Genomic DNA, 72,089 nt, shown 5'->3' with positions numbered 1-72,089 from the left:
TTCCTTCCTATCAAGAGGAAGTCATTAACAGTAGAGTGGGCTGACATAGCAAGCACATCCAATAGGTTCACCTCTAGACTAATGTAGCAGCATCTTGTGTTACTTCCCCTAAAATCTGAGAATTGTCAGCAAGAAATCTCAAGTATTCTTTCAAAGCTCATAGTAGGATGAGTTTTTGTTTGTTTTTAATAAGATGTCAGGATAAATTAAATCCACCATCATCACTATACTTTCATTTGTGTGTTCTGTGTTAGAAAGTTATCATATATGCCTATGATTGGACTGGTTCAGTTATAGTATATTCTTTCACAATATTACAGATGTATTCTTTTTTTTTTCAGTTCAAGACAAGATTTATTAGAATATCCATCATATTGCCAGACTCTTGAGGAATCTGACAGTCTGTGACGTATTGGCTAGATTCTAAGAATCTGAGCAGTGGCTAGATTTAAGAATCTAAGCATCTTAATGGAGACAAGATGGACCTTATATACAGAAAGACTGTGGGAGGGGTCTAGGAGTGGCCAAGTAGTTTGAGGTGACTGGAGGAGGGGTCTAAGGAGATCTAGATGGGAGTGGCCAGTAAAATGGAGTGAACAGAACTCCAGGGATCTGGACCATGTGATCAAGGGAGAAAGGAGCCCAATTAGAATTAAGAGTGGGAAATGGCCGGGGCCATAGGGAGGTAAAATAATGGAGAGCTAAACTAGATTAAGAGTAACAGAATTGGGAATTTGGGTGTAGCCACAATGAAAGGCCAGTTGATGGGATTATAGCCTAAGGTGAATACCAGAGATTTGGCCATGTGGGAAAGTCCAGAGTTTTTCCTCTTGGGGGTCTAGCTCCTACCCTCATCATTCCCCCCTCAAAGATACCCAGAATTCTTTTGGGGTAAGGGGAAAGGTCTCAGCTTCTGAAACTGGTTCCAGCTGTCAAGGTGTATACAGTTGTCCCTGCCTCGAGGTGGTCCCAAAGAGGAGATTGACTGGGACCAAATACAGGCTACATCCAGGGAACAATAGGGGAACATTGGCTGGTACTCACTGTTTGCTATCAACAGGTCAATGGCCTGTAATCTAGAAGACACAAATCTGATAGAAAAGACTGCAGGCCCCAAGTGACAGGATAAAACATCCTTAGATCTGTTTGGATTCAGATACCTCAGTTTTTCAATCATGCAGTATCAAATCTACCTCATAGCCAGACTTGGGAATGGTCAGGTGGATAACATTACTTTTCAAAGGAGCAAAATGGGAAAACTGATCCATCAGAAAACTCAAAAGAAAATCCTAGGAGTTTTTACCTCGAACAAGAAGTTAATCACAGCTTAGGAAAAGCTTTTCCAGGATTTACATCTCAAAATTAAATTTGTCCTGGTGTAAAAAGGCAATCGATGGAGATTTCTATACACTTGCAAATTCTCAGCAAGCCATAAATAACCTAACCAAACTTCTTGGCTACTTTACACATTAAAACAATAACCAACAATAGCCAAATTATTTTAGTGGTAACCAAATTATGAAAAGTTGCTTGACATTAACTGATACAAAAAGTTCACCAAGTTGAAACTTGAAACAAACCCATTACCAATCAGGTGACTTCAGTTTTATTAAATGCATTTCCAAATTATTTGACATAGAGAATCAACATCTCATCATGAACCCCAAAACTACAAATTTAAAAGAGAGTGCTTACCCAAGTTCAGAGGCTAGCTTCATTTGTCTTGAGCAGAATGTGCTGAACCCGGGTGATGCTTCTAGGCAAAGGTTGCCTAGGGCCCAAGGCCATTGCCAATGGGGCCCATGCTGTAGGTGTTGCCCCTCTCCCCTCCTTCCTCTCCCAGCAGTGGGAGGGCAAAATCAAAGATGAGGGGTAAAGGGCAAAACTCTCTTCTCCTATTAGAGGGGTTAACAGATACCCTCTTGACTCAAATGAAGGGACTGGGACAAAAAAAATGACCAGGGTCATAAGGATGAGTTCCAAACTCCTTAATGACAAATCACAAAACTTCTAGAATGTGCCAAGATATTTTTAGCTGTTGTAACTTTCCCCTGTAACCTCCATGAAGAAGAATTCTGGAATGTAGAGGGAAGGGAGTAAGTAAGCCTCAGGGAGCCAAAAAGCACCTGCAGTTTTCCCAATTCTCTAGTGCCAAAAGAACTGACAGAATTGGGCATATAATTCCATTTAAGGTGTCCTTTCTTGTCCTCTATGCTGTGGAAAATGTACCCAGGTCCATGGCCTCAACCAACCCAAAAGACTGAGAGCCTGAGAGTGTCAGGCAGAGTGTGAGACAGCCTTGTAACTGTCTGCCTGAAAGGCACTTCCAAGCCTTTGTGCTTGGAGAGTCACCCCACCTGCAGAGCAAGAAAAAAGTGGGGGAGGGAGGGAGACTTACATACCTTCCAGTCTTGGCTGGAGAAGAACTTGGAGTTAGGAAGTTTCCCTGTATGGGCCACCAAAATGATGAAGTTTAGGGGTTTAGGATTGCTGGGACCCCAAAATCACAACATACAGATCCTCCCAGAAAGAATTTGATCCAAGCCTTCTTTCAGCCAAAGACAAGGTTTATTAGAACATCCACCATATTGCCAGACTCTTGAGGAATCTGACAGTCTGTGAGGTATTGGTTAGATTCTAAGAATCTGAGCAGTGGCTAGATTTTAAGAATCTAAGCCTTTGGCTGGAGTCTAAGAATCTAAGCAGTGGCTAAATTTTAACAATTTAAATCAGATGTATTCTGAATGTGACAGAATGCATATAGATTAATAATATATCTTTCTAGTCTTTATCTCCTTTAGTGGTTGTTTTAGGTTTTGAGGTATGAGTGATCACCCAAACACATATTAAGTTCACAGTTCAGTAAAAATTCCAGATTTTTTCTTCCTGCGAAGTTTTATGTAACCACACATTCTCATGTTGTATTTTTGTAGTTGACTTTTTTTTATTAACTCAAATATAGAATATTGCCTTTATCACTATTAAATTATATCATAGCTCACTTGACTCATCATCTTAGCCTACTGAAATCTTGTTGGCATCTGACTGTTATTTATTGTGTCAATTATTCATCAAAGTTATGCATAACCTACAAATTAGTTAAAAATATTAACCTATGCTTTTATTAGAGTCATTGAAGAAAATATTGGACAGCACAATTGTTCTTAAGCTGACTGTGGGGATTCATCCAATTAGAGATTCATCTCATCAAGCTTCCAGTACATTGTAAATTCACACTCAACACACACACACACACACACACACACACGTATGTGTGTATACTCTCATAATCTATGCATTTATACTTAGTCATTTGAGGGCATACTTACCATTCATGCCTGTTTAATCAGTATTTTCACATGTGAATTATTATCTCCCCTTACTGTTTTTTATCATGTCAAACTTTTCATTTTTCATACTTTAATTTTACCTAGATATTTTCTTCCATCTCCTACAACAGCCAATTTGAATTTCTTTTGATTAAGAGAGCATGTCTGAATAGATATTCAACATTCACTCATTCATATATACTGTAGGACTAGTTAGTTTCTTAGAAGAAGTGGGCTTGTGAGTCAGAACAGTTATTAATGTTAAAAATTGCTAGTCCAGCACTGCTATCCATTGCTTGAGGGTGTGAGTGTGAGCTTTCTCATTTGCTTCTTTACCAGTCTATTCATTTTCACAATAAAACCAGATGATTGTGGGTTATAGGTGAAATGTACATACCCACTTAATACCAGATTCTTAATACCAGATTGGTAACTAAAAGGTTTTTACCCTATCATCTTCTGTTTCCAGAAGAACATCATGCCTTTGTACTGAATGAATTAGTAAGTTTTAGGCTCATTTTTGGTTGCCTTGGGTTGCTGAGTTTGCAGCCAGTATTCCAGAGTTGGTATCTACCAAAGTTATGTTGCTTTGGGATGGGAGTAGTCAGATATAGTATATTAGTCATATTTGACTGGGACCTTCACTTCATCTGATATACCTAAAAGGTCTTTTCTCTAGTGTCCTTTTCTATACATCTTTATATGTGGAATAACAGAGTGCTAGATTCCTTATCTATTCCTTATTAAAAGGTAGCTCTTGGCATGCCTATGGAAGCCTTTCATTAAGTAAATACTTTGTTAATGTCCACAAGGCCAAGCTTTTTGATAGAGAGTAACTTATTCTTATTACTTTAATCAACTAATCACCTACTACTGGACCAGTGTCTTTTTTTGGAGATATCACATGCCCAATAGCTGTCTAGATTTTTTAACTAATTAATCTATTTTGAGTTTTTAATATTCACTTCCATAAGATTTTTAGTTTTAAATTTTCTCCCACTCCCTCCTTTCCCAAGATGACATGCAATCTGATATAGCCTTTAAATATACATTCATATTAAACATATTTCCACATTTGTCATGTTGTAAAGAATTAGAGCTAATGGTAGGAACCATGAGAAAGAAGAAACAAAATATACACAGAGAGAGAGAGGGAGAGAGAGAGAGAGAGAGAGAGAGAGAGAGAGAGAGAGAGAGAGCACGAGCAAATAGTATGATTTGATCTGCATTGGAATTCATAGTTCTTTCCCTGGGTGTGGATAGCATTTTTCCATCATGGGTCTTTTGGAGTTGTCTTAGATCCTTGTATTGCTGAGAATAGCTTAGTCTGTCAAAGGTTGTCATAGCACAATGTGAAAGTTGCTGTGTATAATGTTCTCCTGGTTCTCCTCACTTCACTTAGCATCAGTTCATATAAGTCTTTCCAGGTTTTTCTGAATTCAGCCTGCTCATTACTTCTTATAGCAAAATAGTCTTCCATTACATTCGTATACCACAAGTTGTTCAGCCATTCCCCAATTGATGGACATCCCCTCAATTTCCAAAACTTCTAAAAATATATATGTATGTGTATGTGTGTGTGTGTGTGTGTGTGTGCATGCATGTATGTATATATGTGTATATATATGTATACACATACATATATATGTGTATATATGTATATATATTTTACATGTAAGTCCTTTTCCCATTTATATGATTTCTTTAGGATACAGACATAGAATTGATATTGCTGAGTGAAAGGGTATACACAGTTTTGTAGCCTTTTGAGGATAGTTCTAAATTGTTCTACAGAATGATTGGATTAGTTCACAATTCCACCAACAATGCATAAGTGTTCCAGTTTTCCCACATCCTCTCCAACTTTCTCATTTTCCTGTTTTCTCATGTGACTCAATCTGATAGGTATGAGGTGGTACTTCAGAGTTGTTTTGATTTGCATGTCTCTAATCAATGGTGATTTAGAACATTTTTTTTCATGTGACTATAGGCAGCTTAAATTTCTTCATCTGAAAACTGCCTGTTCATGTCTTTTGATCGTTTATAAATTGGGGAATGTTCTGTATTTTCTTAGCACTTTGACTCTAGGGGGCAGTGCCAAGATGATGGAGTAAAAGCAGTGACTTGCTTGAGCTCTCCCCCAAACCCCTCCAAATACCTATAAAAAATGTCTCTAAATAAATTCTAAAGCAGCAGAACCCACAAAAAGACAAAGTGAGACAAATTTCCAGCTCAAGACAACCTGGATGGCTGATGGAAAGGTATCAACTACCCAGCAAAAATAAGCATGATTTTTCAGAGAAGATGGATAGTCAATGCAATAAGGGACTTCCAAACTTTCCTCATAAAAAGACCAGAGCTCAACAAAAAATTTGATCTTCAAGTCCAAGATTCAAGAAAGACATAAAAAGGTAAATGAGACAAAAAGATACAAAATGTTGTTAATAAGAGTGGACTGTTTACATCCCTACAAGGGAAGATGACACTTGCAACTCTTGAGAACTGTATTGTTATTACCCCATGTTAAAGGAGTACACATAAAAGGGGTGGATATTAGTTGACTTTGATGTAATGATTAAAAAAATTTAATCAAGTGGGTTAAATGGATCCAAGTAAATGGATTAGCCTGATCTTAGAAAATATACTGAGAAAGGAGGAGGCAGACAAGGGTAAATTACATTGCAGGAAAAGAAACAAAATCCTATTACAGCAGAGGGAAAGAAGGGGGGGAGGAAGCATTGTTTGAACCTTACTCTCATCAGATTTGGCTCAAGAAGGGAATAACATAATCACTTAGGTATAGAAATCTAACTTCCCCAATAGGCAGTAGGAGGGAAAAGGGGGGAGGAGAAATGGAGGGACAATAGAAGGGAAGGATGAAGCAGTAAGGGCAAAGGGGAAGAAAAGGGAAAGGAATAACAGAAGGGAGAAGAGACTGAAGGAGGCAGTGGTCAAAAGCAAAACATTAACTGGGGGTGAAGGAGAAAGGGGAAAGAAAGGCATAAATAGGGGGGGAAAGAGTGGAGAAAAAGACACAGATAGTAATCATAACTATGGAAGTTGAGTCACTATCTTTTTTTTCTCTTCTGTTGAGTTTTGTTTTCTCTTTCTGATGGCTCCTCCTATTGGTTTTAATTTTTACTTACAACTTCACTAATGTGAAAATATATTTAATAGGAATGTAAATGTATAACCTACATCAGATTGTGTGCAATCTTGGGGAGGGTGGTGGGGAAGTAGGGGGAGAAAAATTTTAAACTCAAAAGCCTTTTTGATAAATCAAAATAAATTAATAAAATAAAAAAAAAGAATCCCCCAATCACCTCCTGAAAGAGTTCCCCAAAGGAAAAGTCCTAGGACTATTGTACCCAAATTCCAGAGTTCCCATGTCAAGGAAAAAATATTGCAAGCAGCTAGAAAGAAACAATTCAAGTATTGTGGAAACACAATCAAGATAGCTCAAGATTTAGTAGCTTCTACATTAAGGGAACAGAGGGCATGGCATATGATATTCTGGAGGGCAATGGAGATAGGATTACAACCAAGAATCACCTACCCAGCAAAACTGAGTTTAATCCTTCAGGGTAAAAAATGGTAATTAATAGAGGACTTTCAAGCATTCTTGAGAAAAAGACCAGAGCTGAATAGAAAATTTGACTTTCAAATACTCAAGTGAAACATAGAAGAGGTAAATGGGAAAAAGAAATCATAAGAGACTTATAAAGGTTGAACTGCTTACATTCCTGCATGGAAAGATGACATTTGTAACTCGAGACCTTTGTCAGTATTAGGGTGGTTGGAGGGGGGGAAATATATATGTATGTAGATAGATAGATAGATAGATAGATAGATAGATAGATAGATGGCACAGAGTGAGTTGAAGATGAATGGATGATATCTGGAAAATAAAATTAAGGGGTGAGAGAGGATTATACTGGGAGAAGGAGAAAGGGAGAGGTAGAATTTGGTAAATTAGCTCACATGGAACAGACAAAAAAAAAACTTTTACAGTGGATGGGAAAATGGTGGAATGTTAGAGGGAATGAGTGAATCTTATTCTCCTAGGATTTGACTTAAGGAAGGGCTAACATACATAGTGAGGTGTGGAAATCTATCTTACCTTTAGGAAAATAAGGGAGAAAGTAGCCAAGAGAGCAGAGAGTTGATAGAGGATAGGGCTGATTGAGGGAGGGGATAATCAGAAGCAAACACTTTTGAGGAGGGACAGGGTCAAAAGAGAGAATAGACTAAATGAGGGGTAGGATAGGATGAAGGGAAATATACTTAATTTTTCACAGCATGACTACTATGGAAGTGTTTTGCATGACTACACATGTATAACCTGTATCGAGATGCTTGCCCTTTCAACGAGGATGGATGGGGAAGGAGGAAGGGAGAAAATTTGTAACCCAAAGTTTTAAAAACACATGTTAAAAAATTAAAATAATAAAATAAAGTGCAAAAAAGAAAAAAAAACTTTGACTCTGTTCTCTATATCTTTTAGAAATGAAGCCTTCCTCAGAGACACTGGCTGTAAAAAAAAAAAAAAATTGTTTCCCAGCTTTCTGTTTCCCTCCTAATCTTGGTTCCATTGGCTTTGTTTGTGCAAAAACTTTTCAATTTAATGTAATCAAAGTTATCCATTTTGCATTTTGTAATGTTCTCTTTCTCTTGTTTATTATGAATTCTTCCCTTGACAGGTAAACTATTCATTGCTCTCCTAGTTTTTTACTTTATCTTTTATGGTGTAAAATGTTGGTTTTTGCCTTGTTTCTGCCATACTGTTTTCCTGTTTCCCCAGCCTTTTTTGTTAAATAGTGAGTTATTTTTCCTGCATACCTAGATTTTTATCCTAATGTTACTACTATATTTGGACATTACTCCACAGGGATTTGGAATTGATGGTCTATTTAGATTCTTTTTATAATGGTGTCCACATAGTTAGGGTCTCCTATATGTTTTAACTATAGCAGTATATCTATCTCCTAAGTGAGTTTTCTAGCACAAGCAAAGCTATATATTTGAAGTCAACAAGATCAGTAAATCTACCTTCTCCTTGCAAGGATAAAATAAAGCTGTTCCTGGTAAAGTATGCCTATAATTATTGCTACTGGGAAGGGGGAGGCTAGGATTGCTTGAGCTCAGGAGTTCTGATCTGTCATAGGCTAGGCCAATTGGAGTCCAAACTAAGTCTGGCACCAGTGAAGTGAGTCTGTGGGGATAGTGAGCTACCAGTCCAACTAAACAGGAGTGAATCTTCCCAGACCAGAAAGTAAGTCAAAGCTTGTATGCTGATAATTAGTGGGATCAGTTCCTTTCCTGATCCCTGAACTTCTATCCTGAGTGAGATAGGAAAGTCCTGATTTTGTTTTATTTATTTGTTTTTAGTAGAAGAGTCCCAGATGTTTAAGCTCAGTGGCTCAGAAGCCACTCATTCACTAGTTCTTCCCATTATCTTGGCGGAGCCATTTGTAAGCTATATACATTTTTTTAAATTGTTCTTATTTTTATAGTACATAGAAAGTGAGTTTATCAATGAAATTATCAATGAAAACACTATTGTGTTTCTAAAGGTGAGCATCTGGGTTTCAAAAGTAACTTGCCTGATGATTTGATGACACACTTTTGACACCTTCTATCTATATATATATTTCTTCTTTTGCAAGTATACTTTCTCTTCATACAAAGTGGCTTATTGCGACCTAACAATATGAGTTCCTAAATCATTGTATTACACATATCCTCTGTTGCATAGATAGGTTGATATTATGACTGAAGCTTCTAACTCTTTCTGTCTCTTAACATGGAAGTGTAGGTATCATACTACTATTATTGTGGTAGGTGGTTCTTTAATATGGATATAGTATCACAGAATCCAATGAGTACTATGTAACATCTAATGAATTACCATGAGGCTAAGATATCTTGTGCCATTACGTGTTGTTTAAAAGAGAGAAATACTGTAATTAGGCTCAAAGAGAAATGTAAATCAAATACTTATTCACTCCTACTACAAAGATATATTTTCTTGGCCCCAGAAAAAGTCACTTTTTTTCCCCTTAGGAGGTAGAATGGTATCACCCATAGTATTGGCTACAAAAATATTCCCAGATACAATTGAGAAGACCAACAAAATATATTATTTAGCCTTTTTCTTACTTGAAGTTTCCTTTAGAGAAGATGTTCTTAAATTGGGCTTCAAAAGCTTATTTGTTTGGGTTTTTTAACATATATTTATAACTGTATTTAAACATAATTTTCCCTTTATAATCTTGTGTATTTTCTTTATGCAGTTCGCATTATTTCAAGGAGGGGTCCATATGCTTGAACGAATTACCAAAGGAAGGGATCCTACACACACACACACACACACACACACACACACACACACATGATTAAAAGCCCTTGCACTGGAGACTAAGTAGAAGACAACAATTTATTCTGGATACGTTTATTTTTTTTTTTCTGTCCTGTGCCATATAACGTCAAGGAGCCACATGTGTTGTATAGGGCCCTGCACTTTTTTTCAGGACTTGTAGCGTACATTCAGACTGTTACATGGGTTGGAAGCCATGAAAGTACTGATGATACTGACATTTTTCTTCTTAGAAATCATTATACTATACATTATACTATCAATTTAGAGGCACAAAAATAACTTACTTTCTTTGTAAATGATCTGGCAAAGTATTGAACTGTATATATCTTTGGGAAGGGCTTGGAAAATATGTTGGAAATCTCACCAAGTAAAGGTAAACGCCTCTTGAGTTTCAGGGCTTATGGGAACAGAGAAGAAAGAGTTAGGCACATAAGGCACAACTAAGGCTGGTGAAGTCACAACCTTGCTCAGGACTCTGCAATATACTATCATCTTTCATTTCCCATCTGATTTTCATAGAAGCCACAGTAGACTATTAAATAAATGGGTCTGTCATTGGCCTAATTACAACTAACACTAAGAGTTCATTAATCATATCAGTGCCATCTCATTGTTCCCACCTGCACTTGACTCCATAAACAACCAAGGGACACATTTTTAGACACACAGACACACATTATGTGTGTGTGTATTATATATATGTGTGTGTGTGTGTGTGTGTGTGTGTGTGTGTGTGTGTTGAAAGGTATATGGAAGAGGTACTGAGAGAAAGGCACTTTCTAGAGACAAAGGAAAGGATTTTTTTTAAATTTATTTTTTCAGATTCCCTTCAGTAAATGACATTGTTTCTGGATTGTGGTATGCTCGGAGGTGGCAGTAGTAATAATTAATAGTAACAATAATAATAACTAACATTTATATAGTATTTAATATTTGTCAGGTACAATGCTAAGCACTTTATTATCTCGTTTGATTTTCCCCAGTGAGGTGATATTATCACCATTTTACAGACTGTGAAAAGGAGAAAAACAGGGGTTAAGTGACATATTCAGGGTCACACAACCAATAAATGTCTAGGACTAGATTTGATTTCAGAGCTTCATGATCCTAGGTCCAATATTCTATCCACTGAGCTGAGCCACCTACTATTTGTGGGGGGCCATTTAGCTTAGCTGTAAGCACAGCCTTCTCTGATGTTACAGACAATTGTTTCGCAAATGATAAAGACTTTCACTTAGTCAGCACATTTCTCCCTTTTAAAATGTCTCATTCCATTAAGTACTCTTGGACTATGGCCATTAATATCTAGCCATTAAATGATGGACTATTCCCAGTTGCTAGCTATACTTAAATGGTTCAGGCACTAACTATGCCCATGTCTCATAACCGAGAAATTCTTATACGGTCCTCATATTTCATTAATGTCCAAAGACCTATCTCTGTTTCAGTTAAGGCTAGCTAGGTGGGTTTCTATTCACTCATATCAATGCACACCACTTGTAAAACAGATAAAGCCAAAAGGGATATTGTTACTTGGGCTCCTAATCCTGATATTTCATCTCTTTTCTGTAATTTCAAGAGTGCACTGGTGTGTTGTTTGTTAGTTCTGCACTTCCTTTGGGGAGTCCAGCTTTCGATAGATACAGGTATATAGCATATATATTGACTCAAGTAGGCTTTGCCGTCTTTCTTGGTCACTGGTATACTTGTAATATTAGAGATAGTTTCTTCTGCATATTACATCATTTATTTGTCCACTTATCCAGTGTTATACCACACTACATTAATAATTTTCATCAAAGCTGAAAAGATTATTGCTTTCAGAGCAGAGGAAACTCTGTATCTCTTTTAAAAGATTTCCTGAAGTGGAGCCAAGATGGCGGAGTAAAAGCAGTGACTTCCTTGAACTCTCCTCCAAACCCCACTAAATACTCATAAAAATGGCTCTAAACAAATTCTGTAGCAGCAGAATGCACAAAAAGATAGAGTGAAACAAATTTCCAGCCCAAGACAACCTGCAAGATTGATCAGAAAGGTGTATCGTGCTGGGCTGGGAGCGCAGCGTGGCGCGGAGGCCCCAGCAAACCCAGAACAGGCCTCAGAGGACTGAATCTCAGGCAGGTGTGGAGGTTTCCAGACTCCTCAATCCACAAATGCCAAAGACAACTTAGAAGGTCAGTGGGAAAAGTCTGTTTCTGTCGGTGATGAAACAGGAAGGTGGAGTTTCAGCTCCATTACCCAACAGCGTAGCCATGGGGAGGCAGCTGCTTCCTGAGCTTCCAGCCCACAGACTGAGAGGGAATCCAGTGGCTGATCAAAGAGGGACTGCAGGGATCTCTTTGCCAGTGCTGAGGCAGGAATTTCTTGCTTTGCCCGTTTGGAACTGGGTCACAGTTCTGGGCGGCGGTGCTGGGGTGAGGAGGAACTCTGGCATCATGGAGCTTGGAGTGGCTGTGGAGAGGAAGCCTTCCTCACAGTTACAGGACAGAAAGGAATACTTGTGGTCACAGGCCAGGAAAGGAGTAAACACCTAGCCCCTTATCATACCACCTTGAAAGAACTGAAAATTTATAGGTCCCTACAAGTATCTCTGAAAACAGCTATACAAACCTCTGAAGCTTGGGACAATACATTCTCCACATTGGAAGCAGACTCTTACCTTTACAAAGAGTTTAAAACTCAGGTAATTGGCTGGGATCATAAGCAAGCAGTGCAAAAAGAGTCAGACCATAGAATCTTACTTTGGTGAAAAAGATGATCAAATTATACAACCGGAAGAAGACAGCAAAGTCACAGCTCCTACATCCAAAGCCTCCAAGAAAAATATTAATCAGTCCCAGGCCATGGAAGAGCTCAAAAGGGATTTTGAGAAACAATTAAGGAAAGTACATGAAAACCTGAGAGTGATGCAAGAAAATCACTAAAAACAAGTCAACAGGCTGCTAAAGGAGACTGAAGAAAATAACACCTTAAAAAATAGCCTAACCCAAAAGGCAAATGAGATCCAAAAAATCAATGAGGAGAAGACTGCCCTAAAAAGAAAAATTGGCCAAATGGAAAAGGAAGTCCAAAAGATTACTGAAGAAAATACTTCCTTAAAAATTAGAATAGAGCAATTGGAAGCTAGTGACTTTATGAGAAATCACGACACAGTGGAACAAATCCAAAAGAATGAAAAATTAGAAAACAATGTGAAATATCTCATTGGAAAAACAACTGACCTGGAAAATAGATACAGGAGAGAGAATTTAAAAATTATTGGACTATCTGAAAGCCATGATGAAAAAAAGAGCCTAGACATCATCTTTCAAGAAATTATCAAGGAAAACTGCCCTGATATTTTAGAACCAGAGGGCAAAATAGAAATTGAAAGAATCACAGATTTACTCCTGAAAAAGATCCCCAAAGGAAAACTCCTAGGAATATTGTTTAGATTTACATTATTCTAGCATTGATTGTTGCTACATACCTATTTTACAGAGATTATTTGATATGACAGCACAATTTCTTTTCTTCTGCTCCTCCCTATATGTTATCTGCCCCTCACAGAAGGATAGACAGGTGACAAAAATCCAGCATCTCTAGACTTTGGCCTGAAATACTACATGATAGAAATGTCGAGCAATAAAAATCATCTGCCACACACTTCTACCTCAACACTATAGCAAACCTCTACCACCTATTGCTTTCCCTATCTTTATTATGACTAAATGTCTGTATACTTTGGAGTAAAATATCCCCAATGCTGATATTTCCTTCTCTAAACCTTATCTTCTGCAACCATATCACATTCGTGCCCCAGTCCAACTGTCTACACATTGTCAAGTGTCCTTTTTAATTCCTATTCCACAGTGGATAGAGTTTGGTTAATTTGGGACTTAATAAGAAAGGTAATCCTCTTACTGTCACTCATTCTTGAAATCCCTCAAAGCTTTTGGTCGAAACAGAAAACAATTGCTATTTACTACATCTAAGCCAGAGATGAGCAAAAAGAACGGCAAAAATAATCTGAAAATTGTGGTGACAAGGAGAAGCAGTACACAAACTTAGAAGAGGTAAAGAATGTCAAAACACCTATGGCCAAAGCTACAAATAAAAATGAGAATTGGTCTCAAGCCCAGAAAGAACTTATGGAAGAGTTTAAAAAGAGAGGTAGAAGGTAGAATTTAAAAGATGGAAGAGAGGTAGAAGAAAAAATGAGGAAAAGTAATGAGAGTGATGGCAAGAAAATTATGAAAAAAAAAAAAAGAGTCAGCAGCTTGGAAAAAGAAAACAATTGCTTAAAAATTAGAGTTGGCCAAATGGAAAAGGATATACAAATATCCACTGAAGAAAACAATTACTTAAAAATATGATTGGCCAAATGGAAAAAGAGGTACAAAAGCTAACAGAGGAAAGCAATTCTTGAAAAATTGCAATTGGATAAGTCTTCATGTCTCATAGAGACATGAAGAATCAACGAAACAAAATCAAAAGAATTTAAGAAGTAAAATAACTCACTGGAAAAACAACTGAACTGAAAAATGGATCTTGGAGACATAATTTCAGAATCACTGGACTACTTGAAAGCCATAATCAAAAGGACAAAATTCATCTGGAAGAACAACACATCAAGAATATAAAGATAATTAATGAAAAAAAAAATGTAAAGGAGAGTGGCCTAGAAATGCCAGATCTCAAATAATATTATAATGCAGTAATCATCAAAACTATCTGGTAATGGATAAGAAATACAGTGGTGGATCTGTTGGATAGGTTAGGCACACAATACATAGCAGTAAATGACCATAGCAACCTAGTATTTTATAAACCCAAAGAACCCAGCCTCTGGGTTAGGAACTCACTATTTGACAATAACTGCTGGGAAAACTGGAAAAGAATATGATGAAAACTAGATATGGACTAACATCACCCAACATATACCAATATAAGTTCAAAATAGGTATGTGATTTAGACATAAAGGTTGATACCATAAGCAAATTAGTCTACTTGTTAAATCTATGAAGAAGGGAAGAATTCATGACCAAAAAGAGATAGAGAACATTACAAAATATAAAATAATGTTGATTATATTCAATTGAAATAAAATAATGTTGATTATATTCAATTGAAAAAAAAATTGTACAAACAAAACCAATGCAACCAAGATTAGAAGGTAAGCAGAAATCAGGGAAACAATCTTTACAGCAGGTATCTCTGATAAAGACTTAATTTCTAAAATATATAGAGAACTGAGTCAAATTATGGGAATACATGCCATTCCTCAATTGATAAATGGTCAAAAGATACGAACTTTGCCCAAAGGGCAACCAAACTGTGCATACCCTTTGATCTAGCAATACCACTACCAGATCTGTTTCCCAAAGAGATCATATGAAAGGAAAAAGGACCCACCAGTGCAAAAAAAATGTTTGTAACAGCTCTTTTGGTGGTTGCAAAATATAGGAAATTGAAGGGAAGCCCATCAATTGGTGAATGTCTAAATAAACTGTGGTATATGACTGCAATGGAATACTATTGTGCTATAAGAAATTATGAACAGGGTGTTTTCAGAAAAAAACCTAGAAAGACTTATACCAACTGATGCAAAGTGAAATGAGCAGAACCAGAAAAATCTTATACATAATAACCATAACATTGTGTGATGATCAACTATGAATAATTTAGCTCTTCTCAGCAACACAATGATCCAATACAATTGCAAAGGACTCATGATGGAAAATGCTACTTAATCTGCCATGAGCGCCTGCATCCATGGCCATGGTCTGATGCCAACAGAGTGTGAAGAGAGAAAGAATTATGGGCCAGGTGGAAGATGTGAAGAACAAACTTCGTTTATTGATCTGAGGGCTCACTCTCATATAGTACTGGATCAAGCAATAGTAACATTATTTTTTATGAAAAGCACAAACCTAATGAAGTGATTTCCTTACTTCCTTGTACCTTGTCTGTTACTTTCTTTCCTGTGCCCTGCCCTGTACCCTATCCATTTCCTCCCTTCCTGCATCCTGTTCTCATAAGATGGAACAGGGAGGTGGTGAGCCAACATCCTGACTTTCACAGCTGTCGGGCTTAGTACAGTCTATAGGCAAGACCCGGGCTGGCCTAAGCCCTCCAACTCTCCAGAGCTGGCCCTCTATACCAATCCAGTTGAAGAACTGAAGAACTCTAAATGTTGATTGAAGCATACTTTTGTCATATATATATATATATATATATATATGTGTGTGTGTGTGCATGTGTGTGTGTGTGTGTGTATATATATATATATGTATATATTTATTTTTCCCCTGTGTTTTGTTTTAGCACAGAAATATATTTTACATGATTACAGATGTTTAATTTAGAAAAATAAAATACCATTTAATCATGGAAAATATGATAGTACTTAAAAAGTAAATTATACAGCCTTATAAAACAAGGGAATGTCATGGAAAAAGGGCTGCTACACTCAAAGATCTAGAGTTCTTTTTTCTAATGTTTCCTTCACTTATTATAATTAAATAGGCTACAAATTTGAGCTGATAATGTGGTGAGCACTAAAGAGAATAATACCTTGATTTGTATGGGCAGGAAGAGGTTATGGTTATAGGAAAAGTTAATGAGGAGAAACCTGACTTTTGAAAATTAACCATCAGGACTTGCCCAACTACACAGAAAAAATCTTGGTTTGAGACTTAAAAGCAATGAAGTTACTTTATTCTGATACATAATTTGTGTGTGTGTGTGAATTCAGACATCAAGAAGTATATTTTGATATTTGAAGAACAAAATTGTGAATTTCTCAGTAGTTTTTAAATATATACTAAGTTTAATTAATAAACATAAAATTAAGAGTAACAAAAATTTTGCTCTCCTTTCATAATGAGTTTATATAATAACTATTTTACATCAATAGTTAACCAAATACCATAATTTATTGTGGAAGATGATGCAGATAGTTTAGTTTTAGTAATGAACTACTGCAATAAGAGATCTTTTTATTCATCCCTAATTCATTCACCATCTTACTCCATAGAGAACTACTTGCCATCTCTTTCCTTCTCAACCCTCCTAAGCTTCCCCTTCACTCTCTCTTTTAGGACAGAAACTCTCTTCGAACTTTACTGGAAAAAGATGAAACCATTTAACATGAGCTAACTTTTATCCCATTCTCTTAATCATCATCATTTTTTGCATCATTCCTTACTCTTGTCTTCCATTCTGGAAAAATAAAGAAGCCCTTCCCCTTCCCAAGGTTCATATTTTATGTATGCACTAGATATTATGTACTTACATCTTAATGCACAGATTGCAATCTCAAATCAACCTCCTTTCAAGTCTTCAACCTCCTCCTGTCTACCAATTCCTTCTCTACTGGTTCAACAAAGCCCAAACCTCCCACATTATTAAACAAATAAAAAATAACAAAAAACATCATCACTATGGCCTATTATACACTCATGCTATCATTAAACATATACCTCAATTTCAACTTGTCCAAAAATGATTCATTTCCCCAAAACTTTCTCTTCTAAACTTCCCCATTTCTGATGAAGGCATCACAATCTTTCCAATATCCAAATTCATAATCTTCATATTATATTTAACATTTCATTCCTCCTCAGTCTGCATTTCTTGCAATATTTTTCAATTTATTAAATCATGCAATTTCCGCTTCCACAATATGTCTTATCAGTGATTCTTTTTTTCTATAATTGCACAGTTAATGCTTAAGTTTAGGTCTTCATCACCTCTTGTCTAAATTATTGAAATATACTTTAATTGGTCACTTTGCCTCAAGTTTCTTCCCACTCCAGTTAATCATTCCCACTGTCTTCAAAATTGTTTTCCATAAGCGAAGTGCTATGTTACTTCTCTACTAAAGCAAGTCTAATGGTTTTGTAAGGCCTCTAGGATAAAATTCAAGCTCATCTGTTTAATTTTAAAATCTTTCACAATCTGGATTCGCTATATTTACAGCCTCCTTAGAAATCACTCTTCCTCTCACACTTTGTAATTCAACTGAATTGGCCTTCTTTTTGTTACTCATATGCCAAACTACAGCTCCCATCTCTATGTCCCTCAGAAATTATCTTTAATTATACAATCACATACTCTACTAACTCTCCCTTAGCTACAAATAGGAATGTTATACCTTGTATTTCACCATTTCCCATAAATATTTATTTTTTTAATCAAAAACTTTGATAAAAAACATTTCTATATGTTTCTCATTTCATTCCATCTCTCCCTATCACTCATACCTCATACTTATTCTTCACTCCTCATTATTTTTATTACCTTCTTTCTTTGACTTCATTTTTCTTTATGCTAATCATGACCATATACTTCACCAATTCAACTCGACACTATCCTCTGGTAAAGAATCATTATTCCCCTTATCCAATCACAAATTTTCTCTTGCCAACCTCATGCCTACTCGTTATTGATGGAAGAGACCCCTCAGATAATCTTACCATCCTCAATTGGGGCCTTGCTATAGTAAGACAACCCTTATATTGCTCCATAATTGACTCCCTAGCTCATTCCCCATAGAAACTGTTGCAAATTTTTTCTTCTTTCCAAAAAGTCTTCCATAACTGTTTCTTTCCTCAACCCTCTGAGCTGAAGATATTGTCTTTTAATTTACTGAGGATATTGAGCCTATTCACTTCAAGTTCCTTTCCCCCCCCCTTCATTTCAAAATACATAATAATATCATCAGTACTTTTATTTCCTTGAGTCTTTGATGATAAGAACTTTTTCATTCCCAACCCCAATTCCTATATGTATTCTCTTGTTTTTCTTTTGCTCTAGCAAATGGCAATATCAATAGTATTCTGTCAGTGTCTCTGTTTGCCTATCTCTATATCTCTATCTTCTCATCTATCTTTGTCTATGTCACTGTTGCTCTGTTTCTCTCTGTCTCTGTCTCTCTCTCACTCATACACACACACACACACACACACACACACACACACACACACACACACCCCTTCATCCTCTCCCTATCTACTGATTTCTTTAATAGCTTATATTTCTCCTTTGTTAGGAAAACTCCTAGAGGACAAAAAAAAAAGGTTTTCCACACTGATTCTTTTTACTTCCTTTCTTCTTAAGCACTCCTCAATGCTTTTCAAAAAGTTTACTGACTTAATCACTCAAATGAAAATACTTATTCTAATGTCAACAACTACTTCCAAATTGACATATTTGATAGGTTTTTTTTCCTTCAGTTCTAAATCTTTTTAACTTCTCTATTGCATGTGACACTGTTATCTATCCTTCTCATCTGGATATCTTTTTTCCTTCCTGGCCTTTATGATACTCCTGTATCTTGATTCTCCTGTAGGAATCATTGGCAATGTAAGCTCAAATGATAATTAGCTCATTGTTTTTATTCCCTCATGAAGCGCTAACATGAGGTGTATATGCAACTTCTTTCACATGTTCAGTTTTCAAAATCTTTTCTTACAGAGTGAAAGCTATCAGAGCTTCTGAAAACTGAAAAGTCTTTGAATATAGTCTCAGTGATCCTTAATTCTTCCCTAGGCAATCATCATCCCTGCACTGGCTACACACTTCTCCCTGCCTCATCTTGACTCTTTGGTGATCCATTTCAACTCCAGGTTGTTCTTGTTGCTCAAGTCTCTTGCCCCACAAGGACAAACCTCTTATTGCTTTAACCATACACTATCTTCTCTCCTAATTATGTGCTGCTTAATGAAGCTTGGGGATATCACCATCGTATCTGGCAATTGTTAGTTTAGGTAGCTGTTAACTTTAGAGAAAGCATTTTCATTTGAGTGGTGAAGTCAGTAAACTTTCCACAAAAAGACAGAAAAGGGAAATGACAAATATTGGAAGGGATGTGGGAAAATTTTAACACTAATATGTGGTTGATGGAGTTGTGAGATCCAACCATTTTGGAGAACAATTTGGAACTGTGCAATCAAACTGTTCAAACCATTTGATCCAGCAGTACCACTACTAAGTCTGTATCCCAAAAAGATTATAAAAAATGGGAAAAGGACCCAGGTGTACAGAAATATTTATAGAAGCTCTTTTTGTGGTGGCAGTAAATTGGAAATCAGGGGGATGCTGATTAGTTGGGGAATGTCTGAATAAGGTGCGGTGCATAACTGGGATGGAATACTATTGTGTTCTAAGATATGACAGGCAGGATGCTTTCCAGAAAAACCTGGAAATACCTATGATAAATTGATGCAAGGTGAAGTGAGCAGAAGCAGAACACTGTAGATGGTAACAGCAAAATTGTATTATTATCAACTGTGAATAACTTAGCTATTCTCATCAATACAATAATACAAAAAAAGTTCCAAAGCACTCATGATGAAAAATGTTATCCATCTCAAGAGAAAGAACCGATGGGATGTAAATGCAAATGAAAGCATACTTTTAAATTTTTCCTTTATTTTAGTTGTTGTTCTGGTCTATTTTTTTTTTGTTTGTTTGTTTTTTGCAACATGGCTAATATGTAAATATGTTTTGAATGACTGCACATGCATAATCTATATGTAATGTCCTTGCCGTCTCAGGGAAGGGGAAGGGAAGGAAAAGAAGAAAAATTTAGAACTTAAGATTTAAAAAAAAAAGACTAAATAACCACTTCCACAAATCAGTAGGAAATCCTGAGCCCCACTGCTGTAGAGCCAGCAAAGACCAACATCAGGACTCTTACATGTGTTAGAACAATCTGGAAAACCACCAAACTTCAGCTCTGGGACCAACCATGTACTTAGGTGCAGCCCCAGGTGGGTAGGTTCATCCAGATGCTGGACCTCCACCTGCTTCAGCACAGCACAAGTGGCTGCTGAGCCTCTGAGTGCTTAAGCATAGTGCAGGGCGAATAAGAATCCTTCAGGGGCCAAAACTCCATAAGTTTCAGTGTAGCTTCAGAGAAACACAGGAAAAAAAAAAAAACACCTGTCCTCAGCACATGGTACACACTACTAGGACCACAGCCCATCACCAAGTAAGCTAACAGACTCCTACAGCCCCCAGCAACACCAGCTACCCCCCAACCCACTCTGCTAACACAGGAAAAGATATGAGGGTCCCTCATAGACTTCAGGGCAACATCAGCACAACACCAGGTAAACCAGTCAGGGCCTGCAGTCACTGGCACAAGAAGCCAAATATAGAGCCCTTCCACCCTGGGAACAGAGATCAAATTTAAAAGAAAGGGAAAAGACCAAAAACAAACAAACAAAAAAAGATGAGCAAAAAATAACAATAAAAGAATCTGACCATAGAAAGTTATCATGGTGACAAGGAAGACCAGGACACAAACTCAGAAGAGGACAACAATGCCAAAATACCTTTGGGCAGAACCCCAAAGAAAAAGTGGAAATGTTCTCAATCCCAAAAATAACTCATCCAAGAGCTCAAAAAATGAGCTTAAAAATCATAGATAGAGAGATAGAAGAAAATGGGGGAAAGAAATTAGAGTGATATAATAGAATTAAGAAAAAAGAGTCAACAGCTTAGAAAACTGCTCATAAAGTAGAATTGGCCAAAAGGAAAAGGAGATACAAAAATATACTGAAGAAAAGAACTCTTTAAAGAGTATAATTGGACAAATGGAAAATAAAAGCACAAAAGCTTATTGAGGAAAACAAAGACCTAAAAGTTAGAATTGTGCAGGTGGAAGCTAATTACTCTATGAGACATCATGAATCAATCAAACAAATTTAAAAGAATAAAAAAGTGGGAAAAAATGTAAAATACCTCTTGAAATAAAAAAGAGAAAGAAAAAAACCCTGGAAAATAGATCCAGGAGAGACAATCTCAGAATCATTGGACTTGCCTGGCAAAATTTAGCCTACTACAACAAGGAGGAAATGCTCATTCAACAAAATAGAAGGACTTCAAGCCTTCATAAGGAGAAGACCAGAACTAAACCAAAAATTTGATCTCCAATATCAAGACCGAAGGGAAAAATAAACAGGTAAGGAGGGAAAGGAAAATGTAAGGGATTCAATAAGGGCTAAGCTATTTATATCCCTAAATGGGAAGATGATACTTGTGACTCTTAAAAACCATATCACTAACAGTACCTATAGAAGGAATATACGTCAGAAGGTATAAGGTGAATTTGAGGGAACAACATAAAAAACATAGATGAGAAAGACAAGTATAGTGGGTGCAGAAGGAATGGAGAGGTGGAATGAGGTAAATTATCTCACATAAATAGGTGAGAAAGTCTTATTACAAAGAAGGAGAAGATGGTGGGGGGGAGATGGGCAGTGGGCACTGCTTGAACTTCACCCACATGAGTGTTGGTTCAAGGGGGGAATAATATACACAGTCAGTTGAATACAGAAATCTATCTTACCCACCAGAGAAGTAGGATATAGGAGATTAAGCCAAAGGGTAGGGGCTGACAGAAGAGAGGGCAGATCAGGGGAGACAGAAGATAGAAACAAAACATTGGTGAGGCGGGAATGGGTAAAAAGAGAGAGGACAAACCAGTGGAAGAACAGAATGGAGAGAAATAAATAGGTCATCATCATAAGTGTGACTTTGAATACTATGAACTCTCCCATAAAACAGAAGCAGGTATTAGAGTAGATAAACAGAATCATACAATTTATTGCTTACAAGAAATACTTTTGAAGCTAAGAGACTCAAACATAGTAAAGATAAGGGGCTAGAGAAGAATCTGTTATATGTCAACTGAAGGGGTATCAATCCTAATCTTAGAGAAATGAAAAACAATAACAGACCTAATTAAAAGAAATAAGGAAGGAAACTAAATATTGCTAAAAAACAAAGTACTACAGAAAATGAAGCAATCAGGTTAGAAGAGGCATAGCCTGCCCTTAAGATGTATGGAGAGGGGAAGAATTCATGACTAAACAAGAGATAGAGAGGATTACAAAACATAAAATAAATTATTCTGATTATATTAAATTGAAAAAAAAAATATTTGTACGAACAAAACCAATGCAACCAAGATTAGCAGGAAAGCAGAAAGCTGGGAAACAATCTTTACAGCAAGTGTCTTTGATAAAGGCCTAATTTCTCAAATATATATAGAACAGAGTCAAATTTAGGAGAATACAAGTCATTCCTCAATTGATAAATGGTCAAAGGATATGAGCAGGCATTTTTCAGATGATGACATCAAAGCAAACTATAATTATAAGAAGAAATGCTCTAAAACACTTTTGATTTGAGAAATGCAAATTAAAAGAACTCTAAGGTGTCTCCTCACACCAGTCAGATTGGCTAATACGACAAAAAAAGGAAAATGATAAATGTTGGAGAGGATGTGGGAAAATTGGGACACTAATGCCCTATTGGTGGGTGGAGAACTGATCCAACCATTTTGGAGAATTTGTAAGGGGCAACCAAACTGTGCATACCCTTTAATCCAGCAATACCACTACTACATCTGTATCCCACAGAGATCATAAAAAAGGAAAAATTTTAGCAGCCACCTTTGCAGTGGCAAAATATTGGAAATTTGAGGAATGTGGGTTGTGGAGTGCCTGAACAAGCTGTGGTAGATGAATGTAATGTGATGGAATGGAATACTGTTGTGCAATTAAAAATAATAAACAGGTGCATTTCAGAAAAATCTAGAAAGACTCATATGAACTTACACAAAGGGAAAGTAGCAGAACTAGGAAAACACTGTCCATAGTATCAGCAACATCATGTGATTATTAGCTATGAATGACTCAGATTTGCTCAGCAACATAATGATCCAAGACAAGTACAAAGGACTTATGAAGAAAATACTATCCATATCCAGATAAAGAATGGATGGACTCTGAACACAGATTAAAGTATATTTTTAATTATTTTTTAATTTCTCATGTTTTTTTTTAATCTGTTTCTTCTTCTACAACCATGATTAATATGAAAATGTATTTTACAACAAAGCACATGTAAAAACTATATCAAAATCCCTACCATTTTCAGAAAAAGAGAGGAGAAGGAGGAAGAAAAATTGGAACTCAAAATACTGAAAAAATGAATGATAAATTTTATTTTTCATATCTAATTGTGTGAAAAATTCTATTTAAAGCAAAAAAAATAAGGGGAAATTATTTTACATGTAATTAAAAAAATTAAAAATACAATATATACAAAGAAGAAATGTTTGATGACCAATTGTCCAGGCACCAGTTACTCCATAAATAGTAAGTTGGACACTGGGATTTGAGTATATTAGCCATGGTAAACTGTGTTCCAAAGAATATTACAAAGTGGCTTTTTCTCATATAGCTTTTTTCCACTTCTGCCATAAATATATGTGAGTAATCCAAGAAGGGAAACCAGAATAATAAGATTTTTAGACCTCCAATAAACTAGGATTTACCCATTCATATTCTAAATTTAAAATCCTTTTATAGTCATCAAAAGCTGACATGCTGTTTAAAAAACTAAACTAGATCAATCTTGACATAGGTGTTAACCACTAATTCAATTGAGCATTAATCTATTTCAGCAATGGAGAACACTAATTTTGTACTGGAGAACATAAAGGGACTGGGGAAGGAGGTGATTAAATCACAGAGTGTTATCCTCCTCTGGCTTCCTTACGCCTTTGGCCATGTTGGTAATTGAACCAATAGGAGACAACAAGTCTAGCTTTAAGCAGAGAGAGGCATACTGATTAAAAAACAGGCAAAAAAAGGAAAGGAGAGCTTACACTTTTCTTCGTCTGTCTCTTGTCTTGAAGGTAACAAACATCAGTGTTTATGTTCTGAGGAGAATAGAAAGGAATGGACAATGCTATTTTTCCTACCCAATCATCTAAGCCTTTGGCAGATGGCTATTTTTAACCTATTGTGTTGGCAGAGGACTATTTTTACCTATTGTGTTTGTTATGTATTATGTTTATCTTTATTTAAGCTCTACATGTATGTTCATATTGAACATATTTTCATATTAGTCATGTTGTAAATAAGAATTAGAATTGATGGGAGGAACCATGAGAAAGAAGAAATAAAACAAAACAAAAAAAAGAGAGCAAAGAGTTTGCTTAGATCTGCATTCAGACTCCATAGTTCCTTCTCTGGATGTGGATAGTGTTTTCCATCATGAGACTTTTGTAGATGTCTTAGATCCTTGCATTGCTGAGAAGAAATTAGTCTATCAAAGTTAGTCATTGTACAATATGGCTCTTAATGTGTACAATGTTCTCCTGGTTCTGTTCACTTCACTCAGCATCAGATCATACAAGTGTTTCCAAGTTTTTCTGAAGTCGACTTGCTCATCATTTTTTATAGCTCAATAGTTTTCCCATTACATTCATATACCACAACTTGTTCAGCGATTCCCAAGTTGATGGGTATCCCCTCAACTTCCAAATATTGACCACCACAGAAAGAGCTGTTATAAATATTTTTACATATGGCTTATTTTCCCACATTTATTATCTCTTTGGGATACAGACCTAGAAGTGCTATTGCTAGGTCAAAGGGTATGCGCAGTTTTGAAGCCTTTTGGCCATTGTAAAAATTCGCTCTTCAGAATGGCTGAATCAGTTCACAACTCCATCAACAATTCATTAGTCTTCCAATTTTCTCACATCTTCTCCAACATTTATTATTTTCTGTTTTGTCATGTTAGCCAATCTGATAGATGTGATGTGGTACCTTAGAGTCTTTTTGATTTGCATTTCTCTAATCAGTAGTGATTTAGAGTATTCATTCATATGACTATAGGTAGCTTTAATTTCTTTACCTGAAAATGACCCATTCATAAGCTTTGATCGTTTATGAATTGGGGAGTGACTAATATTCTTATAAGTTTGACTCAGTTCTCTATGTCTTTTATTTCTCAGAAACACTAGCTGTAGAAATTGTTTCCCACCTATTTCCTTTCTAATCTTGGTTGCATTGGCTTTGTGTAAAAACTCTTCAATTTAATGTAAACAAAAGCATCTATTTGGAATTTTATAATATTCTATATCTCCTGTTGGTAATAAATTCTTCCTTTATCCATAAATCTGACAGGTAAACTATTCCTTGCTCTCCTAGTTAGCTTATAGTATTAGCCTTTATATCTGAATCTTGTAAACATTTTGACTTTACCTTGGTATAGGGTGAAAGATGTTTGTCTAAGCCTAGTTTCTGCAAATACTGTTTTCTTGTTTCCCCAGTAGTTTTTTGTTAAATAATGAATTATTATCCCAGAAGCTTGAGTTTTGAGGCTTATGAAACAGTAGGTTACTATAGTCATTGACTCTTGTGTCATCTGTACTTTACCTATTCCACTGTTTCACCACTCTGCTTCTTAGCCAGTCCAAGTAGTTTTGGTGATTGCTGCTTTACAATAAAATTTAATATCTGTTATAGCTAGGCCACCTTTCCTTGCATTTATTTTCTTTAGTTAACTTGATATTCTGGACCTTTCGTTCTTCCGGATGAATTTTATTATTTTTTTCATGCTCTATAAAATACTTTTGGGTAGTTTTATTGATATGGCACTGAATAAGTTAATTAATTTAGGTAGATTTGTAATTTTTACTATAGTAGCTCAGCCTACCCATGTGCAAATGATATTTTTCAATTTATTTAGATCTGACATTGTTTGTATTTATTTGTGTGGTTGTGAGATTGTATAATTGTGTTCATATAGTTCTTTGGTTTGTCTTGGCAGGTAGACTCCCAAATGTTTTGTAATGTATACCGTAACTTTAAATGGAATTTCTCCTTTTATCTCTTGCTGTTGAGCTTTATTAGTAATATATAGAAATGCCAATGATTTATGTGGGTTTATTTTATAGCCTGCAACTTTGTTAAAGTTGTTTATTATTTCAAGTAGTTTTTTACTTGATTCTCTAAGTATATCATCATATCATCTGCAAAGAATGATAGCTTTGTTTCTTCTTTGCCTATTCTAATTCCTTCAATTTCTTTTTCTTCTCTTAGTACTAAAGCTAACATTTCTAGTACAACATTGAATAACATTGGTGATAATGGACATCCTCATTTCACTGCCTGATTCTATTGGAAATGCTTCTAGCTTATTCTCATTACATATAATGCTTGCTGATGATTTAGACAGATGCTACTTATCATATGAAGGAAGACTTTATTTCTGTGCTCTTTAGTGATTTTAATAGGAATGGGTATTTTTTTGGTAAAATGGTTTTTTTCTGCATTTATTGAGATAATCATATGATTTCTATTAGTTTTGTTGTTGATATAGTCAATTAGCCTGATAGTTTTCCTGACATTAAACCAGCCCTGCATTCCTGTTATAAATCATGCCAAGTCATAATGTATTATCCTTGAAATCCCAGTGCCAATATTATATTAAAATTTTTGCATCTTTATTCATTAGAGAAATTGGTCTACAATTTTATTTCTCTGTTTTGGTTCTTCTCAGTTACTATCAGAACCACATTTGTATCATAAAAATAATTTGGTAGGATTCCTTCTTCATCTGTTTTTCCAAATAATTTATATAGTATTTGAACTAGTTGCTTTTTAAATGTTTGATAGAATTCACTTGTAAATCCACCTGAACCTGGAGATTCTTTCTTAGGGAGTTCATTGATGGCTTGTTCAGTTGCTTTTCTCTGAAATGAGGTTATTTACATATTTTGTTTCCTGTTCATTTAATCTAGGTAATTTAAATTTTTGTAAATATTTATCCATTTCTGTAAGATTATCAAATTTATTATCATATATTTGGGCAAAAGAGTCTGAAATTATTGTTTTAATTCCCTCTTCATTGGTTGTGAATTCACACTTCTCATTTTTGGTACTGGTAATTTGGTTTTCTTCTTTCTTTTTTTTTTAATCAAATTGATCAGTTGTATCTGTTTTATCATGTTTTTTTTAAAATAAAACCAGCTCTTAGTTTTATTTATTCATTCGATACTTTTCTTAATTTCAGTTTTATTAATCTCTCTTTTGGTTTTCAGATTTTCTAACTGGTATTTAATTGGAATTTTTAATTTGTTCGTTTTCTAGCTTTTTTAGTTGCGTGCCAGATTTATTAATCTTCTCTTTCTCTATTTTATTGGGAGATATAAAACACCGGGAGAGACAAAAACTTCTTCTAAGAGCTACTTTCACTGCATCCCATAAGTTTTGATATGTTGTTTCATTATTGTCATTCTCTTAGATAAAGTTATTGATTGTTTCTATGACTTGTGTTTTGACCCACTCATTCTTTAGGATTAGATTATTTAGTTTCCAACTAATTTTTAGTCTATCTTTATTAGCCTTTTATTACATGTGATTTTTATCATATCATGGTGTGAAAATAATGGATTTAATGTTTCTGCCTTTTTGCATTGGATTATGAGATTTTTATGTCCCAATACATGGTCAGTTTTTGTGTAGGGGCCATGTACTGCTGAGAAGAAGGTATATTCCTTTCTATCCCCATTCAATTTTCTCCAGAGGTCTACCGTATCTAACTTTTCTAAAATTTTAGTCACCTCCTTTACTTATTTCTTGTTTCTTTTGTATTTAGATTTATCTAGTTTTAAGAATGGGAGGTTAAGGCCCAACACTAGTGTAGTTTTGTTGTCTGTTTCTTCTTACAACTTCCTTAACTTCTCCTCTAAGAATCTGGACACTATACCACTTCATGCATATAAGTTTAGTAATGATATTACTTCATTGTCTATAGTAGCTTTTAGCAGGATGTAGTTTCCTTCCTCATCTCTTTTAATTAGATAGATATTTTGCTTTTGTTTGTCTGAGATCAAGATTACTTCCATCATTTTTTTTACTTCACCTTATTCATAATATATTCTGCTCTAGTCTTTTATCTTTACTCTGTGTGTATCTCTCTGTTTTGAATGTGTTTCTTGTAAACAACATATTGTAGGATTATGTTTTTTTTAATCCACTCTGCTGTCCATTTGAATTTTATTGGAGAGTTCATCCTATTCACATTCCTAGTTATGATTACTGTCTGTGTTTTCCTCTCCATCTTATTCCCACCTTCTGTTTATGTTTTTCTCTTTCCTTTCTCCTTTTTCCTCCTCACCTGTGTTTTGCTTCTAGCCACAGCTTCCCTCAATCTGTCCTCCCTTCTATCAGCCCTGTCCCTTTTCTTGTACTTTTCCCTAACTACTCCTCCCCCCTTCTATTCTACCCCTCCCTTTTCTTTCCGCTATCCCCTCCTATTTCTTATAGGTTAAGATAAATTTCTATACTTGACTATATTATTTCCTCTTTGAGCCAAATCTGAGTAAGAGCAAGGTTCAAACAATGCTCATCTCCCTCCCTTCTTTCTTTCTACTGTAATAGGTCTCTTACCTCTTCATGTGATGTAATTTACCCTTTTCTGCCTTTTCCTTTACTCTTCTCACGGTATAATCTCTTTTGTTCACTTAATTAGATTTTTTATCATCACATCAAAGTCAATTTATACTTATGCCTTCTGTAGACATGTAGACATGTAAATCCTTTCTAAATGTCATAATAAAGTAACAGTTCTTTAGAGTTACAAGTACCATTTTCGCTTGTAGGGATTTAAATAATTTGCCCTTATTGAGTAAAGTTCTTTTTTTTCTTTCCTGTTTACCCTTTTATGCCTTTCTTGAGTCTTGTATTTGACATTCAAATTTTCTGTCGAGCTCTGCTCTTTTCATCAGGAAGGTTTGGAAGTCTCTTATTTCATTGAATTTCATGTCATCCCCTAAAAGATTATATTGAGTCTCACTGGGTAGTTGATCCTTGATTGTAATCCATTCTATTTGGCTTTATGAAATATCATATTCCAGGACCCCTGATCTTTCAATGTAGAATCTGCAAGGTTCTGAGTAATCTTGACTGTGGTTACACAACATTTAAATTTCTTTCTAGCTGCATGCAGTATTTTTTTTCTTGACCTGATAATTCTGGAATTTGAGCATACTATTCCCTATAATTTTCATTTTGGGCTCTTTTTCAGGATGTGATCAATAGATTCTTTCAGCTTCCACTTTACCCTCTGGTTCTAGGACCTCAGTGCAATTTTCCTAGATAACTTCTTGAAAGATGATGTCTATGGTCTTTTTTGATCATGGGTTTCATGTAGATGAATAAATTTAAATTATCTGTCCTGGATTTATTTTCCAGGTAAATTATTTCTCCAATGAGGTATTTTACATTTTCTTCTTTTTTTTTAATTTTGTTTAACTGTTTCTTGTGATAGAGTCATTAGCTTCCACCTGCCCAATTCTAATTTTTAATGAATGGTTTTCTTCAGTTAGCTTTTGTACCTCCTTTTCCATTTGGCCCATTATAGGTTGTAAGGAGTTCTTTTATTCAGTTTTTGTGCCTACATTTCCATTTGGCCAATTCAACTTTTTAAGGAGTTGTTTTCTTCAGTGTACTTCCCCCTCCCTCCCCCCCCCATTTGGCCAATTGTATTTTTAAGGACTTGTTTTTTACAGTCAATTATTGTCCTTTCTTTTTACAATATTTCTTCTACCTCTCTTATTTGACTTTTAAAATGTTTCTTGCACTCTTCCAAGAAGAGTTTTTGGGCTGGAGACCAGTTCATATTTCCCTTTGAGGTTTTGGATGTAAGTATATTGACAGAGTAGTCCTCTTCTGAATTTGTGTTTTGTTCTTTCCTGTCCCCAAAGAAAGAATCTATGGTCATTATTTGTTTCTGCTTTTTTGCTCATGATGTTTGCTTATTTCCTGGCTTTTGAAGTTGATCTCTTCTGCTGAAGGACAGGTAGCATCGACTCCAGCTTCTTGTTCTGGGAGCCAGGGACTTGGTCACTGGATTTTTGTGTTGATGCCTCAGGTGCTGGCCACTGGAGGATGTAGGGGTCTGACAACTTATCTGTGGCTGAGCTGTGGTCAGCAACACTGAAGCTCTAGGGACAGAGGGAGATCTGACTCCTGGAGTACAGCTGCTCTGAAAAATCAGCAATTTTGAGCTCCCAGAGGACACCTGCTTGACTGCAGTTGTGTTTCATTGAGCTGTACTGAAGCACAGGAACTTTTGGTGGCTGTAGTCTTCTAGTTCCCCTGCTGGTGCCAAGGCCCCTGGGGCAAGGTGGTTCTGTTGTTGGCACTTTCCTGCTCCACCACCCTAGGCCTAAAGATCTCCTGTTGGTTTGCCAAGGTGGGGCTTGTTGCTGCTTGCTGAGACATCTTCCTTCTTGCACTATTCCCCTTGGCCACAATAAGAGGAACCTTTCCCATTAACCCCTAAGCTTCCTGGGTTAAAAGACCACTGTACCCCACCTGTCTGCTGGCTCAGCTATTCCAGGGTTTTTCCTGGGACAATATTTTCTGGGTTTTTAGAGGTGAGTGAGAGCAACATACTTCTTACTCCACCATCTTGACTTCCAGAAGTGATTTATTTTCTTTTATCTTAATCATTTAATTCCAAGAATTTGTGAAATTGCAAGCTGGAAATCTTTGGAAAGTCACAATATGTGGAGGAACCTTTGGCATTACTAGCATTGTACACAGGAAAAACAATCACAATTTATTCTCTTCTTTGAGATTTGAAAGACATTTCAAGGACAGGTAGTTTAAAGAATTATGACCTTTCAGGGGCAGAGAAAAGTGCCAGCTGTGGACTTTGTAGACCTTTGGAACCTATCAATGAAACTCATGAAGATTCCTCAAGAAGAGGTTAAGAAGGTATTGTATATGGCAAACACAAAATAATATCACAGTCTAAAAATTACACACACACACACACACACACACATTTACCAGATAAGAAACAAATGGTTGAAAATCCATGAGCAATTTCAAATCTATGCATGTAGTCAGATCATTTAAAGTTTACAAAGCAAAAATAAATCATTAAATTTGAAGAAAGAATAAGGACATAAAGATACTGAATGAAATTATAGTAGCTCTAAAATGTCTAATAAACATTCTATGCAGTTTGAAAAAAGTAAATAAATACAGAGATCTTGATTCTGATTATCACAATTTCTTTTTTTTTTTTACTTTTTGCTAGGCAATTGGGGTGAAGTGACTTGGCCAGGGTCACACAGCTAGTATGTGTTGTGTGTCTTAGGCAGATTTGAACTCAGGTCCTCCAGACTTCAAGGCCCAGAGCTCTATTCACTGCACCACCTAGCTGCCCCAGATTATCACAATTTCTTAAGGAAATTTAGGTAACTAATTCAGGTACCAGAATTTATAAAACTAAAGAACCTTGAAATCATTCCAACTGAAAACACTTGATTTCCATTCCATAAAGAAATACATGGCAATCTAAACCACTATTTTGTTAAGAAAGGCATACTTTGTTAAGCTCTTTTACAAAATTTTCTTTGGAACAATTATTGAAAATTATTAACAAGATCACTTCATATACAGAGTAGTGAAGAAGAAATTTAGTTTATGTTATTACAATATAAGCAGGAAAGGAGTCAGGAGATAAGACTTCTCTGAGGCATATAGATGCCACACCATTTTAAAAACAAATATCAGGGGGCAGATAGGTGGTGCAGTGGGTAGAGCACTGGCCCTGAAGTCGGAGAACCTGAGGTCAAATCTGGCCTCAGACCAAACACTTGACACTTAACTAGCTGTGTGACCCTGGGCAAGTCACTTAACCCCTATTGCCTAAAAAAAAAAAAAACAAAGAAAAACAAAGAAAAACAAATATCAAAACATAGGAAAAGCAAACACACACACAAAAAATAAAAGTGAAATAGGTCCATCAATACTTCTTTAGAAATCCAAGAGTGGACTACATTTTTTTTTCCTTTGAAAGATCACACATTGACAATCACATGATTAACCAAAAACAACTATAAAAACATGAGATTCCACTGTATGTATTGTTTATTGATTATAAGCACATATTTTTGTCAAAAAAGCACAATCACAGAACCATGAAATTCAAAGTTAGGAAGTATGCTTCTGGAAAATATTCTTTTTGGTGCAAGGCTTTACAAATTATCATCCATATTTTGCTTAAAGACTATCAATGGAAAAAAAAAGCAACTACTTTAAGGGAAATCCATTCTAATTGGCAATTCTAATTGTTAGAAGGTTGTTGGCATTCTTCCTTTAAAACAAGCCTATTTTTTTTTACTTTTCAATATTCATTATGTTTTATATTCAAGATAGTTCTCACTCATCCATTCAGAAGCACTTTTAAATACTCAAAACAAAGAGGTATTCAATAAATGTTTTTGACATAGTAATTTTATAACTATCATTTTTTGTTAAATTTTATTAATATTTTTGTTTTCTTTTTAATATAAGTAAAACTTATCCAGCATCCCATTACTTGTTTAGCTCATATATTTTTTTTAAGTTTATGAAACACTAGGTTGAGTCTCACTGTTTCTGATTTTCAATTTTATGATCTGTTCCAGTGATCTTATTCTCTATTTTTAACCAATAACAAATGGTTTTAATGGCATGATTTTTAATATAGCTTTAGGTCTGAAAATGCTATTCTGCTTTCATCTATACCTGTGTAAAGTATATTTTTTGCTTTATATTCTAGGTCCTTTGTTTCTGCAAAGAATTTTGGTATTATTTTATTGCCATTCAATAAAGTATTTCTTTGACAATTTGATAGAAAAAAAATCAAAACTTCATTCCTCCTTTACCATGTCACTGCATCCCCTTCCTCCAACCCTCTTGTCTGAGAACTTCACCCCAAAGTTTATTGAAAAGAATTGTAACTATTTGTCTAGAGAGCCCTTTTTGTTTTTGTCTTCATCTCATATCATAAATACATCATATATATATATATATATATAAATCACTATGTATATGTGAGTTTACATGTCTATCTAGTTCTCCTTACTGTCTCCTTATATCTAGTCCTACATCATCAACTATATGAACACCTCAAGATCAATATCCCATAGTCATCTCAATCTAAACATGCCCAAGATTCATTATCCTTCCCCTGCCATCTTTGCCTCTTCCTACGTATGCTATTATATTACTTTAGAGAAGACCACCATCCTACCTGTCATTGGTACTTGCAACCATGGTGTCAGGCTCAATTCTTCATTCTCCTTTAGCTCCATATATCTAATCCATTTCCAAATCATATTGTTTCTATTTTCCAACATGTCTCATATGTCTCCTCTTCTCTCCACTCAAAGATAGGTACCAAACTAGCATAATTATTCTTTACCTCTCTCTTGGACTATTTTAGTGCCCTTATAGTTAGTCTCTGCTCTCTCCTCACTCCAACCAATCCTCCACATAACTGCCTAAGTGACTTTTCTAAATCTCAGGTGTGATGATGTTACCCCATCCACCATACATTTAGAGATACACACACACACACACACAAACACACACACTTAAAAAAACTTCAGTCACTTAGTATATTCAGGATCAAATATAAAGTCTCCTTCTAATACTTAAAATTCTTTATAATCTTTCCCTTTCATACTTTTTTATTCTTCTTAACTTTTACCACTCTCATATACTTTATCTTCCAGTGACTCTGGCTTGTTCCATGAACAAGATACTCTATCTCTGAAAGGTGCTATTTTGCTCTGTGACTTTCCCCATGCCTAGAATATTCTCCCTCCTCACCTCCATATCTTTATTTCTTTGGCTTTTTTCCAGACTCAACTAAAGGCATATCTTCTTTTCTTCTTACTAGTGCCTTCTTTCTGCGAATCCTTTCAATCAATTCTATATATGTCTTGCACATATGTAGTTATCTATATGTTGTCTCCATCCATTAGAATCTGAATCCTTTCAAATTAGGCATTGCCCATCTTTTTATCTTTAGCATAGTTCTTGTACATAGTGAACACATAGTAAATACTGATTGATGGACACTAGAAAAATAGAAGACTGTGACTATACAAAGTCCCTGTCCTACCAAGGTTTCTGGAAGTATTTTTGTTGGTTGGTTGATTGGTTGGATTTATATATTTAGTTGAGGTCCTTAGTAAGAAAACGTGTTCAAAGAAGCAGGTTCAAAAGCTTTTTTACCTAAGTAGTACTAGAAAAATTCCATCTAGCTCTGGGTCTGTAGGTCATATTTCACACTAAGCATATGTAGCACAAAAATGGCAAAATTGTCATTTCAGTTTATGAAATAATTTTTTAAAAGGGTCTAATTTTTCTCTTACCCCTTTATATTCAGAAAGAATACCATCTTTGATTATGCTGGTGATATTTTCCCAATTTATTTTCTTTCTAAGGCATTTGCTCATAAGAACAAAATGCTATCTGTTACCTTTGTTACCAAATCTTCACTTTGGGATATGTGAGCATTTACAGTTATCTAAGGGGTAGAAAAAGTAAAACAATAAAGTGGTAGATTCAGGTTCACCTCAAAACCGACCCTGTAAATTTACCACTCTCCACAAAGAAATGGGAGTCTGCTTTCAAGACTATCAGGGGGAAGGGGAAAGCTGTGAAACATTTTTATTGTTATGTTCACAGAGATGAGCTAGAAAATAACAAAGAAAAGAATAACAGTCCCATTAAGTTTGTCCATGGCCTGAGTTACTTAGCTTTAAACTCTTCTGAGTCAGTCTCTATACTTTAAAACATATTACCTATGGAGATGCAATAAGCAGTTAATATTCACTCAGGACTATTGTTAAATACAATTTTTTTACTCAACACTCGATGAAGGTTTCTTACTTCTATGAGGCAGATCAGTAAGTAAGTACATGGAAGTGTGAAAATGTTAGCATTAAATGCTTGTATTTATAAATCACCTTAAGTTTTGCAAAGCTCTTTGCATGTATTATCTCATTTGAGACTAGTAACCATAGGAAGTATGTGATAAAGCACTCATTGAGTGTTTATTACGTGCCATTCACTCTGTTAAAAGATTGGGGTACAAAAAGAAAAATAGAACAAGCTCTGTTCTCAAGGAACTTGAATCCTAATATGGGAAACTGCCGTATGTAGTAGAGTTCATCTCTATGATCCTTAACCAGCATGACAGCTAGCAATGGTCAGAAGTTCTGGGATATAGTTCCAAGTTGGTAGGTCTATGAACTTATCCCTTTGTGTACTAGAAAATGTACTTTGTTCACTACATGGCTTTCTAAGAGGAAAGTGATGCACCCTTTCACCATGGACCTCTTCATTCACTGACAGTGGTTTGTAGAAAGGTTCACAGTATTGTGCCAGCCCTGTTGTCAGCTGTCTTCCCACACCAATTACGCCCCAATCCTGGGCAAAGTCAAGACCATCCCAACTGAAGTTGTCCCTAGGGCTGAAATGGAGGCTGCAAAGATGAAAACTAATGTTTTGGGGATCTGGGGACTGAAGCTGTACCTTCCTTAGAGCAGTTATGATTCATATCCATCTCATCTTCACCTCTACCTCCAATGACAACTATCCCCTCCCTCTAGTAAGAAAAAAATGTCTAATTATTCCATATCTATAGATATGGGATGACTGAAAATATCATATGAGCTATTATTGTTACAATTATTATTATTACTTTTTTTGTAAATAGCCAGCATGTTAGATGACTTGTAAAGTGACTTGACCAAGGTCACATAAATATCTGAGGTAAGATTTGAATCAAAGTTATGATTCCAATCAATAATGTTCAAGATGTAGAATAAAATAAGTAGTACCAAGAACCTATGATCAGAAAATAGCCATGCTGATAACATTCTGGGAATAAGGATAAGGCTTAATGCTTTATTGGTTCCCATAGAAGTTAAACAACAACAATAACAACAACATGATGTTTAATCTCTTCATTAAGGATTTACAGAGGCAAATGTACAACAGTCATTTAGGGTGAGAAGATGTGGATTGTTTGAATCTTTTACAATTAGAGGGAATACCCTCATTGATAATATCATAAATCCATAAAAATAATTAGGCAGCTAAGTAGCTTAGTGGTTAGAGCATTGGACTGGGATTCAGGAAAGCTGCTTATGAACTAAGAATGTGATTCTACACAAAACACTAAACTTCTCTCAGATTTAGCTGTAAAATATTCAGCCACATCTATACAATGGAGATAGATGTTAGATAGCACCTACTTCATGAGCATTGAATAACATGTAAAGCACTCAGCAAACCTTTAAGAACTATATACATATTAACTAATGCTTTTGAAAAAAAGCTGCAGTTGAACTATATTCTTTTTTTTAAAAAGCACTTAGTGTTAGTTTATATTGCAGCTGGCTAAAGATATCAGGGGACTTCACATTCTCTATTTCTGATTAAAACTACAAGAACTGTGACTGAAGTTTAATTATTTGACTTTTCTATATACAAACTCTTTAAAAAATGCTTCTTTAGATTCTTCCACCATAATCTTTGCAATATTAGGGAAAAGGAGAGAGCCAAATTTTATGTTCATTTTTGTTATGTTCATTTTATGCCAATGTTTCATATCATTATTTCTTGTCTATATAGAATCTCTGTTTGTGTCTCTCTCTCCGTGTTTGTCTCTGTCTCTCTGTCTCCTATCTCTGTATCATTCTTCCTTTGCTCCCCTTCTTCTGGTTAGAGATAGTAGCAATGAGAGGAAGCCATGAGGCAACAGATAGTGAGATGTCACCTCCCAAAAAAAAAAAAATCTACACATAGGTCACAAATATCTGTTACCTAGAATGTTTCAAACATTTTTGAAAAACTGTCAATAAGAGGGCTTTTAAAGACAGAAATGTCAAAAGCACTATACGTTCTGCCTAAAGGGAAATCTAGATTGCTCATTCAGAGTGGCACTGTTTCTTTTCTTTCTATTCATCTTGTTTATTGAAAATGGAATTGTGACCCTGAAGGAAATAATTTTTAAAAACTTATTTTTAATTAGTTGATGTTAAAATTGAATCACAGTCCCATAAGGTATTTTAAAAATTCCATTCATTTTCTATCTTATTCTCCAACTTTCAGTTTGGAGTTCTAGCAGATTTTTTTTCTTTTAAATCAGACTACCAGCATCAATACTATGAAAATGAAAACATAGATGATTGACAGTCAATTCATTTTTATGGTAACAGCTTTTCCAGTGTCCTTGTGATAACGAGGCTAATGAAGTAATCAGCTCTCTGCTATAATTCTAAAACTTCAATGCATATAATATGTTTTCCATATGATTTGCATTTTCCATAGGGTATTTATAATTACATTTCTCCTATTTTGGTTATTTTACCTAAGTAGCTTTTATATCATAATCTTCTGGCAATGTTTCGAGTCTAACTTGAACAGTTACTGAAGTAATCCTCAATCAGTAAATGAAAGTTTTCAGTAGATCTTGATGTTTTATTTTAGAGCACCCAAAACTGACTTCCCCTTCTCTGTTAGGTATTATGGAAAGGTACTCAGAGTCATAACTGGAGTTAGATGACTGAGGCTCTGCCCTAGGGCACTGAATTTAGTGTGCTCTAACAATACTTTCACTATTGCAGCAATCTTGAAACATTAATGCTTAGTAGTCAGTTAACAAAAATAATTATTTTATATAAAAAGCTGCTAGACAATGTGCAGGAGTGATCTCTCTTGCATTGGCCTTCTCAGAAGTTTTCATAGTGCTTTTCCAGAGTGCTCTGTGTCCTCCTTATAGGGAAATGTTCTTCTTCCCTCCTCCATACAACTGAGGGAATGCTTTATGCCACTCAATCCAGGCACAGTAGGTGACAGCAGTGCTTAGTTCAAAAATCCCCCCCCCTTTTCACTGCTCATTTGTTTTCAAAACTTTTTTTCTTAGTGACATATATTGAGGAATTGTTTCAAAAGTATTGCCTATGAACAGTGTAATGAATGGAAGGAAAGAATCAGTCAAGAAAGCCTGCATGTATTAAATGCCTACAATGTACCAGTCATGATGTAAGTCATGAAGCCCTAAGTTCAAATCCGGGCTCAGACATTTACTAGCTATGTTACCTTGGACTAGTCATTTAACCCTGTTTACCTCAGTTCATCATCTGTAAAATGTGACAGAAAGAAATGGCAAAGCACTCTTTGCCAAGAAAACCCCCAATAGGTTCGCGAACAGTCAAACACAACTGAAACAAATGAACAACAACAACACGATTTAAGGGTTTGGGGATCCAAATACAAAAATGAAAGAGTCTGTCTTCAAGGAAGATTTATTGCATTTGGAAAGCAACATATTCAAGATTATTGTAAGTAAATAGAGAATAAATGCAGAATAAATACAACTAAGTAAATCATGAAAGGTTTCTTAAAAGAAAAGAAGCTTTAGCTAAGCTTTGAAGGAAGGAGAAAGATTATCACTGCCTTTATAAAAGCACAGAGATAGCAATGAATACCTTGTATGCGATACCAGCCCTTAAAGGGAGCAATACGTAATCAACACAAAAGTGTTAGTCAGTCAATGAGTGTTTAATTTATTAAGTACTTACTATGCACCAGGCAATGTGCTAAGCACTCTGAATCCAAAGAAAGGATATAATTCATAAAATTTCAAGTGGTGCTTTCTTTTTTTTGTTCTTTTTTAAATTTATTTTTAGTTTTCCACATTTACTTGCACAAGACTTTGAGTTCCAAATTTTCTTCCCTTCTTGCACCAGCCCCTACCCCAAGATGTCATGTATTCTGAATATCCCTTTCAACTACCCTAATACTGACAAAAGTGTCATGAGATAAAATATTATCTTTCCATGTAGGAATGTAAACAGTTCGATTTTAATAAGTCCCTTTTGATTTTTCTTTCCGGTTTACTTTTTCATGCTTCTCTTGAGTCTTGTATTTGAAAGTCAAATTTTCTGTTCAGCTCTGGTCTTTTCAGCAAGAATGGTTGAAAGTCCTCTATTTCACTGAATGCCCATTTTCCCCTGAAGGATTATACAGTTTTGCTGGGTAGGTGATTCTTGGTTGTAATCCTATTTCCTTTGATCTATGGAATATCTTATCCCAGCCTTCTGTTCCCTTAATGTAGAAATGACTAAATATTGTGTTATACTGATTGTGTTTCCACAATACTTGAATTGTTGTTCTCTGGCTGCTTGCAATATTTATGCCTTGACCTGGGAACCCTGAAATTTGGATATAATATTGCTAGGATTTTTCCTTTGGAGATCTCTTTCAGGAGGGGACCGGTGGATTCTTTGGATCTCTATTTTACCCTCTGGTTCTAGGATATCAGGGAAGTTTTCCTGATAATTTCTTAAAAGATGATGTCTGGGCTCTTTTTTTGATCATGGCTTTCAGGTAGTCTAATAATTTTTAAATTATCTCTCTTGAATCTATTTTCCAAGTCAGTTGTTTTTCCAACATGATATTTCACATTGTCTTCTATTTTTTTTTCATTCTGTGGGTTTTCTTTTGTAATTTCTTGATTTCTCTTAAAGTCACTAGCTTCCATTCACTCCATTCTAATTTTTAAGGAAGTATTTTTTTCAGGGAGCTTTTGGACTTCCTTTTCCATTTGGCCAATTCTGCTTTTTAAGGTATTATTTTTCTCATATGCTTTTTGAACCTCTTTTGCCCCTTGGGTTAGGCTATTTTTAAGATGTTATTTTCTTCAGTATTTTGGGATCTCCTTAAGTAAGCTGTTGACTTGTTTTTCATGATTTTCTTGCATCACTCATATCTCTCCTTCCAGTTTTTCCTCTACTTCACTTACTTGCTTCTCAAAATCATTTTAAGCTCTTCCATGGCCTAGAATTGATTCATATTTTTCTTGGAGGCTTTAAATGTAGAAGCTTTGACTTTGTTGTCTTCTTCTGATTGTATATTTTGATCTTTTTGTCACTAAAGAAAGATTCTATGTTCTGACTTTTTAGGGATGTTTGCTCATTTTACCTGCCAATTACTTCACTTTTAAACTCCTTGTTAAGGTAGGGATCTGCTTCCTGTGTGGGGGATGTACTGTCCCAAGCTTCAGGGATTTGTGTAGCTGTATTCAGAGACACTTCTAGGGACCTGTAAATTTTCAGTTCTTCCAAGGTAGTATGATCAAGGGTGAGGTGTTTACTCCTTTCCTAGCCTGTGCTCTTATGCTTGACCACAAGTACTCTTTCCTGTCTTGGAAATGTGAGGAGGATTCGCTCTTCACCACCATAAACTCCACCATGACATCCCTCCTCCTCCCCAGCACCACCGTCCAGGACTGTGACCCAGATCCAAGCATGAGCAAAGCAAGAGAATCCTGCCTCAGTGCCAACAAATATGTCCCTACAATCCACCTCTGATCATTTGATCTACTCTATGTCTGCAAGCCCAGAGCTCTGGAAGCAGCCACCATCCTGGACCTGCACTCAGACTGGTGCTGGACTGAGCTCCTATTTCACTGAGGTCTGGAAGACCTTTCCTACTGATCTTCTTTGTGGGTTGAGAAATCTGAAAACCGTCAGTGCTTCCCTTGATTCCCCTTGAACCTGCTCCAGGTTCAATGAGGCCCAGTCTTTGTCTACACAGCCTTTGTGGTCCATGATGAACTGTGCTCCTCTCCCAACCTGGCACAAAACATTTTTCCAATCATACATGCAGGCTGTCCTGGGCTGGAAATTTGTTTCACTCTGTATTTTTGTAGGTTCTGCTGCTCCAGAACTTTAGAGCCATTTTTACAGGTATTTGGAGGGGTTTGGGGGAGAGCTCAAGCAGATCACTGCTTTTATTCTGCTGTCTTGGCCCCACCCCCCCAAGTGGTACTTAAATGTTTTTTTAATCATTCACAAATGTTTTATAGTGGGAAATTAGAACTAAGTATTCTAAATTTCAGAGCCATCCGCACAGAAACGATAACAGAAGCCACGCAAATTGATGAAATCACCAAAGGAAAAGGGAAAAAAAAATTCAGGTCCTGAACATAGTCTTCCGGGATAATCACACCCAAAGAAAAAAAATGAATCAGTGTTTGAGCCAGAGAAGCCAAACAAATAGGAAGAAAAAATGAAAAATGCTATTTCGTCAAAGTTAAAGGGGAAAAAAAGGTTGTCAGGAAGGTAAGGGTGATTAACAGCATTAAATGCTGTGGGTGGGGTGTGGGTGGAGAGCAGTATGAGGACTAAGAAATGTCCATGAGATTCAGCATTTTAGATCTGATTAGCAACCTTGAATGCAGTTAGTTTCAGAAGAATGGTAGAAATGGAAGCTAGTTTGCCAAAAGTGAAGAAGTGGCTCAGATAAGATTTGAGTTTAAAAATGTGGACCAGAGTCAGGATTTCTGGGAGCCAAAAATTGAAGTAGAAAGTAGATCACTGTTCTTCTCCCATTATCATCCCCAAAAACCAATAAAACAGCACCCAAGAACAGATCCTGGAATAGCACAGCCAGTGGAAAGATAGGGTGAACCAGTATTTTGAGCCAAGAAACTTACAGTATCGTCAAATAAGATCTTTGTGACTAGGATAAAAAGAAAGTGCAGTACAAAACAGGAAGCCAGTGGTAGGCTCCACTTCAATGAACAAATGAGGCACCTGACCAAAAGTGGTGGAGTAGGCAAATGCCAACACCATGACCCCCTTCATGTGCCTTAGCAAAGCCACAGGAACCAGCAGACTCAAGCTGAGCAATCCACCCTGTGTGCTAGCACAGCCCTGGGCAGGCAGGTATTCTCCAGCAGCAGACCTCCCAGTGACTCAGCATAATTTCTGGTGGGTAGGCATCCTCCAGCAACCAAACCTCCCTTGCTTCAGCACAGCTCCACACAGGCAGGCATCCTTCAGCACTGAACTTCCCCATACTTCAGCACAGCCCCAGGAAATGCAGAAAAATACCACCTGGCCTCAGCACACACCAGCCACCACCACTAGGACCCCTGTTCAACACCAGGTAAGCTGTCACACCTATACTACCAGCTGCCAGCAACTGAGGCCACAGTGACCAGGCACTGGGCCCCAACACAAGAACCTTGGGACAGTGCCACCAGTGCTTCAGCAGGAGAGATCAACTTTGAAAGCCAGGAAATAAGCAAACCTCATGAGCAAAAAGCAGCAATGGACAATTATCATATATTCTTTCTACGGGGACAGGGAAGAGAAAAATACATATTCAGAAGAGGACAATATTGTCAATACATTTACATCTGAAACCTCAAAGTGTAATATGAACCAGTCTCAAGCCCAAAAAGCCTTCTTAGAAGAGCTCAAGAAGAATTTTAAAGCCAAATAAGGGAGGTAGAAGAACAATTGGAAAAAGATGTGAAAGGTATGCAAGAGAGAGTCAACAGCTTGGAAAAGGAAGGACAAAAATTGACTGTAGAAAATATAAACCTTTATATACACACACACACACACACACACACACACACACACACACACATACATACATACATACATATATACATATATCTCTTTAAAATGTTTATTACTGAATTTTATATTTATATCATAGTTATTTCCCCTTAAGCACCCTCCCCTTTGAACATTCCCTTATAACAAATAAAAAGAAAAAGAAACATTCAAGAAAAGACAATTGACATATCTACCTCTCTCTTGGTAGACATCCACTGCATTCCATATCCATAGTTCCTTTTTCTCATCTTCCCTACCCCAGTGAGAGCAGGCAAGTGTGTTTTCATGAGCAGTTTCCCAGGAAACAGATTACTCAAAACACAGTTGGCTAAATTGAAAAAAAAATCCATTGAAGAAAACAACTCCTTAAAAATTAGAATTGGCCAAATGGAAAAGGAGGCACAAAAACTCACTAAAGAAAGCAATGCTTTAAAAATTAGGATTGGACAGGGGGAAGCTAGTGACTCCATGAGACCTCAAGAGTCAGTCAAACAAAATCAAAAGATTAAAAAACATAGAAGAAAATACAAAATACCTCATTTAAAAAAAAACTGACCTGAAAAATAGAACCAGGAGAGATAATTTAATAATTATTGGCCTACCTGAAAGCCATAATTAAAAAAAAAAAAGAATCTGGCCAGCATCTTTAAAGAAATTATCAAGGAAAACTGCCCTGAGGTCCTGGAACCATAGGGTAAATGAAAATTGAAAGAATCCACTCATCACATCCTGAAAGAGATCCCAAAATGAAAACTACAAGGAGTATTGTACTCAAATCACAAAATTGTCAGGTCAAGAAAAAAATATTGCATGCAGCCAGAAAGAAACAATTTAAATATTGTGGAACCACAGTCAGTATTATATAGGATGTAGCAGCTTCTACATTCTTTAATATAGGATAGGAGGGCTGGGAATATGATATTCCAGAAGGAAATTGCAACCAAGAATCAATTGCCCAGCAAAACTGAACATAATCATTCGGGGAAAGAAATGGACATTCAATGAAATAGGGAATTTCTAAACTTTCCTGATTTAAAAAAAAAACAGAGCTGAACAGAAAATTCGAGCATCAAATTCAAGACTCAATAAAAGCATAAAAAGGTAAATGGGAAAGAAAAACATGTTATTCAATAAGGGCAAACTATTTGCATCCATACACAGGAAGATAATACTTACAACTCTGGAAAACTCTATCTTTATTAGAACATTTAGAAGAGGTATACATAGACATAGGGTGTGGATATAAGTTGACTGTGATATGATGATAAATTAATTAAGATATGAAAGGATTTTACTGGGAGAAGAGGAGAGGAAGAGGCGGAAAAGGGTAGAGTATATCACATGAAGAGGCACAAAAATTAATTAGAATAGAGGGAAGGAAGGGAGGGAGGCTAATATTGTTTAAAGCTTATTCTCATCAAATTTGGCTTGAAGAAGGAATAACATACATACCCAACTAAGTATAGAAATCTATATTACCCTATAGCAAGGAAGACAGGAAGGGGGAAAGAAAAGGGAGGACAGTAGATAGAAGAGAGGGCAGATTGAAGGAGGTGGTGGTCAGAAGCAAAATACTGGTGAGGAGGGCCAGGGAGAAAGGAGAAAAGCATAAATTTTCTCATAAAATGAAAGTGTATACCTGAGTGGATTAAAAACCATATCTCTACAACATGTTGTTTAAAAGAAACACATTTGAAGCAGAGAGATACAGAGTAAAGATAAAATCCGAAGCAGAATATGTTATGCTTCAGCTGCAGTTTAAAAAAAAAAACCTGGATATAGCAATCCTGTTCTCAGAAAAAGCCAAAGCAAAAGTAAATCTAATTATAAGAGATAAGTAAGGAAACTGCATCCTGCTAAAAGATACCATAGACGATGATGTAATATCATTCCTAACATCATGTGCACCAATTGGTATAGCATCCAAATTATTAGAGAAGCAGTGAAGGGAGATGCAGGAAGAAACAGAATGCAAAACTATACTAGTGGGGGACTTCAATATCCACCTCTCAGAGCTAGATAAATCTAACCACACACACACACACACGGGAGATGAATAGAATTTTACAAACAGTAGATATGGTAGAGCTCTGGAGAAACTGAATGAGGATAGAAAGAAATAAACTTTTTTTCTCAGTGTTACATGGCACCTAAACAAAAATTGACCATGTAGTAGGATATAAAAAACATCGCAATCTAATGCAGAAAGGCAGAAATATTAAATGCATTCTTTTCATACCATGACACAATAAAAATTGAATGTAATAAAGGGCCAATGAAAGACAGACTAAAAATTAATTGGAAACTAAATAATCTAATCCTAAAGGATGAGTGGTTCAAACAACAAATCATAGAAACAATAAATACCTTCATCCAAGAGAATGACAATTATTAGACAACATACCAAACCTTAGAGGATGCAGTGAAAGTAGTTCTTAGGGGAAGTTTTACATCTCCCAATACTCACACAAACAAGATAGAGAAAGAGAAGATCAATAGATTAGGTATGCAACTAAAAAAGCTAGAAAAAGAACAAAGAAAAAATCCCCAATTAAATACCAAATTAGAAATTCTGAAAACCAAAAAAAGAGATTAACAAAATTGAAATCAAGAAAACTGTAGAACTAAAAAATAAAATTAAGAGCTAGTTTTATTGAAAAAAACAATAAAATAGACAAACCTTTGATTAATTTGATTAAAAAAGAAAGAAGAAAACTAAATTACCAGGATCAAAAATGAAAAAGATGAATTCACCACCAATGAAGAGGAAATTAAAACAATAATTAGGAGATCTTTTTCTAACTGTATGCCAATAAATCTGACAATCTAAGTAAAATGGATGAAACTTTACACAAATATTAATTATCCAGATTAACAGAAGAGGAAATAAGTTACTTAAATAAATAATTCTGTTTCAGAAAAAGTGATTGAACAAGCCATCAATGAACTCCCTAAGAGAAAATCTCCAGGTCTAAATGCATTTTCAAGTGATTTCTACCAAATGTTTAAAGAAGAATTAATTCCAATACAATATTGAAAAAACAAATTTGAAAAAAACAGGCAAAGAAGGAGTCTTACCAAAAAATTCTAAATATGGTATTGATATCTAAACTGAGAAGAGCCAAAACAAGGGGCAGCTAGGTGGTGCAGTAGACAAAGCACTTGCCCTGAAGTCAGGAAGATCTGAGTTCAAATCTAGCCTTAGACCAAATCTTGACACTTACTATAGCTGTGTGACCCTGGGCAAGTCACTTAATCCCAATTGCCTAAAAAATAAATAAATAAAAAGAAGAGCCAAAATGGAAAAAAAAAAAGAAAGAAAGAAACTTATTGACCTATTTCCCTAATGAATATAGATGCAAAATTTTTAAAATAAAATATTAGTCAACAGATTACAGCAACTTGTCACAGGGATGATACACTATCACCAGATGAGATTTGTACCAGGAATGCAGGGCTGGTTCAATATGAGGAAAACTACCAGCGTAATTGATCATATCAATAACAAACTTAACAAAAATCATATGATTATCTCAATTGATGCAGAGAAAAGCTTTTGACAAAATACAACACCCATTCTTAATAAAAAAAAATGAGAGCATGTAAATCATGAAGTTTTCCTTAAAGTGATAAGTAGCATCTATCTAAAATCATCAGCAAGCATTATATGTAATGGGGACAAGCTAGAAGTATTTCCAGTAAGATCAGGGGTGAAAAAAATCCATCATCACCACTATTATTAGTATTGTGCTAGAAATGTTAGCTTTAGCAATAAGAGGGGGAAAAAAATTGGAAGGAATTAGAATAGGCAACGAAGAAACAAATTTATTATTCTTTACAGATGATACTTAGAGAGCCCTAAAGGATCAACTAAAAAGTTACTTGAAATAATTTACAACTTTAGCAAAGTTGCAGGATATAAAATAAACCCACATAAATCATTGACATTTTTATATATTACTAACAAAGCCAAGCAGCAAGACATAGAAAGAGAAATTCCTTTTAAAATAACTGTAGAAAATATAAAACATTTGGGAGTCTACCTGCCAAGACAAACCCAAGAACTGCATGAACACAGTTACAAACACTTTTCACACAAATAAAGTCAGATCTAAATATGTGGAAAAAAATATCAGTTGCTTATGAGTAGCCTGAGCTAATATAACAAAAATGAAAATTCTAGCTAAATTAATCTGCTTATTCAGTGCCATACCAATCAAACTACACAAAAATTTATTTTATAGAACTAGAAAAAATAATAACAAAATTCATCTCAAAGAATGAAAGGTCAAGAATATCAAGATAATTAATGAAAGAAAGGCAAGGGGCAGATGGCCTAGCTATATCAGATGTAAAATTTTATTATAAAGCAGCAATCGCCAAAACTACTTTGTATCATCTAAGAAATAGTGTGGTGGATCAGTGGAATACATTAGGCACTGAAGACACAGTAGTAAATGAATACCGTAATCGACTGTTTGACTTTAGCTTCTGGGATAAGAACTCATTATTTGACAAAAACAGCTGGGAAAATGGGAAACTAGGCACAGACCAACATTTTACAATGTATACCAATATAAAATCAAAATGGGTACACAATATAGACATAAAGGCTGATACTATAAGCAAATTAAGAGAACAAGGAACAATTTACCTATCTGATCTATGAAGAAGGGAAAAAAATTATAATCAAACAAGATGAAGGACATGATTAAATGCAAAAATGGATAATTTCATTAAATTAAATGAATTTTTTTTGCGTAAACATAGCCAAAGCACCCAAGATTAGAAGAGAAGCAGAAAACTTGAAAATCATTTTAATCTGATATCTCTGTTAAAGAGCTCATCTCAAAACTATATAGAAAATTGATGCAAATTTATAAGAATACAAGTAATTACTCAATTGATAAATGGGCAAAGGATATGAACAGACAGTTTTCAGATGAAGAACTTAAAGCTATCTATAGTCATATAAAAATTGTCTAAATCACTATTTATTACAGAAATGTAAGTTCAAACAACTCTGAGGTACCACATCACACCTATCAGATTACCTAATATGACACAAAAGGAAAATGAAAATTGTTGAAGATGTGGAAAAATTGGAACACTTACCCATTCTTGGTGGAGTTGTGAACTTATCCAACCTTTGTAGATAGCAATTTGGAACTATGCTCAAAGGGTTATAAAACTGCATACCCTTTGATCCAGCTAATACCACTACTAGGTCTGTATCCCAAAGAGATAATAAAAATGGGAAAAAGTCCCACACATACGAAAATATTTATAACAGCTCTTTTTGTGGTGGCAAAAATTGGAATTGACAGGATACCCATCAATTTTGGAAAAGCTGAACAAGTTGTGGTATATGAGTATAATGGAATACAATTGTTCCATAAGAAATGATGAGCACGCAGACTTCAGAAAAACCTGAAAAAACTTGCATGAAGTGATTCTGAGTGAAGTGAGTAGAACAAGGAGAACATTGTACACAGTAACAGCAACATTGTGCCATGAACCACCTTGATAGACTTACTCTTTTCAGCAATGCAATGATCTAATCCAATTTTTTTAAAAAAAGGAAAATTTGATCCACATCCAGAGAAAGAACTATGAAGTCTGAATGCAGATAGAAGCACGCTATTTTTTTTCTTTTTTCATTGTTTTTTTTTCATGGTTTTCCCCTTTTGTTCTGATTCTTCTTTCATAACATGACAAATATGAAAATATGTTTAATATGATTGTACATGTATATCCCATATCAGATTGCATGCTATGTTGGGTAGTGGGTAGGGGTGAAATTTAGAAAGAAAGTGTTATAAAAGCGAATGTTGAAAACTAAAACTAAATAAATCATTACATTAATAAAAAAGAAAATTGAAAAGAATTTTTTAAAAAAATAAAAAACCCTTAAATTGAAGAGAAGATAATATTTCCAGGCCTTTTCATTAAAAGCTTTTAGCATGAGTTAAAAATACTTAAGTAGATAAGCACAACAGAATATTTAAAGAAAGATAGTGATGATAATGATAACCATGAAGATGATGATGATGAAGAGGAGGAAATGGAGTAGCATGACAACAATGCTGAACTTAACAACCTTACATTTGTTAAATCCCAATACATAAAGTACTTGTGGAAGGAAGAACTTCTTACTTAATAAGAACTGCTGAGAAAACCGGAAAGCTGTTTGATAGAAATTAGATTTAAATTACTAGGTTATTAAATTTCCTATCATAAAACATAGAACAGGACAAGATAAGATATCTTTCACAGCTATGAATAGGTGAATCTGTAAGCAAATAAGAAATAGAAGTAATTATAAGGCATAAAAGAGATAAATGTGGTTACATGAAATGGAAACACTTTTGCATGAGCAAAACATGCTTAGAAAAATAAAATAAAAATCTCTAGTAGTGGTCATTTCATGCAAGAGATATTGGGAATTAATTTAGATGTGTCTGACCAAAAGCCATTGTCTAGTAGATAAATGACCAAAATATTAATACAGTTATCTAAAGAAGAATCACAACCTTTTAGAAATCACATAAAAATTGTTTCAAATCATTAATTATATTGAGGGATGCAAATAATATCAACTCTGCAATTTCATCTCACACCAATCAAATTGGCAAAAATTACAAAAGTTAAGCAATACTGAAGGAGATAAACAATATATTCACAGTAATACTTTGTTGGTGAATTGGTGAAATGTTCTAGTCAGATGAAAAGGTACTTTGAAACTATGCTAAGAATATAATTGAAATTTCCGTGCTCTTTGATGCAGAGATCCCACTGTTTATCATTTATCCAAAAGAGAATAAGAAAGATTAAAAGTATCTCTAGCAGCAGTTTTTGTACTACAAAAGAATTGCAAAGATGTTTATCATTTGGGGAATGACTAATAAACTGTGGCAAATGAAGAAATGATGACTATGAAGAATACAAAGAAACATGGGAAGACACATGAACCAATTAAAAACAAAGCAAATAGCACCAGGAAAACTATAGAAAATGTGCATAACAACAAAAATGCAAAGAGACAGACAGAGACAAAGAGAGAAAGAGTAGAGGCAGGGAGAGAGGGAAAAAAAGGAGAGGGAGAGAGAGAAAGAGATAGACAGAGACAGAGAAAGTGTAAATAGTATGCTTTGATCTGCATTCAGACTCTATAGTTCTTTTTCTGGATGTGGATAGCATTTTCCATGATGAATCTTTTGGAGTTGTCTTGGATCCTTGCTTTGCTGAGAAAAGCTAAGTCTATCAAAATTAGTCATCACATAATGTGGCTGTTACTGTGTACAATGTTCTGCTAGTTCTGCTCATTTCACTCAAGTCTTTCCAGGTTTTTCTGAAGTCCACCATTTCATATGGAACAGTAGTATTCCATCACAATCATATACCACAACTTGTTTAGCCATTCCCTAATTGATTGACAAACCCTCAACTTCCAATTATTGGCCACCACAGAAAGAGCTACTACAAATATTTGTATATGTATGGGTCCTTTTCCCATTTGTATGATTTCTTTAGAATACAGACCTAGAAATTTTATTGCTGGGTCAAAGGGTATACACAGTTTTATAGCCCTTTAGGCATAGTTCCAAATTGCTTTCCAAAATAATTAAATCAGTTCACAACTCCACCAACAATGCATTTGTTTTCCAAGTTTCCCACATCTTCTCCAACATTTATCATTTTCCTGTTTTGTCATGTTAACCAATTTGATAGGTATGTTGTAGTATTTTGACATGCATTTCTCTAATCAATAGTGATTTAGAACATTTTTTGTATGACTAAAGATAGCTTTAATTTCTTCATCTGAAAATTGCCTGTTCATATCCTTTGACCATTCTTGAATAGGTTGACTGAAATTATATTTCACCTTAACAATAGCAAGAAACCATTGTAGTATATTGAGAAAGGTATTTACATGATCAGATCTATGATGTGGGTGTGTCATTTTGGCAACTCTGTGGAAGATGATAGAAAAGGGGAGTCTTGAGGCAACAAACTCTTGTATGAAACTGCTGAAATAGTCCAAGATTGAGTTGATGAATTTGTGAGTATAGTAAATGGGAAAGATGCAAAATATGTTGTAGAAATAAAAATGAGCAGATTTTGTGATTGATGGGGTATAGTGAAGAACCAAAGAGGGCACCAAAGTTGTGAATTTAAATGCCTAGAAGGATGTTCTTGATACATACCTACACACATATACATATATGAGAGAGATGGATGAGATTCTCAAGGTATTTATCAAAATCTCTCTCTGAGCCATACATATTTAGACAGTGATGCAAAAATAGACATAACCAACATGAGCAATAGGCACATTCTACAAAGGCAAAATGTGAAAAGTGCCAAGAAGAGTTCTAGATTTCAAATAGTGTAAATTTAATATAAAAAGGAAAAACTATAAATTGGAAATGTAGTAAGAAAATGGACTAGGGGGCATTCATTCTAAGCAAAAGAAACAATGAAAGCAAAAGCACAACATGAGTAGATGAAAGACAAGAATGGGCAATGAATATTCTTGCCTGATTGCAACAAAGACCATTTATATGGAAGGGAGTTGGGGGCAGAGCTGAGATGGTGGAGTAAAAGCAGTGACTTGCTTGAGCTCTTCCCCAAACCCCCCCAAATACCTATAAAAATTGCTCTAAACAAATTGTAAAGCAGCAGAACCCACCAAAAAAGACAGAGTGAAACAAATCTCCAGACCAAGACAGCCTGGATGGTTGATGGGAAAAGTATATCATGTGGGGCTGGGAGAGGGGCGCAGTTAGGGGCACGCAGGCCTCAGTGAACCTGGAGCAGGCCTCAGAGGACTGAACAGTGGGCAACTGTAGCAGTTTCCAGACTTCTCAACCCACAAATGCCAAAGGCAACTTAGAAGGTCAGTGGGAAAAGTCTGCATCTGCTGTGAGAGAGAGAGAAGCTCAGTTCCAGCCCCAGACTCCCAGTTTGGCACTGTGGCAGTGGCTGCATCCTGAGCTTCCAGTCCACAGACTGAGAGGGAATCCAGTGGCTATTCAGAAGGGATTGCAGGGACCTCTCTGCTGGTGCAGGATTGTCTTGCTTTGCCTGTACTTGCATCTGGGTCACAGTTCTGGGTGGCAGGTCCTAGGGCGAGGAGGAGCACTGGCATGGTGTAGCTTGTAGTGGAGGTAAAGAGAAAATCCTCTTCGGAGTTCTAAGATAGAAAAGAGTGCTTGTGGTCACTCATAGACCACAGCACAGGCCAGGAAAGGAGTAAACACCTCACCTTTGATCATAGCACCTTGGAAGAACTGAAAGTTTACATGTCCCTAGAAGTATCTCTGAAAAGAGCTACACAAAACCCCCAAAGCTTGGGACAGTTACATTCTCCACACCAGAAGCAGACACCTACCTTAACAGACAGTTCATAACTCAAATAATTGGTTGGGATCATGAGCAAGCAGCTGAAAAATAGTCAGACCATAGAATCTTACTTTGGTGACAAAGAAGATCAAAAGATACAACCAGAAGCAGACAAAAAAGTCAAAGGTCCTATGTCCAAAACCTGCAAGAAAAATATGAATTGGTCCCACGCCATGGAAGAGCTCAAAAACGATTTTGAGAAGCAAGTATGAGAAGGAGGGAAAAAACTGGGAGGAGAGATGAGAGTGATGCAAGAAAATAATGAAAAACAAGTTAACAGCTTGCTAAAGGAGACCCAAAAAAAAACTACTGAAGAAAATAACACCTTAAAAATAGCCTAATCCAAACGGCAAAAGACGTCCAAAAAGCCAATGAGGAGAAGAATGCCCTGAAAAGCAAAATTGGCCAAATGGAATAGGAAGTCCTAAAGCTTACTGAAGAAAATACTTCCTTAAAAATTAGAATAGAGCAATTTGAAGCTAGTGATTTTATGAGAAATTAAGACACTGTAAAATATTTCCAAAAGAATGAAAAAAATAGAAGAGATGTGAAATATCTCATTGGAAAAACAAACTGACCTGGAAAACAGGTCCAGGAGAGAGAATTTGAAATTATTGGACTATCTGGACACCATGATCAAAAAAAGAGCCTTGATATAGTCTTTCAAGAAATTATCAAAGTGCCCAGATATTTTAGAACCAGAGGGCAAAATAGAAATTGAAAGAATCCACAGATTTCCTCCTGAAAGAGATCCCCAAAGGAAAACTCCTAGCAACATTGTAGCCAAATTCCTGAGTTCTTAGGTCAAGGAAAAAAATATTGCAAACAGCCAGAAAGAGACAATTCAAGTATTGTGGAAACACAATCAGGATAACACAAGATTTAGCAGCTTCTACATTAAGGGATGAGTGGGCATGGAATATAATATTCTGGAGGTTAAAGCAGATAGGATTACAACCAAGAATCCCCTACCTTGCAAAACTGAGTATACTCCTTCAGGTGAAAAAATAGTCATTCAGTGAAATAGGGTACTTTCATGCATTCTTGATGAAAAGACCAGAGCTGAATACAAAAATCTGACTGTCAACTATAACACTCAAGTGAAACACGAAGAGGTAAACAGGAAGGAGAAATCGTAAGAGACTTATTAAGGTTGAGCTGTTTACATTCCTTCATGGAAAAATAATATTTGCAATTTATGAGACCTTGTCAGTATTAAGGCAGTTTGAGGGGAAAAAATATATATGTATGTACACAGATAGAGGGCACAGGGTGAGTTGAAGATGAAGGGATGATAACTGGAGAATAAAATTAAAGGGTGAGAAAGGATTATCCAGAGAGAAGGAGAAAAAGAAAGGTAGAATGGGGTAAATTATCTCAAATGAAAAAGACAAGAAAAGGCTTTTACAATGGAGGTAAAACAGGGGAAGGTGAGAGGAAATAAGTGAATCTTATTCTCATAGGATTTGGCTTGAGGAGGGAATAACATACACACTCTAATAGAGTATGGAAATCTGTCTTACCCTACAGGAAAATAAGGGGGAAGGGGACAAGAGAGTAGCAGGATGATACAGGGGAGGGCAGATTAGGAAGGGGGTAATCAGAAGAAGCTAAAGAGGGACAAGGTCAAAAGAGAGAATAGAAAAAATGGGGGGCGGGATAAGGTGAAGGGAAATATGCTTACTTTTTCACAACATGACTACTATCGCAGTGTTTTGTAAGACTACACATGTATAACCTGTATCATGTTGCTTGCCTTTTCAATGAGGGTGGGTGGAGAGGGAGGAAGGGAGGAAATTTGGAACACAAAGTTTTAAAAACACATGTTAAAAAATTGTTTTCACATACAACTGGGAAATAAGATATCCAGGAAATGGGATATAGAAATCTATCCTGCCCTACAGAAAAATAGAAGGAGAAGGGAATAAGAGAAGGGGGGAAGAGATAGAAGGGAGGGCAGATTAGAGGAAAGGGTATGCAGAATGCATGCTATTTTGGGATGGGGGGAGGGATGAGATGGGGGGAAATTTTGGAACTCAAAATCTTGCAGAAGTGAATGTTGAAAACTAAAAATAAATTAATTTCAAAAAATATATTGAAGAGATTTATATTAGATAAGACTTGAAAATACCTTAGGGCTAAATTGCAGAGGACTTTCAATAAGGGAGGAAGTTTATACTTTATTTGGTAGGTAATAAGGAGTCAATTGATTAATTAGGAAAGAATTTTATTTTTCCCTTTACATTTATTCTACTACTAAATGTCTGCAAAGACCATTATAAATTTAAATTCTTATAACATCTCAAAGATTCTTGACATAACAGTTAAGAATGCAGTTTGATAGATAACTGCATGTCTCAAAATAAAAAATTATACAAATAAGAGACCCATCTAAACATTTCTGTACATATGAAACACATCAGGCACACTAGAGGTCCTTAGATACTTTTGAAGTTTCTCTAGCTCCAGAAACACATACAGTGTGTCTTATCTCTTTTGTATCCTAGTAGTTTTTACCTATTCTCCGCCTCTGTACTAACAAAAACCATAGTCAAGCGAGTTACAATCAGCATATTATAATTAATATTTGTTTAATTAAATTCAACCCATTCTAGTCAGTTTCACTGTATAAATAGATCAATTTACCTCCCCAAGATTATCAACTACGTTTCACACCCTCGTTCCAGTTCCTTAAATTTGTCTCTCTGATTCCCCTCCCCTATTCTCTATGTCCTTGCATGAGCTAGTGCCTATGGCAGTAATTCATTCCTTCTTCATCTCTGCATCAGAATCCTTAACTTCCTTCAGGCCTTGAATCCCATGTTAACATCTGTGGGATGCTTTATCCTTTTTATCTCCTTCCAGGGAACAATAAGCTCCCTGATAGCAAAGACTATTTTTCCTTTTGCCTTTTGTGTTGACACAAGGCTTTTGCACATTGCCTTTTTAATGGTGAGTGTGTGCTTCTTATATAATCAATTGCCTTGGAATAGATTCAACAGAAAGTTCTATTATCCAAAAATTCCATTTTTTCAACCATGACCATTCACAGAAGCTTTGCTGTAATATCTTATTCTCCACCTGAGAACAAAGAAAATCATACGCTACATAAGTATCTGGCATAGCCAGAGGGACAGATTAAGTAAGAAACAAATCTGAACAAATTAGTTACAATGTTTTGTAGCATTTGTGCCAGCTAACATATTCCCCACTATCTTCATTGTTACTACATTTGCAAAGCCAATAAATTACATTGAATTCTGAAAAGATAGCTGGTAATTAACATCAATGGGTACCATAATTAAACCCTACAGATTGTGTGGAATGGAGGAAAAGATGCTGTAGGAATGGCTGGCAGTAAATTAAATACATTATACAAAAAAAAATGTGATTTTTTAAAGCACTTTCTCATGTAGGTTTTTTTGTTGTCGTTGTTCACTACATAAATGAGAAATTACAACAAAAATTCTTTTAAATGTAGTTATGATACAAATTGTACAATCAAGATTATAAAACAAGAAAAAAATGTAATAAAGATGAAAACATGTGTGACTTATTGATACTGCAAAAGAACCATATACTTCTTTAGGTAACCTTGTATGTTAGACACATAATATTCCATATTCCTTTCATATTTCATTCATTGAAACTAAGAAGTATTTCTCTCTACCAAAGTTTAGCTGGGTGACTGGTCTTTTTATTTACAATTTTTAATTCCTCTTCCCAACAGGAAAGGGAGGAACTAAATCTTTCCAGACTACATTCTTCTACTCTCATTTGTTGGCCCCAAGGTATTATCTTCTCTTTGACCCAGTTCTCTACACCTGTTCTGCTACTCCCTCAAAGACAGGAAATGTGAGTGAGGACCCTACAGTCCAAGATTAATCACAACAATAGTTGACCTGACTTTAGCTTACGGGTGAATTGATTCCAAGATTGTCTCTCCGCTATTATAGGATTTTATAAATATTGTTAATAAAAATCATCACCAGAAGATACACTTACACTAAAATTAATAGAGTCCACAGTGGGAGGGAGAAAGGACTAACATTTTGTGCAAAGTTTCCTTTCTCTGACTTGGCATAATTCTGAGTATTTCCAGCAAAACCATGGCACCCCTTATTCGTCCCTCCTGGGCAAGGAATAAATATACAGACATGGAATACAAAATATTGTGGTTGACTGTGAGTTCATATATGAAACACAATAAGGATATCAAAACAACTTAAAAGAATATATTGAAAATTATATGTTAAAAAAGCTATGGAAGATTTTTCTTCTCGCAACTGTCTACCCAGTAGATAGGTATAGATATAGATATTAATACAGATATGAATATATTTCTGCCACAAAAAAACGAAACCAAAACTGCCAGTTCTCATTATAATGCTTGTCTTAATGGTAAGAGCTTAAGAATTTTTTTTGTTATTATTGATGATTTTATTTGTCTAGCTTAGACTTTGCAATTTATTTTTTTTTAATATTTACCATAAGGGCAGCCAGGTGGTGCAGTAGATAGAGCAACAGCCATGAAGTCAGGAGGACCTGAGTTCAAATCTACCCTCAGACCAAACACTTAACACTTACTAGCTGTGTGACCCTGGGCAAGTCACTTAACCCCAGTTGCCTAAAAATAAAAAAAAAAGAATTAAAAAATAAATATTTACCATAGTTAAGTTCTGGCCTGAAAAGGTCTCTTTTTTAAAAATTAATAGCATTTTTTTCCAATTACATGTAAAGACAATTTTCACCATTCATTTTTTAAAGATTTTGAGTTTCATACTTTTCTCCTCCCTCCTTCCTTTCCTTCTTCCCCAAGATGCCAAGTCATATGATAAAAGTTATACATGTGAACTCATATCCACATTAGTCATGTTGTGAAATAAGAAACAGAATAAAGGGAAAAAAACACATGGAAAAAAAATGAAAATGTGCATTCAGACTCCATTAGTTCTTTCTTTGGGTGTGGATAGCATTTTTCATCATGAGACTTTTGGAATTATCTTGGATCACTGTATTGATGAGAAGAGCTAAATCTATTAAAGTTGATCATCACACAGAGTTGCTGTTACTATACATAATGTTCTCCTGGTTCTGCTCATTTCAATCAGCTTCAGTTCATGTAAGCCTGTATAGGTTTCACCAAAATATGCATGCTCACCATGTTTGTTTGCGGGAAAGCAATCAGGGTGAAGTAACTTGCTCAAGGTCACATAGCTACTAAGTGTCAAGTGTCTGAGGCTAGATTTGAAATCAGATCCTCCTGACTACAGGGCTGGAGATTTATTTACTGTGCCACCTAGCTGCCCGTACTGCTCATCATTTCTTGAGGAGTAATAGTGTTCCATTACATTTGTATACAACAATTGTTCAGCCATTCTTAAACTGATGGGAATCCCACAATTTCCAAACCTTTGCTACAATAAATAAGCTACTATCAATACTTTTTTGTTACAAGTGCATGCTTTTTCATCTTTTCTTTCTTTCTTTTTTTTAACCTCACTTGTTGAATTTTTTTTAGTATAAACTTATTTATTTGAGTTTTCAGCATTCCCTTCCATAAGTTTTTGAGTTCCAAATTTTCACACCATCTCCCCCTCCCCCCACCCCAAGATGTCATGCATTCTGAATATCCCTTCCCCTACTCTGTCCTCTCTTCTACCTCTCTCCCCTTCTCTTATCCCCTTCCCCTTCTATTTTCCTGTAGGGCAGGATAGACTTCTGTACCCCATTTCCTGTATTTCTTATTTCCCAGTAGCATGTGAAAACTTTTTTTAAACATATGTTTTTAAAACTTTAGGTTTCAAATTTTCTCCCTTCCTCCCTCCCCACACACCCTCATTGAAAAGGCAAGCAACTCAATATAAGTTGTACATGTGCAGTTATGCAAAACACATCCACAGTAGACATGTTGTGAAAAACTAACTCTATTTCCCTTAATCCTCTCCTGCCTTCCCATTTATTCTATTCTTTCTTTTGACCCTGTGCCTCCTCAGAAGTATTTACTTCTGATTACCCCCTTTCCCAATCTGCCCTCCTCTCTATCTTCCCCTTGTTCTCTTGTCCCCTTCTCCCCCTATTTTCCTGTAGGGTAAGACAGATTTCCATAACCAATTGAATGTGTATGTTATTCCCTCCTTAAGCCAAATCCTATGAGAATAAGATTCACTCACTCCCTCTCACCTTCCCCTGTTTCCCCTTCCACTGTAAGAGACTTTTCTGTTTTTTTTTTGTGAGATAATTTACCCCATTGTACCTCTCCCTTTCTTCTTCCTTGAGTGTAATCCTCTCTCATCCCTTAATTTTATTCTCCAGATATGACCCCTTAATCTTCAGCTCACCCTGTGCCCTCTATCTATCTATCTATCTATCTACATATACATACATATAATTTTTTTCCTCCAACTACCCTGATACTGACAAAGGTCTCATGAGTTATAAATATCATCTTTCCATGCAGGAATGTAAACAGTTCAATCTTAATAAGTCTCTTATGATTTCTCTTTCCTGTTTACCTCTTCATGTTCCACTGGAGTCCTGTATTTGAAAGTCAAATTTTCTATTCAGCTCTGCTGAATTTCAAGAATGCTTGAAAGTCCTCTATTTCACTGAATGACCATTTTTCCCCTGAAGGATTATACTCAGTTTTGCTGGGTAGGTGATTCTTGGTTGCATTCCTATCTCCTTTGCCCTCTGGAATATTATATTCCATGCCCTGCGGTCCTTTAATATAGAAGCTGCTAAATCTTGTGTTATCTTGATTGTGTTCCCACAGTACTTGAACTGTTTCCTGCTGGCAGCTTGTAGTATTTTCTCCTTGACCTGGGAACTCTGGAATTTGGCTACAATATTCCTAGGAGTTTTCCTTTGGGGATCTCTTTCAGGAGAATATCGGTGGATTCTTTCAATTTCTATTTTGCCCCCCTGGTTCTAATATATCTGCACAGTTTTCCTTGATAATTTCTTGAGAGATGATGTCTAGGCTCTTTTTTTTGATCATGGCTTTCAGATAGTCCAATAATTTTTAAATTCTCTCTCCTGGATTTATTTTCCAGGTCAGTTGTTTTTCCAATGAGATATTTCACATTGTTTTCTAATTTTTCATTCTTTTGGATTTGTTCTACTGTGTCGTGATTTCTCATAAAGTCACTGTCTTCCAATGGCTGTATTCTAATTTTTAAGGAAGTATTTTCTTCAGTAATCTTTTGGACTTCTTTTTCCATCTGGCCAATTTTGCTTTTTAAGGCATTTTTTTCCTCATTGGCTTTTTGGACCTCTTTTGCCACTTGGGTTAGGCTATTTTTTAAGGTGTTATTTTCTTCAATATTTTTTTGGGGTCTCCTTTAGCATCACTCTCAGTTTTTCCTCTACATCTCTAACTTGCTTCTCAAAATCGTTTTTGAGCTCTTCCATGGCCTGGGACCAATTCATATTTTTCTTGGAGGCTTTGGATGTAGGGACTGTGACTTTGTTGTCTTCTGCTTGTATATTTTGGTCTTCTTTTTCACCAAAGTAAGATGATATAGTCTGATTCTTTTTGCGCTGCTTGCTCATGATCCCAGCCAATTACTTGAGTTTTAAACTCTTTGTTAAGGTACGAATCTGCTTCCAATGTGGAGAACATACTGTCCCTAGCTTTGGAGGTTTGTACAGCTGTTTTCAAAGATACTTATAGGAACCTGTAAATTTTCAGTTCTTCCAAGGTGGTATGATAAGGGGCAAGGTGTTTACTCCTTTCCTGGCCTGTGACTACAAGTACTCCTTTCTGTCCTATAACTGTGATGAGCGGCTCCTCTCCTCAACCTCTACAAGCTCCACCTGCCTCCGCACTGGCAAAGAGATCCCTGCAATTCCTCTCTTATTAGCCACTGGATTCCCCCTCAATCTGTGGGCCGGAAGCTCAGGAGGCAGCTGCCCCCCCACAGGGCCACGATCTTGGGGAATGGAGCTGCAACCCCACCTTCCTTTCTCAGGCACAGACAGAAACAGACTTTTCCCACTGACCTTCTAATTTGTCTTTGGCATTGGTGGATTGAGGAGTCTGGAAACCTACACAGCTGCCTGAGATTCAGTCCTCTGAGGCTTGCTCCAGGTTTGCTGAAGCCTGCGCACCCACACGGCACTGCGCTGTGCTCCCAGCCTGGCACATACACCTTTCTGATCAATCTTGCAGGTTGTCTTGGGCTGGAAATTTGTTTCACTCTGTCTTTTTGTGGGTTCTGCTGCTTCAGAATTTCTTTAGAGCCATTTTTTATGAGTGTTTGGAGGGGTTTGGAGGACAGCTCAAGCAAGTCACTGCTTTCACTCCACCATCTTGGCTCTGCCTCCCCCCCTTTTTTTTTAATAAGGCCTTTGGGATACAGGCCTAGTATTGGTATTGATGGATAAAAGGATTTCTGCAGCTTGGTTGCTTTTTGGGCACAGTTCCAAATTGCTCTCCAGAATGTTGAGCCAGTTCACTACTCAATCAACAATGCATTAGTGGTTCCAATTTTCGCACATCTTCTCCAACATTTTCATTGTCATTCTTTGTCATATTAGACAATCTGATAGGTATAAGGTGGTACCTCAGTGTTGTTTTTAATGTATATTTCTTCAATCAATAATGATTCAGATTATTTGATATGACTATAAGTAATTTCAATTTCTTCATCTGAAAACTGTATGTTCATACCTGTTGACCATTTATCAATTGCAGAGTTACTTGTATTCTTATAAATTGGACTCATTTTTCAATACAATTGAGAAATGAGACCTTTATCAGAAGCACTGTCTGTTAAAAAAAAATGTTTCCTAGCTTTCTGCTTTCCTTCTAATCTTAGTTGCATTGACTTTGTTTGTGCAAAAACTTTTTTTTAATTTAATGTAATCAAAATTATCCATTTTATAATGTTCTCTGTCTCTTCTTTGCTCAGAAATTTTCTTTGCTTCTCCAAAGATGTGCAAAGTAAACTATTCCTTATTCTACTAATTCGCTTACGATGTCACCATTTATGTCTAAATCATATGCCCATATCAATTTTATCTTGGTATAGGGTGTGAGATATTGGTCTATGCCTACTTTCTGCCACACTATTTTTCAGTTTTCCCAGAAGTTTTTGTCAAATTGTGAGTTCTTATCACAGAAGCGGAACTCTTTGGGTTTATCAAACAGTAGGTTATTATTGCCATTTAATGTTGTGTATTGTGTACCTAATCTATTTCACTGGTACACCACTGTAATTATTAGCTAGTACAAAACAGTTTTGATGATTGCCACTTTATAATATAGGTCTAGATTTGGTGAAGCTAGTCCACTTTCCTTTACATTTTTTTTATTATTGCCCTTAATATTCTTGATCTTTTGTTCTTCTACATGAAATGTGTTATTACTTTTCAAAATCTGTAAAACAGGGACAGCTAGGTGGTGCAGTGGATAGAGCACCGGCCCTGGATTCAGGAGGACCTGAGTTCAAATCCAGCCTCAGACACATAACACTTACTAGCTGTGTGACCCTTGGCAAGTCACTTAACCCCATTGCCTACCCCCTACCCCCCCAAAAAAATCTGTAAAACACATTTTTCTGGTAGTTTAATTGGTATGGCATTGAATAAGTAGATTAATTTTGGTAGAATTGTCATTTTTTATTATATTCTCTTAGCATACCAACGAACAATTAATATTTTTCCAATTATTTAGATCTGACTTTATTGATGTGAAAAGTGTTTTGTAACCGCGTTCGTAGTTCCTGTGTTAATATTCACAGGCAGACTACCAAACATTTTATATTGTCTACAATTATTTTGAATGGAATATCTCTATCTCTTGCTTCCGGGATTTGTTGATAATATACAGAAATGGTGATGACTGATGTGGGTTATTTTATATCCAGCAACTTTGCTAAAGTTGTAAATTATTTCAACCATTTTTTAGTTGTTTTTCTGGGCTTCAAAAAGCATACCATCATATTATCTGTAAAGAGTGATACTTTGTTCCTTCATTGCCTATTCTAATTATTTCAAATGCTTTTTTTTCCTTCTCTTATTGCTGAAGCTAACATTTCTCTTACAATACTAAATAACAGTGATGATAATGGAACCCTGATCTTATTGGGAATCATTCTAGCATAATCCCATTGCATATAATGCTTGATGATGTCTTTTAGGTAGATACTGCTTATTTTAAGGAAAAATTCTATTTATTCCTATACTCTCTATTATTTTTGAAAGGAATGAGTGCTTCCCTACTCTCCCTCTATCCCAATATAGCATGCATCTTGTATGCATATATACATATATATTCATATTAAACAACTTTTCACATTAGTCATGTTGTAAAGAAGAATTAGAACCAATGAGGGGAAGCACGAGAAAGAAAACAAAAAAGAGAGAGCAAATAGTATGCTTTGATCTGCATTCAGACTCCATGGTTTTCTCTCTGGGTATTGATAGCATTTTTGGTCATGAATCTTTTGGGGTTATCTTAGATCATTACATTGCTGAGAAGAGATTAGTCTATCAAAGGTTGCCATTGTACCTTACTTCACTCAGCATTAGTTCATGTAGGTCTTTCCAAGTTTTTCTGAAATCTGCCTACTCATCATTTCTTATAGTACAATAGTATTCCATTATATTCATATACTACAACTGGTTCAGCCATTCCCCAAATGACGAGCATGCCCTCAATTTTCAATTCTTTGCCACCATGAAAAAAATCTGCTATAAATATTTCTGTACATATAGGTCTTTTCCCCTTTTTTATGGTCTCTTTGCAATACATACCTAGGAGCTGTATTGCTTGATCAAATGATATGCATAGTTTGGTTGCCCTTTGGGCATAACTCTAAATTGTTCTCCATAATGGTTGTATAAGTTCACAACTCCACCAACAATGCATTAGTTTCCCAATTTTCCCACATCTTCTCCAACATTCATCATTTTCCTTTTCAGTCCTCCTCTGCCTATGTATTCTCCTTCTAACTTCCCTAATTGAGATTCAGTTCTCAAGAGTGGCAAGTGTCATATGTAGGGTTATAAAGAGTTTCATCATTAAATATTTTTCCTCCTATTTGCCATTTTATGATCCTCTTGAGTCCCGTATTTATTAGCAATTAATTTTTTTTAAAATCATTCCAGCCTATTCAATGCACAACCCTGCTGTATGTCTAAGCTCTCATCTGGATATATTCTCTCTTACAATCATGACAATGGAATAGGTATAAATGTGTATGTGAAAATCAAACAACTCAGGCAAGATATCACTTATTCTCAAACACAAAACTGAAATCCTATTTACTTCATTAACAGATAGAACACAGCCAAGATGGCAGAGTAAAAGCAGTGGCTTGCTTGAACTCCCCCCCCAAACCTCTCCTAATACCTGTAAAAATAGTTCTAAACAGATTCTAGAGCAGAAGAACCCACAAAAAGACAGAGTGAAACAAATTTCCAGCACAAGACAACCTGGATGGTTGACTGGAATAGTATCTTGCACTGGGTAGGGAGAGGAACATAGCTTGGCAGGGACATACAGGCAAAACAGGCCTCAGCAAACCTAGACCAGCCCTCAGAGGACTGAATCATGGGCAGCTGGGGTGGTTTCCAGACTTCTCCACCTATAAACACCAAAGACAAGTTAGAAGGTCAGTAGGAAAGGTCTGTCAGACATTGGTGAGAAAGGAGCTTGGTCACAGCACCAGTCCAGGCACAATCCCAAGGTGGCTGCTACTTCTGGAGTTTTCAGCACACAGATAGAGGGGGAATCAAGTGTCTGATCAAAGGAAGATTTATTTGCTGGTGCAGAGGCAGGATTGTCTTGTGCTTGAATCTGGGTTGCAGTTCTGAGTGGTTGTCCTGTGGCAAGGAGGAGCATTGGCATGGTGGAGCTTGTAGTGGTGGTAGAATCCTCCTCACAGTTCCAAGGCTGAAACAAGTGCTTGTGGTCACTCACAGACCACAGCACCAGGAAGGAAAGGAGTAACATGTCACCTTTGATCATTCTGCTTTGACAGAACAGAAAATTTACACATCACTAGAAGTATCTCTCAAAACAGCAGCACAAAACCACCAAAGCTTGGGACAGCACATTCTCCACACTGGAAGCACACCCCTACTCTAACAAAGATTTTAAAACTCAGGTAATTGGCTGGGATCATGAGCAAACAGTGAACAAAAAGTCAGACCATAGAATCTTAATGTGGTGACAAACAAGATCAAAACATTCAACCTGAAGAAAACAACAAAGTCAAAACTCCTACATCCAAAGCCTCCAAGAAAAATATGAATCAGTCCTAGGCTATAGAAGAGCTCAAAAATGATCATGAGAAGCAAGTAAGAGTGCAGGAAAAAATAGGAAGAGAAATGAGAATGATGTAATAATATCATGAAAAACAAATCAAGAGGTTGCTAATGGAGTCCCAAAAAATATTGAAGAAAATAACACCTTAAAAAATAGCCTAACCTAAATGGCAAAAGAGATCCAAAAAGTCAATAAGGAGAAGAATGCCTTCAAAAGCATAATTGACCAGATGGAAAAGGAAGTCCAAAAGCTCACTGAAGAAAACAGTTCCTTAAAAATTAGAATAGAGCAATTGGAAGCTAGTAACTTTACTGAAATCAAGATACTGTAAAACAAAACCAAAAGAATGAAAAAAATAGAAAACAATGTGAAATATCTCATTGGAAAAACAACTGATCTGGAAAATAGATCCAGGAGAGAGAATTTAAAAATTACTGGACTATATGAAAGCTATGATAAAAAAAAAAAGCCTAGACATCATCTTTGGAGAAATTATCAAGGAAAAGTGCCCTAATATTTTAGAACCAGAGGGCAAAATAGAAATTGAAATAATCCACTGATCACCTCCTAAAAGAAATCACCAAAGGAAAACTCAGGAATATTGTAGCAAAATTCCAGAGTTCCCAGATCAAGGAGAAAATACTGCAAGCAGCCATAAAGAAACAATTCAAGTATTGTGGAAACACAATCAGGATAACACAAGGTTTAGCAGCTTCTACATTAAGGGACCACAGGACTTGGAATATAATATTCTGGAGATCAAAGCAGATAGGATTACAACCAAGAATCATCTACCCAGAAAAACTGAGCATAATCTTTCAGGGGGAAAAATTGACATTCAGTGAAATAGAACACTTTCAAGCATTCTTGATGAAAAGACCAGAGCTGAATAGAAAATTTGACTTTCAAATACAAGACTCAAGAGAAACACGAAGAGATAAACAGGAAAGAGAAATCATAAGAGACTTATTAAAGTTGAACTGTTTACATTCTGTGTGGAAAGATGATATTTGTAACTCATGAGTCCTTTATCAGTATTAGAGAAGTTGAAGGGAAAATGTATGTATGTAGATAGATAGACACATAGATAGATTGATAGATAAGTAGATAGATGATAGATAGATAGATAGATAGATAGATATAGATAGATAGATAGATAGATAGTTGGATAGATAGATAGATGGATGGATAGATAGAGTGCACAGGGTGAGTTGAAGATGAAGGGGTGATATCTGGAGAATAAAATTAAGGGGTGAGAGAGGATTATACAGAGAGAAGGAGAAAGGGAGAGGTAGAATGGGGTAAATTATCTTACATGAAACAGACAAGAAAAGGATTTTACAGTGGAGGGGAAACAGGGGAAGGTGAGAGGGAATGAGTGAATCTTATTCTCATAGGATTTGGCTTAAGGAGAGAATAACATACACACTCAATTGGTTATGGAAATCTATCTCACCCTACAGAAAAATAGGGAGGAAGGGGACAAGGGAGCTGGAGGATGATGTGGGGGGGAGGAGATTGGGGCAGGGGTTAATCAGAAGCAAACACTTCTGAGGAGGGACAGGGCCAAAAGACAGAATAGAATAAAGGGGGTTGCAGGATAGGATGAAGGGAAATAAAATTAGGTTTTCACAACATGACTACTATGGAAGTATGGTGCACAAATACACATGTATAACCTGTATCAAGTTGCTTGCCTTCTCATTGAAGGTGGGTGGGGATGGAGGAATGGAAAAATTCATAACCCAAAATTTTTAAAACAAAAGTTAAAAAAAATTCTTTTCACATGCCACTGGGAAATAAGATACACAGGAAATGGGATATAGAAATCTATCCTGCCCTACAGAAAAATTGCAGGGGAAGGGAATAATAGAAGGTGGGAGGGAGAGATAGAAGGGAGGGCATATTAGGAGAAAGGATATGCAGAATGCATGCTATCTTGGGGTGGGGAGAGGGACGAGATGGGGAGAATATTTGGAATTTAAAATCTTGTGGAATTGAACGTTAAAAACTAAAAATAAATGAATTAATTTTTAAAAAAGAAAATAGATCCAGGAGAGGTAATTTAAAAAAAAAATATTGGACTGTCTGAAAGCCATGATCAGAAAAAGAGCCCAGACATCATCTTTCAAGAAATTATCAAGGAAAATAGCCATGATATTCTAGAACTGAGCATAACATAGAAACGGAAAGAATCCACAGATCAACTCCTGGAAGATAACCCCAAAGAAAAAAATCCTAGGAATATTATAGCCAAATTCTAGAGTTCTTAGGTTAAGAAAATATTGCAAGTAATCAGAAATAAATCATTCAAGTATTGTGGAAACATAATCAGGGTAAAACACAAGATTTAGTAGCATCTACATTAAGGTACCAGAGGGCTTGGAATATAATATTCCATTGGTAAAAGGAGATGGTATTACCACCAAGAATCACCTACCCAGCAAAACTGAGTAAAATCCTTCTATGAAAAATGGTCATTCAGTGAAATGGACTTTCAAGCATTCTTGATGAAAAGACCAGAGCTGAATGGACAATTTGACTTTCAAATACAAAACTCAAGAAAACAATGAAGAGGTAAACAGGAGAGAGAAATAAAAGACACTTATTAAAGTTGAAATGTTTACATTCCTACGTGGAAAGATAATCTTTGCAACTTATGAGACTTTTGTCAGTGTTAGGGTAGTTGAAAGGAATAGATAGATAGATAGACAGACAGACAGACAGACAGATAGATAGATAGATAGATAGAGATAGATAGATAGATAGATAGGTAGATAGATGAAGAGGTGATATCTGAAAATAAAATTAAGGGGTGAGAGAGGATTATACTAGGAGAAAAAGAAAGGGAGAAGTAGAATGGAGTAAATTATCTCACATAAAACAAACAAGAAAAAGCTTTTACAGTCAAAGGTGAGAGGGAACGAGTGAATCTTTTTCTTACTGGATTTGCCTTGAGGAGGGAATAACATACACATTCAATAGGGTAGAGAAAGCTGTCTTACCCTACAGGAAAAAAGGGGTGAAACAGGATAAGAGAGCAGAGGGATGATAGAAGGAAGGGTAGATTGAATGAGGGGTTAATCAGAAGCAAATACTTCTGAGGAGGAACAGGGCCAAAAGAGAGAAGAGAATAAGGGGAGGGCAGATAGGATGAAGGGAACAGACAACTATGGAAGTATGGTGCATAAATACACGTATGTAACCTTTATTGAGTTGCTTGCCTTCTCAATGAGAGTGGATAGGGAGGGAAGAAGGGAGAAAATTTGGAATCCAAAGTTTTAAAAACAAATGTTAAAAATTGTTTTCACATGAAACTGGGAAATAAGCCTGCCCTACAGGAAAATAGAAAGGGAAGTGGTTAAGAGAAGGGGAGTGATAGCAGTGAAGGCAGATTAGGAAAAGGGATATTCAGAATGCAAGTCATTTTGGGGTGGGAGAGGGGCCAGATGGGGAGAAAATTTGGAGCTCATAATCTTGCAGAAGTAAATGCTGAAAGCTAAAAATAAATTAATTAATTTTAAAACTTAAAAAAAAAGGTTCTAGAGATATTAATGGCCCCATACCAATTTCAAGTTAGATGTTCAAATTACTTTTGGATTACTGTAATCTGAATATAATGCACTAATTCCATTTTTGAGTTCAGAAATACAGGTTTTCATGAATTCAAATTAGTTACTTTTAAAAATAATCAGATATTTAAACCTTCCTTCATTTTCTTTACATATTCATTGTTTAATTGTATTAATTTTTTGTTATGGAACATTAATACATGTAAGTATTACTTATTAAGGACAATGTGCCACTGAATTTTATTTCCTATCTCAAACTCAAACTCCTGCACTCTGTTTACCATTTGCTTTTTTTTTTTACTTTACACTTACATTAGGTCAGGTTTGTTTAGAATGACAAGATCATCAGTTTGTTTAAGGTATATTATTTGAATTAAATATTAGAAAAAAACTGTCATAGACAAATATGTAAGAAATTTGATTCTATAAAAGGAATTGCAATGAATTTATATTGGGAATTATACTTGATCTTAGAATCATTGTCTGCATAGATGATTCTCTTGCCAGTAGCTAAATTCACCCAGGAAAGACAGTTAAATATTGGATTAGAAGGTTTCTTGTCAAACACATACTCACAAGCATAGAAAATTAGACATCTTTTACCCTGTAAGAACTGTGGTCAGTCACCTTGAATCAGTGAACTCTCTCACTAGACAGTTCTGGAAAAACACTGATAAAGTTCCTCTACAATATCAATCTTTTTTGTTTAATTTTTTTCAATATTTCAAAATGATACTTGAGACCTTTTTTTTCTCTACCACTCTCTCGCATCCATTCCCAAAGCCTTTATAATTACAAAATTATAGTTTATAAAGGTTACATTCCCTCAGGCTATCCTTTATGGCCTTCATGAGAACTTCCAGTGAACATTAATCTCTGTATAATTTATGGTTTAAGTTTTGTTCTGGTTCAATTAGCTGTACAATAAAGATTTCTTAAGTGCCTAATATGTGCTAGTTGAAGGGGATTTAATTACAACTGTGAGTTATTCCCTGGCCTCAAAAAACTTATATTTTATTATAGGGAGATAACATATACACAGATGTACACAAAAACAAGACATACATAGTCTTTGTTGTGGTGGTTTTGATTGTTTTTGTTGATTTGTTTTTCGTGGGTGTCATAAGAACTGGTAGAATCAGGTATTCCTAATCAATTCTTCTCTCTCCTCATTTTCTTTCTTAACACTTGATGATTTAATCCTTAGACCTTCTTCATAATATGTGTATGCATATCTCTTTCATTCTCTCATCTATCTATCATCTATCTTTCTATCTCTCTATCTGTTTCTATATCATCTATATCTGTGTGTCTATAAGATATGCTTTCATATACGTAAGGAATATAAATATGTATATATAAACATATCTATTAATACAGATAGATAGATAGATATAAAGATATACATCCATGAACATATATATATATATATATATATATGCATGTTTATATGTGTATTTGTACACTTTCACACAGAGACATACACATATATGTGTGTCACTATTTCCCCCAGAGAGGTCATGTGTCTGACCCAGAGGAATTAAAAAATAGACCTCTTTAATATATCTTCCCAAAGTGTTCTTTAAGGCAACTTTAATTCATGTCAGGGTGGGAAACTGGAAGTTAGGTCTATAGACTGGTCACTCTGCTCTCCTCAGAGAAGATATATGGGGCTAAAATTACTTCTCTCAGCTCCTTTAAGCATTGTAAGTGTAAGGAAAGTAACTTTTTAAATGTAATATTCTAAGCTATTAATTCTTTTCATGGTTTTCTTGCTTCACTCTCATTACTTTTCCCAATGCTTTCTCTATCACTCTTTTCTCTTTCTTTAGCTCTTTCCAGAATTCTTTTTTTTTTTTGGGCAGGGGGGCTAGGCAATGGGGTTAAGTTACTTGCCCAGGGTCACACAGCTAGCAATTGCCAAGTGTCTGAGGCCAGACTCAAACTCAGGTCCTCCTGACTCTGGGGCTGGTGCTGTGTCCACAGTGAGACCTAGCTACCCAAAACACTTCACATATTATCTCATTTGATTTTTGTTTTGTTTTTGTTTGTTTGCTTTTTTGTCTTATTTCATTTTTTGCAAGGTGGTTGGGTTCCAGAGTCACACAGCTTGCAAGTGTTAAGTGTCTGATACCGGATTTGAACTCACGTCCTCCTGACTCCAGCTCCAGTGATCTCTCCACTGTGCCAGCTGGCTGCCTCTTCTTCCTAGAATTTTTGTTGGGCCTATGTCAAACTTGCATTTTTCTTTGATGCTTTCTTTGTAGCCTTTTTCACATTGTCTTCCCTTTTTTGTTCCTTAATCATGCTTCTAGAGAATTTTTTTTGACTTTGAACATTATGTTGAAGTTGAGCTATGCTTGCTTGGGGGTGGAGAAGCACTGTCTCAAGCTTCAGGCTCTGTCATGCAGCTGTTTTCAGAGCTAGTTCTGGGGGTCTGTAAGTTTCAGTGTTTCCAAGTTGATACCATCCAAAGAGATGTGTGTTCACTGCTCTCCTGGTCCTTATTCAGGAAGAATGTCTGCTCTTATGAAGTCAAAAGCTTGATGCTGGAACTTTGCCAATGTTCGCTATTCCCCTTCAGCCACAAGTGTTTGTGTTCCTCTGTCTTGGGACTGTGATCAGGTTACCTGATCCCTTGTGGTCAACCACAAGTCTTCCTATCCATTCGTTAACTGTAAGGCAGAACAATATACAGGCAACAGAGTTGCAAAACTGCATGAGATCCTATGCTTAGTAACAACAAATAGTCCTCTGTAATTTCTTTCTAAACATTTGTCCAACTCCATATCATTTCTGGGCTAAGAGCTCCCAAAGCTGCTACTGCTGCTGTCTTATCTTCCTCCATGTCCCAGAGCTAGTTCTGCCACCAGATGCTGCAGGCTAACCCTCACCCTGGAGTCGCAGGTCTCTCCTGAAAACCTCCCAAGTTGTTTTGGGTTGGGAAAATGTCTTACCCCTATATATTGTTAGCTAAGCTGTTCCACAATTCATTTTGATATAGTTACTTTAAAGTTATTTGGAAAGTGACACTGGCAGAGTTCAACTGGCCTCTACTCTGCCATCTTGGCTCTGGCCCCAAAAGTAACTTTAAAGTTTAAACTAAACTCTTGATTGCTCTTCACTGTTAGAAAAGTGACCCAAACACTTATATTCAATGCTTGACCCTCTTTCCTCCAAATACAAGTTCCACAATGAATATGCAATAGCATTTAGCAAGGAAACCTATTTGTCAAACTTTATAACCAAATAGATATTAGAGAAAGTATAAATATGAGAATATATGATATTCAGATTGAATGACAGTCCTAATTGAATGAACTCTCCCTATGAGAGAGCTCAACTGAGAAAGAGTCTGAGGTCTCCCCAGAAGGGGAAATTTTCTAAAGTCTGTAGTGGAGCAGAACTATGGTCATTTTATTGATCCATGTATCTGAAGTCATCTTGTGAGGCATTCATGATTTTTTTCTGGTATGCTTTGGGTAACACCAACTATTTCTTGGTTCCATGTATTGGATCAGTCACAGTTTGATATAGCGCTCCATTGCCCAGCTCCAACTTCTGTTATTGCCTTCTCTTTTCTGGAACATCAGATGATAAAGATCATTACTATGCTTTTTTAAAATTTTTATTTTTGTTACTTCTTTCCATTTTTATCAGTTATTTCTTCTCACTCACAGTCATCCATACAGTTACTTGTCTTTAGTTTTTGAAGAGGACTAAAATGACATCACTATGTTGAAGTCAAGGTAAAGCATATCCAACTGTGGCTGATCAGAACAATACAAGTTTAGCAGGCTTTGCCGCAGGTTGGGCACAAGTAGTCTATATGAACATTTGTCGTGGAGATGTCTCTAAATTTGCATATCTCATGCTTCTTTTCAGCTACTACAATTTGGCTACATATAAAGCACAGGTTAATATAGGTATGCCACGCTGGGTGGGCCTTTGCCAGTGTCTCCCATATGATGCAACCAATTCCAAAGTTCTCAGAGAGGCCTTGAGAGTCTCCTTGCATAGCTTGTTATTTTTTTCAAATGGTTATTTATT

Source organism: Phascolarctos cinereus, unplaced genomic scaffold (assembly GCF_003287225.1).
Source record: "Phascolarctos cinereus isolate Bilbo 61053 unplaced genomic scaffold, phaCin_HiC Scaffold_726;HRSCAF=1367, whole genome shotgun sequence".
Classification (NCBI taxonomy): domain Eukaryota; kingdom Metazoa; phylum Chordata; class Mammalia; order Diprotodontia; family Phascolarctidae; genus Phascolarctos; species Phascolarctos cinereus.
This window is presented reverse-complemented; position numbering follows the sequence as displayed.